This window comes from Macrobrachium nipponense, chromosome 10 (genome assembly GCF_015104395.2).
Source record: "Macrobrachium nipponense isolate FS-2020 chromosome 10, ASM1510439v2, whole genome shotgun sequence".
In the NCBI taxonomy this organism is placed as follows: Eukaryota; Metazoa; Arthropoda; class Malacostraca; order Decapoda; family Palaemonidae; genus Macrobrachium; species Macrobrachium nipponense.
Window position 1 is genome coordinate 27,903,700 of NC_087204.1, and position 72,089 is coordinate 27,975,788.

Below are 72,089 nucleotides of genomic sequence, written 5' to 3' on the forward strand. Positions count from 1 at the left end.
GGACAAACTATTTCCACAGATTTTGAGGTGAGTTTAAGTCATTGAACTCGAGGATATTTTGGTCTTGCTGTTGATGGAACATGAGCATTACATAGATAATATTGTGGTAATCCCTTCAATGCTATTAGCCAAATTTGCAAGAAAACTGAAATATTTGGAATAAACTTGAATAAGACCCATATAAATGCAGAGAAAAATTCAGAAATTTAGTGCAGAAAGTCCCCAGTATACAACAGGGGTTCTGTTCTTACATCACGTCATAAGCCAAAAAATAATTGAAAATTGCAAGAACACCTTACTTTTAATCCTTTGGGTGTCTTGTAAACGATGTTCTGTAATTGCATTTTTATTGATTTTCATAAAAAAAAGAAAATTTTTTTTTTACCATTCTGCCAATTTAGAGCCATATTTCTTCCGTTAGATTGGCATTTTTGCCGTTGTAACCCCAGAACATGCGTCATAAACTGGAAAATCATTTTTGATGAATATATTTGAGAGTTTTGTAAGCTCGGAACATCAAAAGTCAATCCCATCGTAACCCAGGAACTGACTTTACTTTAGAGATATTCAACAGCAGAAAACCATTGTATTTCTTTTACTTTAATATCAGATGCCTACTAGATTTTGAAATGAACGCAACAAAAATAATGAGAAAGCATGTTTTTAATGTAGTTGTCCTTTAAAATTAATGTTTTATAATATAATGAGAGTAGGTGCAGATCTTTGCCTTACAAGTGCACATAGTATTTGGCCCACCATAGTTATTTCTTTCTTTTTTAAGATGGAGTTTCTGCTTTGAAATTGTGTTTTTAATGAAGTCTTTTTGTTAACAGAAAGTGTTTGAAGTGGGACCAAATTTGTACATTGGATTGCCAGGATTGGCAACTGATACCCAGACTGTGCTGCAGAGACTCAAGTTTCGCATCAAGATGTATGAAATGAGGTAGGGGAATGTTTTTGCCTAGGAGTACTTTAAGTAACTTAAAACTGAATGTTTAGTTCTAAACATGCTTTATAAAAATAAAGTAAGTTATTTAGATGCTGTGTTTTCAATCACCCAAGTTTACTGAAGCTTTACTGTCGCCTAATTAATCTCGTCTAGGAATATTTCTCCTCATATTTGTGGTATTCAGTCTTCCTTCTTTTGTGTGTACTATTTTGTTCACTTCTGCAGAGCTTAAATGGAAGAGTGCCCTTTCCTCTCATAACATGCAGCAGGTTACCTCTTCCATAGTTAGACCAGGTACTCTGAACTATAGTATTGTTGACCAGAATTATAAGAAATGAGGATTTGGGCAAAGCAACAGCACATACTATGATTTAGCTAATACGTACTGTATAGGTCTTCTTCTCTTCACAATTACAATAATTATGACCAGACCAAAATTGTCAATAGTTATAATGAAAGCCATATGACAAGATTCTTAGTGCACACAGCTTCGCCCAAAGCCTCATTTCCTTTCTTACCTCCATGCGGGGAGACATAAGATAAACAGTGAAAACATGTTTTATTTGAGTAGCCAGATTTCAATTAAACAAAATTTTGTACAGAAAACAAATGTATTTAAAATTATTTCAGAATCATCATAATTTCCCCATATGTCTTTTCATTTTCTTCAAAACTCATAATTCACTAGATGAGATATCAATATAATTCCTAAAACCAGTCCCTTGGAGCCTGTCAGATGAGACTAGAAACTGGTAAACTTGATAATAATAGTAGTAATCTCTTGATAAGTGGTGTAGGTTCAGTAGCTCATCGGCATCCGTACAAAATTGTGACATGGCTATTTTATTAATATCTTTATACAGTATAGAGTGACACATGAACTTTGCAAATGCCTTTACATCTCTCAATCGAATGGCTATTTTATTAATATCTTTATACAGTATAGAGTGACACGTGAACTTTGCAAATGCCTTTACATCTCTCAATTGAGACACTTACAATTTTCAGGCCTGATAAATACCACACATTTGAGCTTTAGTATAGTCAGTGGTGTAGTGGGAACTTGCAAGTACTACTATAAATACAGAACTGGTGTGAGGTATTATAATAATTATCAAGTCCGTTTTTCAGAGAGGGTCGCCGTGTGAAACCCAAAACCTTGATGGCTATGGTACAAAATATGCTATATGAGAGGAGATTTGGTCATATTTTATTGAGCCTGTCATTGCTGCTGTGGATCCAGCAACTAAAGAGCCATACATTTGTGCCCTTGATCTGATCGGGTGCGAATGTGAACCTGAAGATTTTGTTGTGGCAGGAACCTGCTCAGAATCTCTTTATGGTAAGTTATGTTTATTCTTTAAAATAAAAAGGCAGTGCACATAGGTAGTTAAACTAAAGCAACTAGCATTTGCCTTTAATTTTTTTATAAAAAAAAATTCCAGACCAGGCTGTCAAGAACATTGACATCTGAATATGCAAGGGTAACAGATGATGATTCGTAGTTAGTTACTGTTGTTAATCACACGGTGCTACTGTTTTGTTTTAATTGATGATGATGCTCCTAGTACATATACTTGCTTTATAAGTTTAAATTTTGTTAGCACAAGGTTATATGTTTTTTGGGTAATATGTATGTTATTAGATGCCTAAGTTTTCAGCTGCAAGAAAGTCAAACTCTCACGTATTTTGTTAATCATACAGAATACCCATGTTTTTAGAAGTTGATGGTATAAACCACATGTAACTTATGTTCTAAGGTCACCTATAAAGTTATTGTTATTTTTCCTTAAATACTATTGTAGATTGTATTATTGGATGTAGTGGACATGTAGCTCACATTATACACTTCGTTTTCCAGGCATGTGTGAAACAGCTTGGCGTGAAGACATGGGACCAGATGAGCTATTTGAATGCATCAGTCAGTCAATGCTTGATGCAGCTGATCGGGGATGCTTTGTCTGGTTGGGGTTCTGTTGTTCATGTCATGTAAGTAGTACTGTGCTGCAAGTGGAATGTGAAAATGTTTCTTTGTGCATTTCATACAAAATGTTTCAGACTAACTTATATTAAAATTGGCATCATGGCTTCCTGGTTGTTTATTCTTTAGCAAGAGTTTTAGCAAGTAATGCACTAATAAACATAATAGTCTCCTTACTTAGTGTCTGACAATTGAAGGACAAATCTGATGAGAGCCCTAATATTCAGCAAATTGTCTGATTACATATTGTTCACAAGATATTAATAATTATGCAATCAGGAGAGACAGGTACAAACGTGTAAAATTGCCACAAGGGGAATGGCATACAGTGCATGCTAGTACTGAAGTTTTTAGTACTCCAAAAGTCTTGTTCAGTGTTGTCTTCTTTCATACTGGTTCAGAACCTACACATACTGTAGCTGATAAAGACTGACTTTCATAAGATTTTCATACACAGCTGTATCAATAAATATTGAAGGTTGTTATCCATCTTTTACAAAATATAAACACTGTAGGATGTTTCTTCAAAGACTGATTTTTTTTTTTTCTTTTACTTGCAGTGAACAAGATAAAGTGACCACACGCTACCTCAAGTGCAGATACGACTAACCTAACTGTTGTACGTTCAGTTATTGGAGAGGAAGGGCTCATTATTTTCAGGTTTTTCTTATCCTGATCTTTATTACCAAATTTTTTGCCAACCGATGTGCTTTTTTTTTTGCACTTTATGTTTGTATAACTAAATAACATTATTCACACAAGGTATAGCGAGTGAAAATTAAGATACCCTTCAGTTGAACTTTGTAAAAGCTGTATCATTAACATATTAAATGTGTTATTTTATACATATGTACTTTTTGTTTCTCAAATCATAATAATAAGCAGAAAAGTTTATACTATGTAATGGGTTTGAATAAATAAATTCATAAGCTCATTTCGGGCTATTATTGTATCAACTGGCTTTGGTTGTGCTAAACTTAGTGAAGCTCTATACTGTCTGCAGAAATGACAAGTTGCATGTTATATCCACATTCTGATACTACAACCACCAGTAACTTGAGCTGTAGTTGCATATGCTCGTAATGATGTAAGTTGCTCACTTCAGTTGTTGTTTCCAGAGGCATAGAAAGATTAAATATTAATGAAGAAACGAAAAATATAACAAGTTATGCTTTAAGCAAAAAGCTAAAACTCTTAATGCCTAAAATTTAATTACTTTTTATTCTGCATTAACATTTACAATTTTGCTATGGCTCTGGATTAAAACTCAAGTGAATAGAGGAACCTACATTCTTATAAGTAGTGTTGGCAACCGTTGACTTGAAGTTGTTATTGTTAGGTGAAATATATGAATGTTGATATAGCATGAGACATAGAAAATAGTTTCACCAAGCTTCACAAAACCCATACAGACTGGAACAGTAATAACCTATAGTAGATTCACATCAACCGTGCATTTGATGTCTAGGCCAGTCCCTTACGACGCTCCTGATTGCTGTTGATAAGCCAATCACAGGGCTGGAAACTCAGTGTCTCTCCTGAGTTCAACATAGGCAGATGTATGTTCCACCTCTCCTGAAAGAAGTATACCTCAGGAAAGATGGAACATACATCCTGCCTATGTGAACTCTCAAGAGAGAGTTTCCAGCCCTGTCATTGGCTTATCAACAGCCAATCAGTTGTGTCGTAAGGGACTAGCCTAGACTTCAAATGCACGGCTGATGTGAATCTATTATAGTAGTTCCCTGTTAGCATCACAATGGTTTTTAATGCCAGTGAAAATCTTGATGAAAACTATCGTCATGATGTCAGCCTTTCTCTCCGAGATTAGACAGGAACAAAGTTCTCTCCCCTGCCTTTTGTCTTGGGCACTTGATGCCTGAACCCCTAGTATGTTGAAGTCTTCATACATCCCTTTTCTCCCCAACATTCTTGGCCTCTATTGACATACACAAGGTTTTTCAAACCAACTGTTCCTCATCCTTTCTCATCTTGGGTCCAATCTGTCTCAACTTTGACTTTATAAGTCTACGACTGAAGCACGAGATGCACTGGAATACTCCTTTCATTAAAGCAACGGTTCACATCCCCATAGGAACAACTAAGACTAATTCATATGAGTACAAAACTTCATCTCTGTCAAGGCCAATGTTTAATTAAAATGGTTTAAAATCTACAATAGGATTGTTCTGTGACTAGATGTTAAACTTAAAAGTACAGTAAGTACAAAGGTATATTGGTTAACAATGTCTTCTGAGTTTTATACATGTTTTCATTTTTAAAGCTTGATTTATCCTCAGATGAAAAATGCAAAATGCACAAATGTCATATGTGAATATGATAACTAGTGTGATCCTAATAATATGCAACAAGTAACAACCCTTAAAATATATTTCATATTAGTTCCTAAATTTAACTGTACATGGTGTAAGCTACAATACAATATATTTGGGAGTGTATATATCCACATATACACACCCAGAATCTTAAAAGACACATTATGGTTATTTACATTATTACCGAATAGTGTATTGCCCATGAAAGATATGAAATCAATATGGAAGAAGATTAATTTGATTATGTACAATGTATATACATACAATCTCATAAATGCATGCATGGTAGTTACTTCGTTAATGTCAATAGCATTTTGAAATTAAGGCAGAAACTTTTACAAATGGGTGATGATAGTTGACTACTGTCTTCACTCGTACTTAGATGATTTTCAGTCAGTATAAAGTTAGAGCACATTCTCTCCACCTTTAAAGAGAATGAGTATACATGAAGTGTAAAATGACCACCAAGCAACAGACTTCCAAAAAGAAAGACTAATTTGTATTTTGACAGATTTCTCTAATGGAGCTCATAGACTAATGGTACATCATGGGAGCAAATGTTCACACTGGAAATGCCTCCTTAGGTTTATACAGTAAAAATTCTTTTTTAATATAAAAGAAAATGTGTATGGGTTTAATTGAAAGTGCAAAAATAAAGCTCACTACTTCCTTTGCCATATACATTGTTTCCAGCAAGCTATTAGATATTTAGGTAGCAAAGAATTTAGTTTGCTTGAGTAAACATACTCAACAGTATTGTTAAACAAATTTACTCACAACCTTGGGTTGATTGTTTAGACTTCTTTAGGACTGGCCTAAAAAAAGTTATTTGTAATATATTTATATGATTGGGTAAATAAATTATGCAAATGTACCTGTAGTGGAAGCACTATTAAAGAATACTACAGTAACAAAGTTAATTTTGAAACTCAAAGTTACCATTACAAAAGGGATTCCCAATCATTGGAAGAACTAAAACAGGTGCATGCTGGTACAGTATAATGGTGGGTACTTGTATTTTGTACAAATCCAGTAAATCAGCAAAGAAAAAGCCTTGATACTTCTTCAATCTTCACAATAATCACACTGAAAGGTATAGTTTCACCACAATACATTACAACCCAAGGGAAAATCTTAATACCATCTCCAATTTACTCAATACAACATGGACAGAGGAGGAAGTATGAGTTTTCATTGTCTGCCAGTATTTTGTGCACTAAATCACACTAAGAATTCTGCACTGTGAATCTGAACTAAAGATTTTACCCATATGCAGTGTATTTAATTAAAATGAGGTAAAAAGAGGCTTTGAAACCTTATATCACCATGTCCTGGTCTCTCTCAGTAAGGTTATTCAGAACCATGGGTAATGATAATATAGTAACTTTACATAAAAATAACAAACATAAGAAGCTGGATGTCAAAAGGCTTAATATTTGACACTACTTGGTCAGCTTTCACATCAATACACAAGTAATAAACCACATTAATTAATAAATTTTTGTTTGGAGTGATTAGAAATTTTGAGTCCTGAGGTATATACATATATGTTAACCCTTTTTTTTGGAGGGGTAGAGGGGAGCAATGAGATCCTGATGACACATCTGGAACACTGATTTCCTCAACAGCTTTAAATATAATTCCAGGAATAATACCAGCTAGGGGAAGAGGCACTTGCACCTCATAGGTCCCAGTGCTTGGCCTTTGGCCTAAATTCTATATACAATTCAATCTATATCCAGTTTATAAGGGAAGATACATTTTAATGTCTTGCCATTCCACTCTTTTGAATATTTTGGGTTTCTGACTTTACTTTTCATCTGTTTCCTTGAGTCTTCTCGTATCTACCTATTCAGTCTCTTCAACTCTTGTCTTGTTCCAGTTTTCTCCTTAAGAACAAATAGTTCAGTCATGTGAAAATCTCTTCAGTGATTTGTGGTCATACTTCTTTGAATCTTCAACTGAAAATCCTTATGAAAAAAGTCTACAGATTATAAACCCAACAGGGCTCCACAGGGATATCAGCCTGAAGAGAGAGACAAGTAACTGGAAAAGGTAATAGTAACTAACTAAAGATAAGGGAATAGAAAATAAAACCGATACACCTGAGATTTAGATGTCAGAAGAGAGTAGGAACGAATCTGCTCCTCACTAATATATTTGGAGACCAGAAAATAACATAATTGCACTAGGCAAATTATTCCACACTTTAAAACTCGCAAACTGACTAGTATTAAACCTGAAGATAGAGAAAAGACACTGTTCGCAGCGGTAGCCTACAGTATTATAAGCAAAACAGCTAGGTCAGGTAAAAAATCAAAATGGCTAGGTCAGGTAAAAAAAAAAAATTAGTCCAGAGCTTGTTTATCAGTGTAGTTTAAATAAAAGAACTCACTTTTTACATCTGTGCCTCAAGTCTACATTAAGAGTTGGCAAAATAAACCTGACATATGACAAACCTATTCAAGAGTTTAACCCTTTCACTGCGAGGGACTGATCTCGGTCATTGAAAGGTCTCGTCCATGACAATGGGGCTGAGCTCAGTCATCACTCTTTTGATTCTAGTTAGGCGATTCCTAACAAAATTAGCATTTCCCACATCATTGTAAGGAGCTTTTTTCTATATGGTAGCAACAAATGGCAATATTTTATTTCCAACAAGACTATCAGTGACCATCAAAATGCTACGGAGGGATGAGCTTTCTCTCAATGATGAAGTAGTACCGAGGCTTTTATTTGAAAATTAAGATAGTATTAGTACACCTGAACTATCAGATAGTTCTGATAGTGATAGTAGTGAATATGGTTAATTAAAAAAAATTTTTAACTTAAGGTTTTATCAGAAATGATCATATATCAGCAAAAATGAAAGTGGAGGAAGAAGATTTGTCAAACACCAAAGTTGGTGTACGTAAACAAAGAAAACGTGATACAATTTGCAAATGGAAGACCACTGAAGATTCACTTTGTAAAAAATCGGTGCTCTGAAACTTTTATTGGAGATAATATATTCTCATTTCGTACAGAAAGCCAAGTCTGTTTTTCAATTTATTTTGTAAGGGTTTTCAGATGAAATTTTTCATCAGAAGCAAGCAATAACAAAAATGACAGTACTACTTTACTCTATGCTTTGGGAGGTATCGCTGAAATGAATCACCAATAAAAGCTACTGTTCAGATAAGCTAATTCCTTATCTAAATAGTAATTGCCTACATGTCATTTGCATAATATTTTATCACTTCTATAATAAAACATTATAACATGATAGTACAGCGTACAGAATATTATAATTGTAATGAAAATAACAAATAATCAAAGTACAAATATAAAAGGGAGAAAATTTGTCAGTTACATGATTAGCAAGACACTACTCTTGTCACTAGAGGCGAAAACAGGCTCGCAGCAAAAGGGTTAAGATGACAGTCAGCACCCGAAGACCACACCAGAAAACACCATTACCATAATAACTCTTGAGTCAAGGCTTAAAGCACTCCAATGCATTAAAGAAAGGCATGAAGTACCTTCAATGATGTCATACAATAAACTGCAAGTTTTCAAGATCTGATATAACCTTGGTTACTTCATCTGCATCTTCCTTTCCTTCAGTGCCTGCATGAACAGGGATTCTGTAGTTCAACATTCATACCAGCTTTGTGTAATCTAGATCAAATACTCTTATGTAATTTATAAATCTGGCTAAACAATTTATTATTATTTGATCTGCTCAATAAGAGAATTATTTTTACTGCATTCTTTAAGTGATTCAATGGTACTTCTACAATCCCTGGTAATGACACTTTTGCAGTGATATTTTTTAATAATTTTACCAACACGATTTTGCTATGATTATGACTGAAAAGTTTAAATTTCACTCCAAGTGAAAAATGTGGCATAAAAATTCCTTTATGTATATATAAAAATATTTCAACCTAACTATTGTATCATACAGATTTACTCTCCGGAAAAAATTGTTGTATCTGATAAAGTGAAACATTAAAAACTAAAACTGATAAGTTAATGATTTAGAAATGTTTTGTATATATGAAATTATGTCTATGGCTTATTTTTTGCTGATGAATTAAATTATGGTGTCACAATACATAATTAATACTGTTAAACATTGTACTACTGCACGCTGAAAAGATGGGCGCTGGATGAGTGTGGTTGGCTGCAAGTAACCAAGTGATGAACAGAGGTATACGATCCTTGACCATGTTATCAATTTTTTCATGGTTGTAAATTTGGGTGCTGTAGTTCCATTTTAATTTCCTCTGATGCCTATTTGAAAAGGGATTAAGCAAAGTTCAAAATTTATACTAGTTTCATATTCAATCATTTATGGAAAGAATATGTGACTGTAGGGCAAGAAAACTTTTAGGCCATCTAAAGTGTTTCTAAATAAAATAAAGGTAAAGTCAGGCTCTGAGATCTGAATTGTCCTCTTGGTAGTCATACCCACTAGAGCAAGACAATTATCTGTATGCATTTCAGTGTTTTATTGTGTTGCTTAATATTGCTAGCCTACCACTCCCTAAAGGCAGAGAATGCATACAATCCCTTATTCAAGTATATACTGTATGTAGGTAGGTTTGACTGAAATAGTTCCGCTTGAATGAGGGTACACCAGAAAAATGGTGAATACCTTATGTTAAGAAATTAAACAAAAACCAAATACCATTTTCTGCATAATAAAGGGAACATTTAAAGTTGCCAAAAAGCTCCTAATAAAGCAGAAAATATGTGCTAAGGTAAGATGTAATGGAAAATGAAAAGTGCTTGCATTCAGACAAAGATTATTCCCAGCATGCTGTCTGGGTCCCACAGGGGTTAGCCCTGAAACTGTGCTTTGTCTCTACACACTTGTAATGTCTAACCAAAATTATACATATACCCTTGAACATCCTAGATAACATACAATAGAACATGGTATGCAAGCTATTAAGACGGATAAAAGTCTTCCTCTGGTGTAGGATTTACTGGAATACATATCACCTAGTGAAAGATGCAAGTTTTCCTCACTAAATAATACATCTGCTTTCAAAGAATTGTTGACAATATGGTCAGCAGGGAACTTACTACCCTATAAATTTGTAATTTTCAGTCACTCTAGAGGTGCTTAGAAGCACAGCAAAAATGGCTTAAAAATCTCTACAATCAACAAATTACATTTTCATTCAACAAAACATATGAAGCTGGAATCAATGTTATGAAATGTTATGTCCCTGCTCGTGGGCATTAAAGGAGATGAGGATGAGGACAGAGCAAGAAAAGTATGAAAAATGATGAACAAATCAAATATACTTATTCATGTCCTTGATTTATTATTGGGTATATCTTCAACCAACATCTTCAGTAAATGGCAAGGATTGTGGAATAATGGACCTGACAATAAAAAATTTAAACAGATTAAAGCAACCATTAGTTTGCAGCGTTCGTCATTCCAAAAAGAATGCCGCTTTGAAGACAGATTATCCTGATTTCGTATTGGTCACACTCACCTGGCCTACATGACCCAATTCCTGAAGTAGAGCTGCAAAACTCTCCACTTAATAAGACATATCTTTAGTGACTGATCCATTTTCAACCAACAGCAAAATATAGTTTATTGACTATATTTCTTACAGTGCCATCAGCTGTTGAAATTAGCCTCCAAATATGTGATCTGAACCTAATTACTTTCCCTCTTAAAAGATAACTGATTTAGTGCTAAAAATTCTCTAATTAAACAAGAAATGGTCCTAAATACTCATTTACACAAAATGTGTGTCATAGACAAATTAATATCAAGCAAAATTCTAGAATCAAGCAGATATTTGAAACCTGGCAGTTTGGCCATTCAATTGCATTGTATATAAGGATAACTTCATCTTAGTTTACAAGGTAGAAGTATACATGATATCTTGTCTATAAGCCTATTTCTATGATGAATTCTAAAGCAATGGAAAACCTAGAGCAAAGTCATCCAACTAGATTACAGGTAAGAAGGATGACTCAGGTTATTCACCAATGAACATGTACTGTACATTGTATTTCCTCTTAACAGGCCAAGGCACAAAGCTGACAAAATTGGATGAAAATCCTACACTGCCTGTTAGGAGTAATCCTATGATTTTCATGTGTAAAAGACAACAATAGGTTGTATGTAATACCAACTGGCTTGTAATGGTGTAAGCTTGGTTTAATAAGGAATGAAAATGCCATACCTGTCCCATAAGTTTTCAAATTGTCTCTGCAACAACCAACTTCCCCCTACACATTACTGAACCTACAAGAGCTAAGCAACAAGCTCACTGGCGTGTATAACTACAGACACAAAATGTCCTAGGATCAGAAAGATGAGTGGGTGCTTGGTCCCTTGTTAAGCAAAGAAAGCCTCTATGGGTAGACTCAAAAACTTAATCATGTTTGTTGAACTGATTTTCTACCCAGGTTAGATTTTTGGGTGTAGCATGCACTAACAAATAAAAAAGGAAGAAGTCTGTTAAGGTGGGGTATACCTAAGTAAAAAGATGATCTCTTGGTAGCTCAAGATCTATGTATAGATAGGTAACCTTACCCAATGCAACAAACTGATGAACCAACAACCTGTAGACACAAAATTGCAGTGAAAGTGCAGTTGCACATTTAAAGTTCATCTGATATCTGCAAAGAATATAAAATCTATAAAGCATACATACACTATACATAAAATATGACACTCAGCATAACACATCTCCTAAAATACAATCCTACGCTGACCTACACATTTATGATAGTAGTATTTAGTCTGAAATTTTAGTAATTCCTGTAATATAAAGATGACCTGGAGAAATCTCTACAAACTTATTTTATATAATACGTATATATATATATATATATATATATATATATATATATATATATATATATATATATATATATATATATATATATATATAATTAAAGCAATAATTAGGTGAATAATAATCTGGAAATTGAAAACCTAAATTACATCAAAACTGACAATCCATTAAACATAAAAGACATAAACCTCAATTACTTTAACCAATGCAGATGGGGACTAAAATCAGATTATCACGATGAAAGACAGTAAGTACTACATAAAAATCTTGAAAATAATGCAGGTTATGCTACAGGCCTCAACTTACATATCCATGCTATCTGAAACAGAAATGATTAAATACAACTAAGACTCCTGGGACAGATGGGACAGATTAGAGTGAGATTCTTCCCTGACCTCAGTAGGTACAAATAAGGAGGCAACTTGGTTTTGTTTCATTGGCATTATGCAGGCATGCCATCATTTCCAGTGCAAGTATTTTTCTACATTAGAAACCACTACAGGTTAAAAAGTCAATTATACTAGCCAGAAAGGGACCATTTGTTAATGTTTGCTCATCATGCATTAAACCTAGAAGGCCATATTAGTACATTTACTTAAGCAATGAATTTCTCAGTAATGTGTGTACAGTACTTATTTACTAAATAATAACAGATATGGCATGTCTTTATTTACTGAAAATATTGATTTACATACTGCATATAACACAAAAGTACAAAAACTAGTCTGATCACCATAGTAGCTGACCCATGAAGTTTCAGTGCTTGGGAAGAAAGTTACTAGCTTGACTAAAACGCGTAAAGATTGTGCCTTTGTCGATGCAACTCCTCTTCTTATCAGTATACTACATTTTTGCCAATGCATTGGCAGTTATGTAGAGTTTACTTTTATTACATCATATTATTTTCTTCTTATTTCTATCATGTTTTTCAATTAGACCTTAGCTTTTGTTGTGAATGTTTACGTTGTTTCACGTAACCACTTCATAGACTTAAATATCATTTCACAAATGGGTACCAAGTGTTGCCTTCTTTTTTCAAACTAACTTTTGGAGTGAATTGAAATTTTATCCAGCAACTCGTAATGTTCCAATAAGCCTTTCTTTGTCCAACCATGGAACTGCATGCCTATTTTAGGATATGGTATTGATGGGATGCAGTAATAAGAAAATCTAAGTGATAATTATTTAAATACAAAGAAAGGACCACATGTGTTAGATCAGAATGAAGCTCACTTTTTTTCCTCTTGATTAAGATGGGTAAATTTCATCCTCTATAAGAAACTCTCATTATTTAACCTTCTGGTATCAAAAGTTTTCATTATATCTTTAAATTAAATTATGGCCTTTGAATTAAATCTAGCAGAGTAATTAGGTCTTTTAAAAAAAATTTGGGCTCCAGTAGTAAATAATCCTATTCATATTACATATTTGAAATTCTTTCTATTTTCTCATGAACATATGAATGTCAACTTTCCCAGCTCATGGACAGCATCTGCATCTTCTTTACTGCTTCTACATATTTGAGTTGCTCATTTAAGAAACAAGAGAATTTTGACAGACACTACAAAATAAATCAATGCAAAGTACGAAATGTGGTAACTATACTAGCTTTCCAACCATACAAGAGCAATCGCAAAATTACCAAATAGTGAGGGCAAGATATTAAAGATTTATCCCATCATACCAAGTCTCAATAATCCTAAACAAACCACTTTGAATGTGTTATGTTGTTCCTAACCAAAGCAGGGGTGAAAACTCGTCATGATATGACTAAGATAAATTGGAGGTATTTCCCACAATGTAAAGAACAAATACACATATTACAACAGTAAAGCATAGAAAGCTCTACTTCATTACACAGAAATTATCTTAAACAAGAATCACAGATGGATGAGTGGTAGTTGAATCCTACAAGCATACTCTATATGCAAAATCAGATGAAGCATAATATACTTATATGACCTTTACAGACTTGCAGAAAGAGAACTGGAGCCACGTAAACAATCGCATCAGCTACATTAGACTTGAAAGATGTAAGCTGTCAAAAGATTGCCAAGACCCTATCATTATTTATTTAAGAAGGAGACCCTCTCTTACAATTTTCATTAAAATTATTGGCTGCTTCAGCAGAGTTTCACTCTTGCTACTTGTCGCACTATTTATTATGACAACAAAGGACCTTAAGCACCTTAATGAAAAGTAATCCTGCTCATGCATGAACTACTGAAGAGGACAAGTGGAGGCTATCCATTCAAATGCCCCATCTGGAACTATCTTGGCAACTGTGTTATTATGACCACAATGCATCTCTCCAAGTCAATCTCATGCCATATGAAATTCATGAGGGTGCCATTTGGTAGCATTATAAACATACCATGGCATTATTCTAAACTGGAAAAACCTTTATCAAGCCACTGAGGTCATTAATACAGCGGCTGACACCTGCTGCCTCCATCCCCTTGATGCCTTTCAAATAATACAACTAAACAATCATTCCATGTCATAAAAAAAACTTCTCGTGCCCACTATCAGGAGACCAGCACCCTCAGAAAAATTGCAATATCCAGATGACCCTCCAACAGCCATCGAGACTACAGAAGCAAGACATTTGCATCAACAAGGTAGTTTGAAGTGAAAAAGGACCAGTAAATCAACAGTAAGATTCATGATGACATCATCACAATGACTATTCTTCTTGGTAACACCACATAAAAAACTCCTTAACCTACTTTGTATTCTGTACCTTGTTGCAACCATATTCTTTTATGCAAAGACAAAACAGTCAACAGCCTTATTATATTAATTTGTAATAGTCAAACCAAAAAGCAAAATACTAATGTGTTAACACCCTCTGTTATGAGATGAACATGGATTATTTACCAAATTATTCATATCTCACAGAAAAGGGAATAAGACAAAATGAAATATAAAACTAACTCTCCTGGTGTATCTATTAATTATGGTAAAACATTATATTATTATTATTATTTTTATTATTATTTGCTGGAAGAAGACCTTCATTAATACAGGTTTTATTGAAAATAATGGCTATTTCAGCTGAGTTCATTTTGTAAGAAGTTTCTCTATCTTTATTCCGTACTCAAATTGGCTATTAAAATGCCAAATGGGGGATTCATGTAAAAAACGGGGTTTGACAAATATGTTTGTTATATGAATCCCCATCTGGCATTTTAATAGCCAATTTGAGTACAGAAGAAAAGTCAGTAATAAGAACAACAGAAACTTCTATACAAAATAAATGCAGCTGAAATAGCCATTATTTTCAATAAAACCTATATGTATGTATTATTATTATTATTATTATTATTATTATTATTATTATTATTATTATTATTATTATTATTATTACTATTATTATTATTATTATGTGAATCCTAGCCAATCTTTGACAGATTACACCTCAGAAAGTCACAGATAATCATAAAAGTATTCTGGGTGTGTGCTGAAAACAGAAATAGATTTATAGATTTATGACAATGCATAGAAGAAAGTTGGATACTTGAATGCCAACAACTGCAGCCTAAATACAGTATAAGACAACCAGCATCAGTTGGAGCTCCTAGGAGATTGCTATAAAAGACAGTTTTTCAACATCTCAAGCCAAGTAAAGCAACTGTTAAAATTGTCAATTCATGAACACAGGAATACCATATGTACTATATTGATAGCTTTAGTAATCCAGGCTAGAATGAATGCAATAGCAGTGCCATTCACTGCAAAAGTCACTAAGAAAAACAGCTACCCAGCAATTACATCAAGACTATATTATATTTAAGTTTAACTCCTAAAAATGCTAACACTTTATTTTACTTATGCTTAAAATATAAAATGACACCATTACACAAGAACTGAACCAAACAATAAACAAAAGAAATTAGAGTCATTCTCTCCAGTAAGTAGTCTCCTGTCACTACATGATGAAACCCTTTGAGGAATAATGGTTAGGAGACGCCCTGCATGGGTCAGACCATTCAGCAAAGTGAAGCCAGTTTACCATTTGGCAGCCACGCCCAGGAATGGCATAAGGGGAGGATTAATAGGAACACTTTCAGTTATTTTTCCCATCTTTTGTTTTCATAATGCATGTTTTCATGGCATAAATGGAGGTGAAAAGAGATAGATATTTTATCATTCTTAGTGATACACATTTTATCATTCTTTTAAAGAACATAGTTAATTATTTCATCATACATAATAGTACTTTACTTTATTTCTCAGAAATGCAATACAAACTTTTTCATGATCTTATACATATAGCCTATTACTGGCCAAAATTTAAAGTTATTCTCTTTATGTCTGCTGATTCCTTAGTCCTTACTGTTTGTTATCGCCTACTACGTATTAGGAATTATTGACCACTAAAATGAATGAGCTTAGTATATGTCTGGTGACTCTTTCCTGCGACCTGCGATTGAAGTTTAGCAGTAATCTGCTTACCTGCATAATTATATCTCACTTGCAAATATTTTTCAGTTATTGATTTAATCAATAAGTGAAAGTGATTTTCCAATGGTTGTGTATCATACACGTGACAATCGAACTCTGAAAATATTGTTTTGCCTCTGAAAGCTGCCAATACTGAACTAACTAATTTATGGAAGTTAACTCTCCCCAGTGTTTTGTTGAAGGACATTTCCTTCATATTTTTTTCAAATGTATTGCAAATATCAACAACATCATTTGATTGATACACCAATTTTCCTTTGGTTTTTAATTCGATGAGGGTGTGACAAAAATTAGCGTCTGTTAATGTTACTGCATCAATGCAGACCTCACACTGTAAACTTTTTTTTTTTTAACTTAATAAAAACAAAGCTTGCAATATAAGCTACTATTTTATTTGAACATTTTGACAAGTAGTAATGGTTTGGAATAAAATCATAATCATCTTCCTTGTTCTCCAATGAAACTAAAAACAATTGAGTGACACCTTAGTCATCGTGAGGTCGCACACCTACAGTCGACCCAGGGATTAAGTTGACAGTCCCAATATGGCGGCCAGCAACTTGAGTGGCTTCACTTATCCCGCAGCAAGGCGTCTCCTTACCATTATTCCTCCAAGATGAAACCCTCTCATTACTCCAAGCCACTCACTGATTTAGTGGGCCAAAATAATTTTTGTTTTGAACCTATCCGTTGGGTTTTTGAACATCTTGAATTAGTATACTTGCCATTGCTACATTAGACACCAGATGTACTGTATTTACCAAAACTATAAAAAATCTGGAGCCATTAATGTTACCAATCTGAGGAAGGGATAAAATTAAAAAGTAGATGCTCATAATAGAGCCATGAACATAATCATTGTGAATGAGTCAGAACTATCCAGAGTTTCATCACTCTTATATACTGCACAAAGAAGAAAAATGAGTCCTGAAACTGGAGGACTGTCAACTGATAACATGAATCTCATATACTTCCAGGATGCTGGACAAATTGTTATCTCAAAGTAAACATCTACGGCTACTAAAAGGTCCTTCACCCTGTGATTGCTTAACTGAACTCAACATCTCCATTTAAAGTGCTGGATCTATTTGTAGAGGGAGCTGAGGTTCCTCACCATTTAAAGTGGTCACAGTACAAACTGTGACTAATGTGTGCACTTACGTAAACTAGCTGAATGTCTGACAAACATAGCAAAAATGCATAAACTATATTTACGTATGCCCAAGACTCTACTGTTTGGCAACATTACAATACTGCAAAGTCACCCTTGTTAATATCAACCTGCCTATGTAGGTATAATTAGCAAGTGTTTGAAACATGACAGTATAATTGGTTGGCAATTATGTAAGGAAATATACCTGACTGCATTATTTTTTTAAAGCTACTGCTCTGAACACTACAAAATCCCCACATGCATACCCAACAAAAGAGAACTACTATCCTAACTCATTCAGTGGCAACCATACAAATGCTTATCAAGACAGTCAGTAAGCGACACAATGAAAAAAGGAAAAGGGGCCCAGGATGCTCACCAGCGAAGACAACTGCTTAAGTATTTCATCTACTGCATGACTTATTCTCAGTAAACTGTGCTACTAAAGACCTTAAGCATAAGTAAAGCAGAGTGTATGGACACAAAAGACTAAATATAAAGCCAATTTTTCTAATATAAAGGGTGCTAATGTCTACGTTTTTACCATATAGAACTTTGCTATTAAAATAGTTTTCATAAGATTTGGTTACTTGGATACTGAATTACTTTTGTACAAGGCTTGTGTCTAACCCTCAGATGAAATTCCACTTTAATAATTTTTTTTATACATTTGTCTTCTCAAATAATTCAGATTTTATATCTAAATCTGTATGTACCATAAAAGGCATAAAATTGAATGCTCAACACTTAAGTTAACCATATCATCATGAAAAATTTGTCAAAATAAATTTTAGTTAACACAAATGCAGGCCCATACAATTTTGTTTTGAATCCTCCATCCTCAAATGCCTCCATCTGTGCTTCACAGTTGCTAAATAATTGCTAATTTATCAATTGACATTCCAATTCATCAACATAATAATATCCACTGAAGAACAGTTGTAATATTTTAAAGAAATAACGGTTTGTTGTAACTGTAGTAAGGAAATAAAAATGCATCATTAACAGTCTTGCCAAATTAATAAAAATCATATCTTATTGTTTTATCCAAATCCACGAGACCAAAGTTAAGTCACAGAAAGTTTCCGGAAAAAAAAAGTTAATGCATATGGCAAAGACAAAAACTACAAAACGTTTTACACAGGTTTTAACAGAATTTTTGTCAGCTTGTGTAAATGCTGCCAGCAGCAACACAGCATATGAATAACAAGAAGGCTCTGATTCTTTGAAAACAATGTTGCAAAGGAATCTATCATCTATTCATCTAATTTCTATATCTAGTGCATAGGTATATAGCCACCTGTAAAATGTCAAATTATCACATGTAAGAAGTCTGTCTGGCAAAAAAACTTTTCTTTATAAAGATGCTTACATGAATAAATAATCACATACCCTCCAAGCTACTTTTTCAATTCTTTGTGCAAACCAAAAGAGGAAAAGATTAAACTATTTAACATTCAATTGTCTGCTTATGAGAGTAATTTCACTGACCACCAGGTGATAGCTGGACCAATCACTCCAAATTATCAATACAGCTAATATCCAGTGATCAATACATCTCTGCAACACCTTCTATGAAAAACATAAAAAAAAGTTTTTGCAAAAGTAATATTACTTTGTATCTCTTTAAGAACCCCCTTGAAGAATATTACCTAAGTATGAAATATATTACTGCAATAACTGAAACCTCATGTAAAAATACAATCAACAATATATATTATTATCTTTTCCAATATGAAGCCATCAGTTCTCCCCCCTGGGAAGTTCCCAGTTTCTACAATCAATATCACCATCCCTTGGCATTGAAAGTAATTTATAGTCATATAAAAATAACTATGTAATTACATAAAAATCAAAAGGTTTATAATGAATCAGATACTCACACTACGTAAAATTCTTAATAGTGTTCTGGTGGCATTCAAATAATCTTGCAAGTGCTTCGCCCATAGACAGGAATTTGCACAAACCCAAAGCTTAATCATTCAGAAGAGAGTACCTAATGTTTCCCTAACTCCCTGACTCAAAACCAGTTCAGAAAAATGGGATTACTATGTCATTACAAAGTTACCAAAATACCCATAATACATGTACACAGTCCAACTGAACACATCAGTAAGGCCATGAGCAACAAGAGCCCATCTTTACACATACCGAAGATGCTGGTCTAGCTCTCAGTGACAACCAAAGCTGTTGGTTGGGGACATACATCTCAGCTGGAATGTCATCATTTTCTGGGCTAAGCTTGACTTCCTTATCATGCTTGCGACCTGTTAACAAAAGGTGGAATAAGGATTCTGCAGTACAATAAGATAAGTAGCTTCTTATGAGCAGTAATTTCTTTACAGTGGTCTTTGAAAAAATTTATTCAGTTCACAGGTTCTGCAACTGGTCAAAACATTGGAAAAACAATATATGAAAAAGAAATCTTTAGGGAAAAAAGCTCTGCTCTTCAAGTTATTTAAAAATTTAACACAGTGATAATTAAGGAATTAACCATAAGTCAATCAATTAACTGCAATCTATATGGGAGTAGTAACTGGTGACCAATACATCTTCACGTTAGAGAACAGTATCATTATTGTATGATTTCATTTATTCCAGGTCACTTGATCAATGACCATTTGAAGACTGCAAATGAGGTGCAGTGTAGCACAGTCTGTTTCTGTCAAGTGTTTATTCATACCAAATAAAGCAGTTTTCTCAACCTATACAAGTCACTAGCCTCAGTAAATGCATACAGGGACAGACATACCTACGGATTTCTACAAACAATGGTACATTGGTGCAAATGTGAAACTGTAAAAAAAGAAAGAAAAAAAAAAAACAGGTTTTGACATAGGAAAAACCTGTTTTTGGTAGCCACTGTGAGTCTCTAAAGGAGTCACTCTCATAGTCCCTAGAGGGCTCCTTAAGACAGACCAACCAATTTCAAAGAATTCTCTTCTAGTTGGCCTTGGCCAGTATAGTGCATGTTGACACTGATAGAGTATAGGACTCAAGACAATAGGGCTCTTTCTCTTGTCTACAGCGACTGCCTAGGTTCAATTCCTAGTCTTAACCTGCAGATGTGGCAACAGCGAGCTGTGCATCTATCATTTGTTAATGAGGTGAGTAGCCGAGTACTTCATGCATTGCATCCGAGACTCGATGAAAGGGAGACAGGAAAATGCAGTCCGAAGCGACTCGGCTGAGTCCACACTAGGCAGCAGAGCAAAAGAAAACAAAGTGCCAAAAGAAAATGGGAAATGTTGGGAGGGAGGGAAGAGGAGTTACAACGACTCCCACCTCGTCAGAAAGCTAGTCAACAAACAAGAGCATTCCCATACGACACATCCTTAGAAAGGTATGTACGTAGCTAGAATAATATCTAGCTTGGAAACAACAGTAGATACTGTTACTATGGTTGTTTGTTTGTTTGTTTGTATGGTGTTTTTACGTTGCATGGAACCAGTGGTTATTCAGCAACGGGACCAACAGCTTTACGTGACTTCCGAACCACGTCGAGAGTGAACTTCTATCACCAGAAATACACATCTCTCACTCCTCAACAGAATGGCCGAGAATCAAACCCGCGACCACCGAGGTGGAACGCTAATACCATATCAACTACACCGTTGAGGCGCTGTTACTATGGTTGTGGAAAGAGAAACATTAATCAAGGCAGAAGTAAGAGATTAGCCAATGGTTGAAGAAAAAGCATGTAAAGAACGAACAAGTGCATCTCGACAGAGAAAGAGGAATAGGCTAGCAGACAAGGATTTAGAATGAGCAAAAGATGAAAAAACTGGTTATACAATCGACCGAGCTGTCATAACATCAGAATAAGTACTATTCACTACTGACACATTTTTATTAATAAAATTATTTATACCTATATATTCAGTCCTATCTGTGATCACCTCATACTATGTGCCAATGACAGTAAAAGTTCCATATATAGCAAAAATTAACGTCTACCAAAACAATCTTTCAGCTAATGCATTATACAAGATCCAGAGAGTCAAAAACAGAGAGGCAGGTGACAGAGGGCACAGAACCACATCAGCCTGAGAACCAACCCAGTTCCCTAGCAGCAGACTCTTCCAACTGTTGCTACAGATGGGCAAGGGGTCAGACAACCTACCTCTTATAAGGAAACATGAAAATGATCGCACACTATAGGGAGACTTGGACCGATTCCTTAACAAATTCAGACAAACCTTGTATACTAACCAAATACTCTTTTCCTAAACCAAAAGGAGAGCGGAAGGGGAAGCTAAAGATGAAGTTTCAGTATTGTAAAGCATTAGCAAAGGAAAAGCCTAGGCTGAGTATGGATGACTTCAGACGAACAACCTAGAGAAGGGAGAAAAATGACAGGTTGAAAATCTGATTTAACTAATTGCTTTCGCAATCTATCTGCTTCACTTCTCTTCCTATACTAACAAACTTAAGCATAGATGTGAATAGATGTGAATAGATGTGCTTCCTCACATCTATTCTCAAGATTACACTTTATACCATTGCAGTCAGTGTAAACAGTGTGTATCTCCTGCAAACTCAACATCCTGCTAACACAGCAATAATTCCTACAGAACCTGATGTTCTTAACCTTCATTAGAGTGGCAGCATCCTAAGAACAATAAATGTACAGTACGTACCATGAGAGCAACAAACAACCATGAAATACCAAGAAGCGCCTATAAACAGTGGCAGTAAGGAGAATTCTCACAAGAGCTGAAACATTTGACACATCTGGTGGAGAACAGGTGTACGTACTAGACAGTCCTCTGCACAACCATTCGATCTTTTGTTTGAATGTTGACTCACCTATCGGCACGGAGACATAAGCCATCTTTACTAGTAGGTAAGATTCATCCCAAATAATAACTTACCAGCACTGATAGGACCCATGGGTGCTACTTGATTTTGGGAGGTATAGCCAATAACCAAAGGCGGTTGTCTCATAAGTAATCTTGCCACTCCTTCACATTCTCTCAAAACATCTACAGCCAAAACCTGTGTTCGAGCTTCTGGTGCTAACCCAGGGTACTTTTGTAACCATTCTGCCAAGGCATGGAAATCTGACGGAAGAATAATAAATCTTCTTAACAAAGGATCATTGCTGAAAAAGAAAAAAATTACTCCTAGCAACTACTTGTATTATTCAGTAAATCAGATCCTGTCTACAGAATGCAACATGACATTTTTTCTTTCATGCTATACAAGTATCACCCTAAACATGTCTAATGAACCATGAAAACTTTCAATAAAAAGCTTACATATTTTCTAACTCTTGCACTGTAGCATTGAGGAAAGAATGAAGAATCAAATTATACAACATAACAGAAGGTTTACAAGAACACCCACAAATTAACACTGGAACAGGTGCTTGTTTTCATACCCAAAACATACCTTTCAACAGTTGCTGGGCACCCCATAGGGAAAACTTTATTTTTTGAGCTTTTATATGTTCTAACCAAGCATAACAGACCACCTTTAAAATTGCTGATCCAGCACGACGTTGCAAAACAACACCAAGTTTTGACACAGCATCTAGGACAGGTTCCAACACAGCAGCTTGTGGGAAGAATAAAAATAATGCAAATTATTATTTTCAAACAGACAATATGGGTGTAAAAGCTATTAAACTCAACAATTTTTAAGGTGGAAAAGCATTATGAACACCTTTTTACAAACAAAGTAAATGTAATACCAAATTTCTCCCCTTATAAATGTACTATACAAAAGGTGTACTACCACCTTGAGGAATTTGTGGAAAAATTGGTTCCATTAGGGTAATTTCTCCTCTATTACAGAGAACCTGTAACCATTCTTGTTTATGGAATCATTGTACACGTTATTTAAAAGAACGACAGCTAACGAAGCCTTCAAACTGCAGTCCTAAGATACTTTCATATATCAAACTTCAATTATCTCCTCTCATATCTCTAGTATGCAGTAGGACACAAGTCATCTGAAAATCTTCTTGTCCATTTGATAGCTCCAAGGTCTTTGTTGAAAAACTTTGAGTCACCTCAGTAAATCTATTGGCAAAGCTTTCCTTCGTATGACTTTATCTTTTCTGGGAGTATTCTTAACTCATCTTACTAATGCTTACTTAATGTAGATGATAATACATCTTTTTTTTCTCTCTCTCTATCCAAGGCCTCTGCACTTGACTCTCCCACTCTGTGTTGTCTGTCAAATGTGACTCGACAACATTGGTGAATGAGAAGACAATATACTTCAATCTATTTCTACTTGAATTCACCATTCCATTCAAGAGGGTTTTATAGCCAAAGAACGGTTAAAATTGGGAAAAATGAAAAAGTTGAAATTATTGGATTTCCTACAACCATCCCACCAAACTGGAGCATATGATCCATACTCCATTATGTCAAAATAATAAGTTTTTTTACGATAAATTACAATAATTTTTAATGGGAAAGTACCATCAATATTGTACTATAGCACTTTCTCCCTACACCAATGCTGAACAAAACACCCACGAATGAACTCAGTTGCCCACTGTATGACTGATCAAAATACGGTTGGGTAGCTAGTATATTAGTGTGACTACTCTTGTTTTATTAACAGCTAAAATGTTTTTATACAGATGCAATACGCATTATAAACATCAAATATACAACTTACCAATGTATTCATACACATAAAAATGAGGTTCATGAGGTATTCGACCAATACCACGCCACACTCTGGGTTTAGGCATGGAATTCTGAAGCTGTGCCAGACTTACAGTTCGACAAACATTGCTTATGGCTTCAACTGATTCTTCTTCGCTTTCCTGTTAAAAGCAAGTGTAAATAATCTCAGAAGAATAATAAATAAGTACATACAGTGCTACTGTAATACCACACTAAAGAACCTCAAAAAAATACCTAAACTACAAGGTGCAGCCTTGATATGTTACATGGCTAAACAATAAAACCATATGTACTTCTATCATGATGCAACAACAAAACTTAGTGATACAAATGAAGTTTCAATGAGAATATACCTTAACTATGCAATATGTTTGTTAACTGCCAATAGTAGAGACATAACTTATAAAAAAAGCAGTTTCTTTTGGTTTAAAGTAGTACATATATACCAGTAATTCAGTCAGATTTAAGGGATATAACACACTACAGAACTTACCATATTGGATTTAATGAGAATTAGATAAGAAAAACCATATAAAATATTTGTGAATTTGCATAGCCAGTATTACATTTGACAATAAGAAGTGAGTCATCTAAAATCTAGTTCCCAGCTACAGGTGATTTCCCTCCACCACATTCAAAACTGGGGCAAATAATGTAGATTTGGTCAGTACAATACACTATTCATTACAACAAATTACAAATACTTTTACGTAATGAAAGAACACCATTAAATTGATAATGGCACATTTTTCACAGCCAGTGCTAAATGACACCACCATGCCCATATTTTTTACAATATAAGAAAGGACAATACTCTAGCAAATTCTAAAATTTACACTTGCGAAACCAAAACTCTGCACATTTTATGCATTTGATGTCTACTCAAGGATCTGGTACCATATCAGTTTCATTAATGTACAGCAATTAGTATAGAAAGCACAAACATTAAAGTTTTTTTTTTTTTTACTGAAAGAAAAGTAGGGCAAAAATTAACTGGCTTTCAGATTGTTCCTTTTCCCCCAAAATTAATGGATTTATGATTATAATCTTTTTGGCCCAAAAATTTTTGTATATGTTCTTTATTCCTGGTATAAATATAAATACATATAGCTGTACCCAATAAATAAACGTTTTCCCTCATAAACTGGGCAACCATCAAGAATCTGGCGGCTGTGGCAATGAGCCACAGTGGAGCTTAAGAAGCAAGAGAGCGAGTGAATGTGACACACCTATCCTGAAAGAATCACTGAGGCTTCAAACTGACCTATTGAAATTACATATCAACCCTTTACGTAACCCAGGTTTGCATCATAATCCTCAACAAAACCTAAGAATGAGGCACATCATACTACCTTAACTTCATCAACCACTTTCTGAATGATCAGGACAAGCTTGTCTCGCAACATAGCATAAAACAAACGTGCCATGTCATCCGTCTTAATAAGGTTATCTCTCTCTTGTATCTGAAATTGATGCAAATGATTAGAAACATATATTCACCTTCACAATCTAAAAGGATTGCAACGATTAGATCTTGAAAAAAAATGACTTCATGAACAAAAGGTAAGACTTGGACATATAACAGAAGCCAACCTACATATTCAGCTTAGGGGCAATGATCAATAGTACATATAAAGAAAAGTTGGTAATGTTTCCATGTGGTAGATGGTTAAAATATCCAACACTTGTCAAATTATGGGAAAATCCTTTAAATAAACTTACTTTCAGTCCCTTCAGTTCTTCAATCATTCTTGGGTAATCTGCCTGAGTTAGAAGGTAATAGGGAGCTGTATTCCAAGTGTGCAAAAGAGGAGCTGCTCGAAGATTAATCCAAGAAAGAGCAGCGCTTACAACAGCTCCGAGTCTGAGCAAGAGGCCATCCTGTCATTTATGGAAAGTAAATATATATATACTTTTTTATAATTACAGTAAAAAGTGCTTAACCTCAAGCACATTTAGTAGAGCAAAATTAGGTCTAAGTTACATCCCTAAAACAGAATAGAACTTCAAGAAAAGCCAGCTCAAAGTTAGATATAGTTAACAAAAAACAATTATTGTATTATTGTATGTAAACCTACTAAATATGAGGGGCTGACCAAAATTCTTGGAAAATTTTACAATTAAAATAGAACATCAGTACTCTTAGTTCCCACTGACTCCTTCAAATGAACCAATTTACTTTATGATTCCATACATTCTTGGGAATCCTTAAGTGTGACCATGTTAAATATCTTAAGTGATTCTCCCAGTAAACCTTCAAGATCAATTTTCCCTAACTGTCAAGAGCTGATATCCAAGCAAAATCACTGGAATTGCTCAATAAACTCATACTTAAGTATTTCTGGGAATGTATGAAAAACTGTAACAGGAGACTAGTAGTACTTCACAAGAGCCAGTGAACATCAAGTCACGGTAAAAATATTTTATAGCCAGATCATATGAATTTTTGTTGTTCTAAAGGTACACATTGATACAGTAGTACTAAGTTTGCTTAAGTGTATGTTCAAAAAGACACCAAAATCTATGCAGGAAACCTTTGTAAAGATAGCATTTCATGTCTCTTTAGTCATTTCTGAAGTATACAATAAATATTCTCTCAGTACAAACTAGAATTGAAATAAAGAACAGAGTGAAAATAAGCCATCAGTTATACTGATATATTCATGCAAATGGCAAAACTTTGTGAGAATAAATTGTTTCAAGTTGGTTATTAAGTGCTCTCATTACAGATATGAAAAACTTCAGGTGCTCTTTCTGTACACTATAGATTTCAAGGAAAAATTGCAAACAATGACTTTTCAGCATACCTCATCCCCAACTGGCCAATCTTTGGGTTCTTTTTCAACTTCTGCCCTCTCAATCTCATTTATCTCCCAAACAAGTAACTGAATAACATCTCCAATACCATCACCTGAAAAGCAAGGTTAGAGGAGAAAGCATTTCAGCAACATTTTTCTTCAAAGCGTGTAAGCAAAACATGTTGACAATTACCATCTGAAAATGAAATTAAACTGAGGATGATAAAATACAGTACTTAGCCAGTTACAGTGATGAATTAAATAAGATCAGCATGAAATCAAAAGAAAAACATACATATGTCCTTGTTTCTACTATTACCATCATTCCTATGACAAACTTGAGATGGCCAGTGTATTATTATAAAAATTATCAATCATTATTATTAATAATTTTTAGACTTCTAAAAAGAATTATTCTTGAATGAAAGGTGAAAACTACAGGCCCCCCCAAAAAAAGTTTAAGAAGTTGGACAACTAGGTGGGAAGAGACTGACTGAACAAAGGAAAAGTAAAGGAGAGAGTAATGCAGCTGGGGTCAAAAGAAAATAACAAAGAACTTTCAATACCATCCACAGTGTGCCACACAAGGCCTACTGTAGGTGGCACCTCCTTGTAGGAAGTGCACTGTCTGAAAAAGATCATACCTATTTACAGATAAAGCTTTCTCAAATTCCCTAAACTATGTTTCAATAGTCTTAAAACATGATCTGTTAGACAATCTTGATATTACATACTGTACTATTATTATTATCTATAATATAGGGTAGCATTAGTAGTACAAAAGTAAAGGTAGTAATTTTCACTATCCAGTAGTAAATATTTAATGTGACAAAACAGTGAACAAGAAGCAATGCTTTGCATTTTCATTTTCCCACATTCAGAAATCTGAAAAACAATGAAGATTAAAAGGAGTATTACAGAAGCAAAAATAGAAATATAGGAAGGACATAATTGTCTTAAATAACCAATATATATACGTATGAAAAATAATTGAAAATAATTTAGCAATGATTACAAGGGTCAGCTAACAATGATATGAGGCCACTGCAGGTTTAAGACATGCTTTACTTTGTAAATTCTATTACAACAAAGTAAAATTCTGCTTTGCAAAAAAACGCTCTTTCACATACTGCCCGAAATTTGATGTAACTTGATTCAAGTTCTTTACCAGTAATTCCCCATAGGTTGGAAAATAAAGAGATCTCACAAACCGAGATGTTTTATGGATGCAATGAAGTCATGTTAGGAGCAGTATACATAACAGGAAACTAGTAACATAATCAAAAGTATACTGATTAATTTTCCAACGGTTTTGTAACCCAGAGAAGGGAAAATATAAACTAAGGCAAACAAAAATAGTATGATATGTAAAAATTTTTTATATTTCAAAAATAAATTATAGAAACTAATCATGAAGAACTAACCATAATGTTAAACACTAAAACTCAGTGTTTGTCATTTTGAGATCCCTAGCAAGTGACCACCAACTTCAATTATTATTTAGAGAATAATCAATAAACATACTGTCATTAAAATTTGTAAGTCACATTTTTTCATTTACAAGTTCTGATATGAAATGAGTTCTCTCTCCACTGTCTTCTGTCCAGTAAATTCTCTGGCTGAATTGCTGTTTGTTCAAGTCTTAATCTATGCCCCTTTTTTTATCATTATCTGAATCTTCTCACTGCTCTTCATCCTGGTACTTTTCTGACCCTTACGCCTCACCCTTTCCCACCATATGTGCAAACTATCCCAATCTTTGAAATCTAAGTCAAACTGAACATACAGTATTTCATTACAGATCTTAATCAAAGTTCAAGAGACTGACTAAACAGTAATTCTTGAAAATATTGCTTCTATTCTACGGAAACTGGATGAAGATGCCTCACCCGTTGAAAAAATGAATGGAGTTGTAAACATACAAAGCACTAACCTCCAACAGTAGAAAAGTTTCCATCTGGCAATTCACAAGGTATAGGGTTTGAGCGACCATATGAGCCTATACCTCTGACCATATTTCTATCAATAAACGAGGTAGTTGCTAAGTGTCTGCATTCGTCTACAACACTTTCACAGCTTGCATAACAGCATTCTGGTATTAAACCTGGAAGAAATATATAAAGCATCTTTTGTATAAAACTAAAATATATAAAGCATCTTTTGTATAAAACTACCATTAGGAATTTTTTCCTAAATGCAAACAGAAATAGTACACGAAATCATTTGGGCCCATTAACCAGAACAAAGTACGTATGTACAATGGCCAAATATAAACTCCTGGATTCTCATTTTCTGATATCTTTTTAGACAATGTCTTCATGAAAGGGCAGTTTTGTCATATTTTCTCATTTTGGAGTGCAATGTTTTCTGCACAAAACACATCACAAAACATTAGGAAATGAGACATAAGAGAGTTCAATGCCAGACTGGTGCATTTACATACACTGGATTAAATATTGCAATAAGCCAGTCTATCAGTGTATACTTAGTTTTTTGTAGTATCTATCAAAGGCAGGGGTTCCCAATGTCTTTGCACTCGCGAACCCTTACCCAAAAGCTTGAAACCCAAGCGAATCCCTACTAGCAGCAGCTTGATTTACATTTTTAATTTTCTGTGAAGTAGAGGGAAAGAAACATCTAACAAAAAAAAATTCAAGAATCCTGTAATTATATATACGTATTAGCAAACTAAATCACAACATTGGTCCAATGTTAATGGCATTAAAACTATGAGGAGATTATCAATTTCCTTTGGCCCACTGATAGTTGAGATCCAGAAGTATCTACGTCGGATAAATTTTAAGATAAATCCTAGTCGTGTTTTATACACACACACACACATACACACAAATACACGGCACGCAGTACAGCACTACGAGTAACTGAACATGCGTGCTTAAACACAGCTAAACAGACACTCAAGCATACGTACATGTACATACACACACATACTCACTAGTACAGACACATACATAATTTGCAGACACACGTACACATTCACACAGACAATCACTCAGAGGCACACATCCAGACACCCTCAATGTCATCTGATGACATTGTAACACTCGTTTTTTTGCAGTGAAACAAAAACAAAAAAAAATGTTAGGGCATAAAAAATTTAATTCATGATTCGAAATTAACCCTTTAACGCCAATTGGACGTATTAAACGTCGACAAAAATTGTCAGTCGGGCGCCGATTGGACGTATGGTACGTCGATAAAAAAAAGTTTTTTTAAAAATTCGCGGAAAAATAATTATAGGCCTACCAGGCAAAAATGTTTGAATCACGCGCCTTGGGGGATGCTGGGAGCTCACGGATCAAGGCGTTGTTTTGTTTACAATCGTTACGCAGATGCGCAAGCGCGAATTTCTTTCTTATCACACTAAAAAGTATCAGTGACACATCTCAGAAATTATTTCGTCACTTTGACATAATTTTTACACCATTTTAAATAAGCCGTTACATGGAGTATTATATATGAAAATGTGTGCAATTTTATGTAGAATACAACAAAAAAAATACTCATAATTGTAGCTTTTATCAGTTTTTAAATATTTTCATATAAATAACGATAAGTGCAAAAATTTCAACCTTTGGTCAACTTTGACTCTACCGAAATGCTCAAAAAACGCAATTGTAAGCTAAAATTCTTATATTCTAGTAATATTCAATAATTTACCTTCATTTTGCAACAAATTAGAAGTCTCTAGCACAATATTTCGATTTATGGTGAATTTATGAAAAAAACTTTTTCCTTACGTCCGCGCGGTAACTCTTCCGAAAAAATCATAAATTTTTTCGTGCGATTGTCGTAATGTTTGCACCATTTTAAATTAGCCATTACATAGTTTTATATATGGAAATGTAAACAATTTCATGCACAATACAACTAAAAACAACCCATGGTTGTAGCTTTTATCAGTTTTGAAATATTTTCATATAAATAATGATAAGTGCAAAAATTTCAACCTTCGGTCAACTTTGACTATACCGAAATGGTAGAAAAACGCAATTGTAAGCTAAAACTCTTATATTCTAGTAATATTCAATCATTTACCTTCATTTTGCAACAAATTAGAAGTCTCTAGTACAATATTTCGATTTATGGTGAATTTATGAAAAAAAAAACATTTTCCTTACAACCGCGTGGTAACTCTTCCGAAAAAAATCAGAAATTTTTTTTGTCCGATTGTCGTAATGTTTGCACCATTTTAAATTAGCCATTACATAAAGTTTTATAAATGAAAATGTGCCCAATTTTATGTAGAATACAACAAAAAATAATTGAAGGTTGTAGCTTTTCTCATTTTTGAAATATTTGCATATAAATCACGATGAATAGAAAAAAAACCACGTTCGGTCAACTTTGACTCTACCGAAATGGTAGAAAAACGCAATTGTAAGCTAAAACTCTTACAGTCTAGTAATACTCAGTCATTTATCTTCATTTTGAAACAAATTTGAAGTCTCTAGCACAATATTTAGATTTATGGTGAATTTTTAAAAAACTTTCCTTCCCTCCGCGCGCGGATTCTCCGCCGCAAATCTCTGAAATGCGTACGTCACATTCTCGTATTATTTGCTCCATTTCGTGTTAGGCGTTTCATAGAGTTTTATATATGAAAATGTGCGCAATTTTATGTAGAATACAACAAAAAATAATTGAAGGTTGTAGCTTTTCTCATTTTTGAAATGTTTGCATATAAAAAAAAATATATAAAAAAATTTGACATTCGGTCAACTTTAACTCATTCGAAATGGTCAAAAACTGCAATTGTAAGCTAAAACTCTTACAGTATAGTAATATTCAATCATTTATCTTCATTTTGAAACACATTGGAAGTCTCTAGAACAATATTTAGATTTATGGTGAATTTTTTTAAAAAATGATATTGTTATGATACAATAAAGTTTGTTCATACTTACCTGGCAGATATATATATAGCTGTATTTTCTGAAGTCCGACAGAATTTTAAAAACTTCCGACACACGCAGTGGTCGGCCAGGTGGTTAGTACCCATTCCCGCCGCTGGGAGGCGGGTATCAGGAACCATTCCCATTTTCTATTCATAATTTTTATTTCCACTGTCCCCTGAGGGGAGGTGGGTGGGTACTTGATTATATATATCTGCCAGTAAGTATGAACAAACTTTATTGTATCTAACAATATCATTTTGTTCATGAAACTTACCTGTCAGATATATATATAGCTGAATCCCACCTTTGGAGGTGGGAAGGGACAGAATAGAAGGATTTTAGGAAACAAATGCATGCAGATGATTTACATCTTGGTTCCACCTGTTTAGCATAGCTGGCTTCGTGGTTACTGCCACGTAAGTCTGCTTGTGCTACTAGAGTTGCCAGCGAGGTAGAGACCTATATAGCTGGTGCACTCCAGATGATCTGTCAACAGGGGCGAGACCACGACGTGACTAGACCATATTGACCATACCATGAGGGCTAAGAAGAAATAAAATAAATATATATATATATATATCACCACCTGACCAACCTAGCCAAAGTTAAGGTGTTTTAACTAAGGCTTAAGAGTTAAGAAGTCGCCGTTGTCGGCGACTCATCAACTAAATTAAGAGCTCTTCCTAACCATTTTCTACAGGATAGGATGAGTTGGTACTTCTTGCCCCCAAGATTGTGTCTGCAGACACGTATGGCCCTAGCGAGCAGCAGATCTCATATGCCATCTTCACATCTCGCAGGGAGTGTGAAGTGAACACAGAGTTGCTTCGCTAAAACATGGTACTCAGGATGTTACTGAGTGCCATGCTCTGTTGAAATGCTTCCGAGGCCGCGCCCTCACCTCGTGAGCATTTAGATAAAAAGATTTCAAATCTTTGTGCCAAACACAATGAAGGAAGCATTTTTTGAAGAACTCCTTAACACTAAAGCCAGGGTGTTCTTCGATATGGGCAAGTCTGGTCTTTTTCGGAACACTGCAGATTGCCCGAATGACTTCGACTTTCTTGAGTTTTATGTAGATAAAACTTGAGAGACCCGACAGGGCACAGGACTCTCTCTGGCTCCTGCCCACTAACTTGTGCCATCCTTGCTTCCAAGCTCCTGGCCCAAGGACAAAACGGGTTTCCATTCTTAGGCCACAACGGAAGGCTTAGAGAGCACACCGCCTTGTCTTCTCTAAAGCCAAAACTTGTGACGATGGCTTAAAATTTCACTAACCCTCTTTGTCGTATCTAGGGTGGTTAGAAGAAGGCCTTCCTGATCACATGCAAAAAGTTAACAGGTAGGAGAGGTTCGAATGCTTTAACATCAAGAACTTCAGACTACGTCTAAGTTCCATATTGAAAGCTTCGATCTGGACATGCACAGTCAGTCCGTCTGTACTAAAGTCAGGTGACCGACCAGTTGACCAGTCAGACGAATCAAGGACAGCAAGGCTGTACCCTGAAGACCATAAGGCACTATTCTTCGCTGAAGGATGAGTGTCTGGACTGCCTGGGCGATTCAATCTAAGCAAACCTTGGGGGTGTATCAACGCAACCCAACGTCGTCAGCGAATCAACTCCTGACTCGAGCTTCTGGTGCCAGGAGAAAGGAGCGAGGAGCAAAAAGGCGATTCAGTCCGAAGGAAGAGAATGCCTGACAGTCCAACCTGGTCTCATGTTACACGATCATCGGGGGTGTATAAACGCAACTGACTTCGTCAACAAGAAACTCAGGGCTACTATATGTCGCCTGATCTCGCACGAGTGTCTGACTCCGAGAAAACAGGTGAGACAAAAAGTAGATGGTGAGCGAGTTTCGAGATTCCACAGAACTCAAAGATCGTGAAGGGCTTTGTTGTTTGACAGACGCAAATCTCTGAGCCCAAAGGCCGTCAACAACATATTTGCATATTCTTTAATAGTTGTGACTGCCAGCTTATCCCATTCTTCAGACGGAAAAGGAAGACGGTAATCTTATTCCTGTCAACCTCTCGATAGTCTGAACGTAGTCAGACTCAGAGCGGAGAGGTTATAGGTACCTTTCGAGTTAGAGTAGACCGACTCTCTCGAAAAGGTACCTTGGAAAGTGAACTAGGAAGTATGTGCCCTCTGTGAATCAAGGATTCTGAAGGCCAACATGGGGCGATCAGCGTCATTGTCGCTCCCTGTGACGTCATAAATCCTCTTATTACATTTCCTAAGCGATTGAAAAAGGGGAAAAAAAGAGACTAAACATCCATCCCCGTTCAATATCATAGGATGGCGTTTAATGGTACCGATCCCGGATCGAGAATAAGGGAGCAGAGAAGAAGCCGCCTCTTCGTCCTCAACATATCGAAGAGAAGAATGAAAGGGCGTCCCTAAAGTCTACACAACTCTCAACTTACTTCTAAAGAAAGATTCCACTCGGAAGTGAATAGTTGCTGCCGTCGATCGAGACGATTCGTACGGACTTTTGCAATCCTGTAACGAACCTGTAGAGGATCGTTACATTTTACGCCTGTTGTTATAAAAGGCTCTTTCTCGTAACTCGAACAAGGACCGAGAGAAGATACTTCTTAAGATATGAGAGAGCTGTGGAATATCAGAGTTGATCTGGACCACTGGTTCCCAAAAACTCGTTTCGAGGACTGGAGGGACTACCGAATCGCTTTTACTTCTTTCAGATTAAGATCCAGGACATCTGAAACCCTATCCAGATGTCCGGCCACCTCTTTCTATCACCTCAGGTGATAGACGCACTGAGAGATGTTCAGAATCATTGCTAGATCTTGAATAATATTTGTTTCCCGGTAGGAAAAAAAAACTGTGGTCTGAATTGCAGTCTATTCGGGGAAACAAACTTCTTCAGGAAGGAAATGGTCCCCAGCAAGCTCATCCATTCCCTCCCCGAGTATGCTTACTTCCCTAAATAAGGCTGCGCTTTGCCTAAGCAGGAGAGCAAATAAAAGTGCAATGTTGCGGTAGACTCGTAGTTCCATACCGTGCGGTAACGAGCACCGAAAGGATTAAGAGATAACTCTGTTGAACATAGTAAGGCAAAACGAATGCAACGTTTATTCATTCACGTAAGAAATCTCTAATCTTAGGCTAAAGTCCGTGATTGTAGGACAGAGATAGAGTTAGTCAGTCAATCCCGCAGGAGAGACGTAACCGTCAGCACAGAGATACGGTTAGTCAGTCAATCCCGCAGGAGAGAGAGACGTAACCTACCGAACATGACAGCGCACGATCTGTTACTGAATACTGGCTCGGTTGGACTGGAGGACCGACAGCGTGACAGCAGCAGCAAGCAGCTTACGAACGTCGTCTCTTAACTTTATGTCTGGGTTGCCAGCTACCCTATTCTACGAAGAAATAGATCCGTTATTTTTTGAGCAGAAAGACTCTCAAGCTGGTATATTTACGCGAAACAGAAAACGCTAAATATATAGATGCGTTTGTGTCGTCAGAACACTACCATACAACGGTAAAAGATAAATCGGAAACTCCTGTTAGGCTGCAGGGAGTAACGATTAAATGTCCTTAAAATAGACAATAGACCTCTCGGTTGCCATCCGAAGAGGTAACTACAGCAAGCGTATGACTTGAACCAACCAGAAGTAAAATAACGCAAGGCAAAAAATGAAATTATATCACAATAAAGTTTGTTCCTACTTACCTGGCAGACATATATATAGCTGAATTCGGAAATACAGCTACATACATATCTGACAGGCAAGTTTCATGAACAAAACTTAAGAGAATCGAAGCAGTCGAAGCAGTCAGCTCAAGCTTCTTATGTTATTGGACATAAGCGTTCATTGACGTAGTCTACAAGTCTATTTCTTGTACGAGTCTGCGAATGACGAATGAGAGCTCTTACGAAATCTTGTCAATAAGAGCTTATTCGCTTACGCAATATCAAGTTAATGAGATGTTTGTCATGAGAACTAACCCATTTACGGGACAAAGAGATATTTTGTCAAAGGGGGATACCCCACTTACTTGACAAAACGAAAGTATATTGTCAATGGGGGAAAGTCACTGAATTGACAAAACGTAATCCAGGGAGTCGAGCATTTAATTTTTCCCGATTCCCGTCTCAAACGAGGAAGGGGCAAGAATCCTGTTTAAGAGACTGGGCTTACGGCAAGTAGGACGACGATGTTCAATTCGGCAGCGTAGTCCCGACTAGAAACTAACAAAATCTTATCATCTGAAAAACCCTTTCAGATGGGCTAAAAAGCTTGGAAAATTATCCTGGGAAGAGGAAGAAACTCTCCAACCAGCTTCCTCTCCCGTATCACAACTAATGCCTGCTAAAGCTTAAAATTATTGGCAGTATGGCAAAGGAAGTCCTGTTCTTGCGCTTTTCCTGAAGAGCGTCCTTTTGATGAGTGCCTTTGCAAGAATCCTACTGAACGTTGCGAGAGTCCTGACGTGCCGGACATCGAGCCTTACATAACCCGTAACTGCCTTATCGCAAAGTCTTGACTGCGGTAGTGGCAATTTAAATTTATTGGCAGAATGGCAAAGGTTGCGGTAGAGCAAACGAGATCTCCTTAACTCCATCCACCTATGCGAAAAGCAATATTAATTGACAGAGACCTCTTGAATTCACGAAACCCGATGTCTTGCTGGGTTTCGAAGAAGAAGAAGTCTGTTCACTTTAAGCTTCCTCCGAAGCATGCCTACTTCACATTCTTTGCCGGTGAGGTAGAAGGTATCACCGAAGGTAGAGGTAAAAATTCTTTAGGCCCAAATCTGAAACAAGAGCTTGAAGAGTTCAACAGAAACGTTCAGCCAGGCGACACACCTGGCGTGCGCTGGTGCACGCTCGGCGTCCCTGGGCGCGCGCCTCGGCGTCCACTGGAGCGCGCTCGGCGTCCACTGGCGCGCGCGGAGCGCGCTTGGCGTGCACCCGCGCGCGCCTGGAGTCCATCCGAGCGTCCCAGGCGTCCGCTCTCAAAAGCTTCCTGCTACTATGACTTCTTTTACGTATTTCTCGGTGGAAAGACGGACACGAGTTCAGGCGACGTTCGCCTTCTTACTTCTCACTGAAACGCATAACGAGAGAGAGAGAGGACGTGAAGCGTCCTCTTCTATAAAGCTTCTATTTAGAGGGCGCGAGTCCTTCCGAAAGCTCCAACCCCTGCCACGAGGAGAGGACGCTTCGGAGGACGAGAAGCAAACTTTCAGGATTCGTGCACGCGCACGCACTTTGGCAGTCTGGGGATTTTCATCAGAAACTGCCGAAGGCACGCCAGATCGGTGGGGGTTCCTTGTAACCCTCCTTAGGCTTTCGACATGCTCCCTCCCCGGGTCCTGGGAGTCAAGCAGAGGTCCCGGCCTAGAGGCGAAACGAGGCCGATCTGACGCAACCCTCCACTACACAAGGGGTATCACTGCACTTCTGCACTTCACTTTTACTCTCTAAAGCAAGCACTTTCGATTCTAAGTTACGAATCGAAAGAGTATAAGAGAAAGGGCAATTCCTCTACAGACACTGCTTAGGGCCCGAAGGCAATACTGCAGGGTTAGGACTAACAATTACAGAAGTAGCACTTCACAGCAATGAAGAAGAGCGAGCACCTCCTCGTAGACATATTCATAGCCCGTAGGCCATACTACAGGGTTAGGCAAAATAAAGTCTACAGGAAGGTTAGCAGGTTCACTACCCTACTATTTGTTCCTGATTAATTGCGTACTACGAATCATATACGTCTTCCTTACGGAATTAGACATGTTTACTGATTAATTGCGTACATACGAATCATACGTCTTCCTTACGGAATAGTCAGTCTCACACTCCTTACATGACAAATCTCAACAAAGAAGGAAGACCCATACCCCTCGTACATACCAAGTGCGGATCTACCGAAGCTTTCGGTAGCCACACCCTATCTTTGCAGACAACCCCGTCTGAAACTAGCCTAACTAGATTCAGATATTTTAAGCAACAAAAATGAATCAAATTCAAATCAATTTAAGATAGCGTATGCCTAGCCACAATCCAAGTAAATAAATCAAAAGACAATTAGGATACTTAGCGGCAATGAAGTTTCCAAAATCCTAAGACGGCGGTACTGAAAACAGGTGTGTTCAGCACCGGCGACAGAAAAATTATGAATAGAAAATGGGAATGGTTCCTGATACCCGCCTCCCAGCGGCGGGAATGGGTACTAACCACCTGGCCGACCACTGCGTGTGTCGGAAGTTTTTAAAATTCTGTCGGACTTCAGAAAATACAGCTATATATATATCTGACAGGTAAGTTTCATGAACAAAACATTTTTTTATGTCTGCGCGTTACAAATTCATACATCATTTTGTGATAATATTTTCTCTGTGTTGCTTTGATCATTTTACAATGAGTTATATACCAAAATGATCGCAATTTAGTGTACAATACAACGAAAAAAAATTAACTCGTTAGTTTTAACCATTTTGCTCACAGCACGATTTGAATACAATTATATATTTGCGCTATCATATATCGCATTATTTATATATGATAGTGATATTTTTTTCATTTCTGATGGTTGCATACTAAATGACAAAAAAAGGAGCCAAAAATGAACTCTTAATCTTGAAAACTAAGCGCGCTGTGATTTTTTGAAAAAAATATTTTTTCCGCTTCAGCGCTCACTCTGAGACCCCCTCGGCATACGGGAGACAATTTTTATTATACCCCTTCGGCGTTAAAGGGTTAATATTATCCCAAGCCACTTCTAGCAAAGTTACACGACCCCCCTGCCAAGGCTTCGCGACCCACCGGTTGGGAACCCCTGATCTAAGGCTTCCAATGCTTATAGCCTTTTCCTTTATGAGGTAAGTATTTATGATTGCTTTTAGTTCTATTTTTCCCTTTGGCACATGCTATGAACTTTTATTAAAATGTGGTTCTATTTCTTAGTTAAATAGTTTCACTGTGATTAACATTTAATAAAATAACAGGTTCTGATTTTGCTTAAAAATATCCATGGACTATGTACAATTCCCAGACAGATGGTAAAATTAGATAGCAATTTGTATAAATAGCCGCTGAAGAACCATGCTACTATTAATTCCTTCACATATAACACAAAAGACAAAGCATACCAAAGGAAAGGAACAAAATACTTCCACCGTAATACTGGAAGACATTTTGACAAAGTACCTTTTGTGTAGTACTGCTTGAAGACACCAAGTGATTCAAAAATCTGGAGAGGTGACAATAAGGCTGGAGGTGGAAAAGGTGGAGGTCTTGCATCTGGAGGTATCCACAATATCAATTCTTCTACAAATTCTGAGCCCTCTCCCCAAACTCTCTCGACATAATATGTTTCAATTCTGTGTCTGGCAGCCTTGGTTAAACGCATCTCACCAGATTTACTTTGCTTTACCATTCCCTTCACTGAGAGAGAAATAAACATATGGCCAAAATTTTCAGATCAAAAGATGCAAAGCTGAAGCAACAAGCTGACTATGAAAATTCAATCTTACATCAACCTGTGCTTATCAGATAACAATTATAAGATACATACATAATTTGCAAAAGTTTGTATAGTAATCAAAATGATAAGCAAAATTATATAAACATTACTTACCCAAAACACCCGTAGTTTTTGTGAACTTTTCTACAAGTAGATTTAGTAACTCTGTATTGGCTCTTATAAGATTATCTACTTTCGAAGAGCACACAGGTTTCCTGAGATCTCCTGCTTCGTTGGCAGGGAGATAATCTGTTCCAGGAAAGTCTTCCCCAAACTCCATCCTTAGTGCCAAATCTAACTTCTGTTGGTTGAGCTTATTTTCATCCTCCTCCTTAGCTATCGCATCTTCAAATATATCTCCACGAGCCACTCTTGGAATGCTATTATAATTTATAGGTTTCCAAGGCAATAATGTTCCATTTTCTGATGGCATTTCATATTCTAACATCAATGTGTCAGCTATGCACCTTGTGACTTGTGGAGCTCTTTCTCGACCTATAATCTGAAGGATTTTGAGGCAGTCATTTGCTTTAAACACGAAAGAGGAGGAACCAAGTTTTCAGGAACCACATGTTTGTACATATCACGATTCTCTTCTTCTTCTTCATCTTCATATTCTTCTTCTTCCTCTGGGGAAGGAGGAAGATTTTTCTTCAACTTTATAAGCATTTCATTATAAACTCCAATAGTTTCAAATATGCCAGCATCCTGCAGTGTATCTGAACTTTCATTGAAATTTCCAGCAATAATCCTTAATTGAGCCCTGATGATGCACTCAACACTATACAGAACAGTATCCCTTTGCACTGTCACCTGCACATGTCTTTCAGATACACGAGCAAACTGAATTTTACAATATTTGATGTTGTTTTTAGAGAGTTCCCTGTATTGCTTTTCCATTTCCAAGAAATTTTCTGCATAGTCATTCAGACCCACAATCACTTTCTTGAATGCAACCTCATGCCTTCCCAGGATTTTTGCTCGAATACCTGCTGTTTTAATTTCACCTCTGAGTTTTGCATGTTCTGCTCTTATGCCGTGATGAATCCTTCTCAGGGCTTTTATCAGTACTCGTGTCACCTTCTGGAAGTCTGCCCATTCTGTGCAAAACTTCTTGCATTCAGCATTCACATCTTCCATCATTTTTCCCATGAAACTCTACCTTTATCTGAAATTAAAAGTCATTGTAAAGACTACAGATACTAAACTCTTAAAATTTTTCTAATCAAATCAGAACCATTGATAAGCTAATAGTAATGCAAAAATTGAATTCATATAATCCTGTTCCATCTTAAAGTAAACATCTATGTTACATAAATATCTGAAGCTGCTTTAATTCTACCTTGTTCAGGATTTAGATAAGTATAGCATTTAGGAACACAATTACTAAAGGCACTAAATGACTTTCAGGTACCATGTTTTATCATTACTGTATCAACATACAGCACATTGGACCCCCCATATTCGCTTTCTCGACATTCGCAGACTCACGCATTCGCAAATTTCTCTAAGGACCATATCTACCCATTATTTGCGGGAAATTCACATGTTTGCAGTATTTTTCTATAAGAAATATCCAAAAATTCCTTTTTTATTATTAATTTTATCATAAAATGCAATTTTTGCAATAAAATACTTATTTTTATTTTTTTTGTGTGGGTTTTCTTGAGTTTCAACTAACAAAATAGGTAGTTTTTAAGCATTTCTAAATGGGCTCCAACTATTTGCGCATTCTAGCTATTCATGAGGGGTCTGGTACACATCCCTGCGAATTATGGGGGGGGGGGGGAACACTGTACCTTTTTTTAAACAAATTTCCTGACTACCATTTCTAGACTCTTACAGATATGCCTTAAAGATGGGTAAAAAAGTTGGACAGTTAGATGGGAAGGTATGAAAATAACACATTGAAACATCTTATATATATATATATATATATATATATATATATATATATATATATATATATATATATATATATATATATATATTATATATGGAAGATATACATAAATTAAAAAATAGTAGTTCGCTAATCTTGACATGATCCAACAAATAAAGTATTAGACTACCTATTATAATATGGTTTTTCATGGCTTTCTTGTTTATGTATTAGCCAAGATCTTACATATTTGTTTATAAAGAAGGATATTCATATTCGTTGCCTTTTTTACTCTCTTCATCTTTACAGCAACCGTTACATTTTGCAGGAAGCTAGATTAGCTTAATATTTAATTGAAATTAGTCTAACCGCAAGTGTAATGGATGTCAAATTATGACATAAACCTAAGTGAATTACAAGTCTTGGCAAAATTATTATGAGTATCTAAGAAGCAACGTCTGTGAAAGGTTAGCCTTATTAATGAGAAATAGGGTAAACAATCACGGACGATCCACCATCATCACGCTGGCCGGGTCTTATTCCCTCGAGATTTAATTGGTGAAACAAGAATACAATTACAATTCTGAGCATACCATTCAAAAGACTGAAGCTTCTTCAACATAATGTGATATATGAAAGCCCCATACAAACTAAAATAAGCATGTGACGCTCTTCGTAAAATATGTTTTCAAGTCAGTTTTGAAATCCAATATGGTAGCGATCGTGTGGCTGGACGGGTCTGGTTACGGATGGACACCATCTTTCCCAGCCTTCCCAGCACTCATTTGAACAATATTAGCGTATATATGTAACGTTTATTGATCTTACTCAAGATTGCAGTTATAATCAGCACAATAAAACAACATTTTGTTGGCTATGTTAGTGAAAGTATTAAACTTGTTATTCCCGGGGTCATGGTTTGAACTGAATTCATTTTTACCTTATAATCGATGCATTATTATAAACTGTTTCCATGAATTCTAGATGTCATAGTAATGCAATAATGACAAAATTGCTTTAAAATTTATGTATATATACTTTGAATTCATAGCCTAATTTCACCAATTTCCACGTTTTGTGTAAGTCTTATACCCAGTTTGGAGGGTGAACACATACCAATTGGCAACAGAGAGAAAGAGAGAGAGAGAAAGGAAGGTGAAGGAAGGAAGGACAGGGGTGGCGGTGGAGGGGGGGAGAGGGTAGGTGGAGCTTTTTACACGTGTTCGTATCCATTTCTGGATAATGGAGTTTTTGTCTCTTGGTACAAGGACAAGTGTCGTTATTCTTTACGATTAGTGATTCACGATACCCTTATAAATTACGGCACTGGGTGTAATGCCCTATAGCAAAATCTCGTTCTGATACGAGCGTTTGTTACAGAAATATTGCCAAAAAACGTGCTTGCACTGTCTCTGAAACCCATAGTAGGTATGCTGCTTAGTTGTCAATCAAGTTTTTTGTAATCAAGTATTTTTTACAAGCTAGCTATTGTATAAATTTGTATTTTTCTCAATCAAAACATATGCCCCTCAATGTTAACTTTCCTCTTTTAACGACTTTCTGGTCATTGCAAATTCGGCCCCATTAATTTCTTATGGTGCGAAAACAGACAGAGGCCCAGGGGCCAAAAGCGATTGCGTCACACTACAGTGGTAATCCGGCAGTAAAACTTCTTCATATATCCAAAAAGTAAATAATAAAGATATATATGCGCATTACGATCATAACAATTACATGAATAGCTGATAATAATCTGCATGAATAACTGGTAAACTGTTCCGCAAAAAAGTTGAGTATAGCAATTCATCTACAATAGGTACGAAAGTCAAGATGTCGTGACGTCATAATACAGGACTTAAAAGAACGTTCTAATTCCGAAAAATAATTACTTAAATTTGAGTCAAAATAGAGTTATTTTTCAATAACGAATATTTTCAAATTAATCATCATAAATATGTAAAATATTGATGTTTTACTATTTATTTAAATAATTATCTAGTGCACGCTTCGTCGTCTTCTTCTACCAAAGCAGTTGTTTACTTAAAAACGTCGTGGCCAGTGACTGTGTTCCGATTGTTGTGATGAAAGTGCCCCAGCATCTATGGGTAGAAGTGGTGTGCGTATTTATCACAGGAAATGGGAAGTTTGTTGACACAAGCGACTCCACAAACATCGAGATGGCGTCAATCTTCTACGATATTTGAGCGTAAGTAAAAATTTCGAAAGCGTTTTGGTGAGATTTGCACTGCGTTGGACACCCTTTTCACTACCCTCTGTTTAATGCTTTAAATTTGGCCTTAATTTCTAACTTTGGAGAAAATACTTACTTTGAAAGGAGAGTAGAGGTCTTTAGCTCCGTCTCTCACCAACAAGTCGCGACTGATGCCCATCTCCGTTGTCAGGACGCGTTATAAGTACTTTTTCAGAGGGTGTCCAGCCGTGATTGTCGGTGAGTTGAGCCAGGCCATGCGGTTGTTTACCCTACAATAAGGTTTGGTAAACATGACCTAGGGGCTCAGTGTGTACACTATGTGGCGTTTCCAAGTTGAAGTAATCAATACACATATTTATTACCCTTTATGTGAATTAAGTGTTACTTTGTGTTTTGGGATAGCCTTACCTACCCCACTACACTAGGCTACCCTCAACTACTGAGCTGGAGTAGCATTAAAATGCGCAGAAATATTACTGGATAATTATTTTGGCGTTATATATTCTGATCGACCTGATAAATACTTTGGTATCAGGATAAATGTCGTAAAATGACAAAAACACGTTGATGACACATACCGTGCATTCCTTAACACACAATCTCGTCACCTGTCAAATCGCTTCCGGAACTCGTCGTGAGCTTTGTCTCTTTGAACACAGACGTCACTTTGAGTAACGCGCGTTCAGTGTAACGTCACAGTGATTGGAATAGCGTAATATGAGCAGCAAGCAACGAAATTTAAAAGTCATATTTACCTTTCCTTATTTCTAGGTGAAATTCTTCGCATCTTGTAAACAAACGCCTAACATTGTTGACGGCATCAAGGAAGCCAACACGGTTGCCATAGCAACCGGAATAATTCAGCCTCTTGCACTCAGACTCTGAAGAGAGTTATAATGTTTCTAAATACAAAATACCCCATTGTTTCTCATTTCTAGCGCCAATGGCATGATGTATGCGGGTAGAACAATTACTGTATTAAAACAAATCATTAACAAGCCTAGAAAACAATTCATGCAGCAAATATATCACGTAAGCAGGATTTTATATTCATGCAACAAATAGGTATCACGTAAGCAGGATTCGAGATATGTAGAACTAAGCATCGTGTCACGTTTGTAGGACAATTTTTCGCCTTGTTTCACATTCCAAGCAACAATGATGCATACGGGAAAAAACAAACTGCTTTACATAAAAACAAATAATTTTTAAAATAGCAAGCCTATAATACATTTTCTGCTACAAATATCACGTAAGTAGTATGCTAAGGCATAGTGTGATGTTTCTCAAGATAAAATGACGGTTTCTCATTCCTTCTAGCAATGATAAATTGGTTAAAGAAAAGTAACAAACCATTTAGAAATAACGGGCCTAGAACGCATTTTTCTGCTACATATCACGTAAGCAGGATGTGATATATGCAAAAAACATCGTGTATCCATGTGCATCGGAATGAACTAGACTAGAGCCGGCCATACACGTAGGCGACTGGCACGAACCGGTCAATCTTTATTGTGTATGGGAGCTATTGATGGCAGTCCTATCTCGTCGCCCTTTCAGCATGTTACTGACTGGTGCGTCGCGACTCGCGCTGCGGGTGTTAAGAAGGACTGAGACAAAGTTTCATGTAGTACGTACTTGCCAATATCCACTAAGGAGGTCTAAGGATGAAAATAATTTTGCCCCTCCTAATTGAGCTTAACATATCTTGAATTACCGGCATCGGCATTCTATCTAGAACTGTGTTGGAGTTTAATTTTCTATGGTCTATTACAAGTCTCCAACTGCCATCTTTCTTTGGAACAAGCAACAAGGAAGAATTATATGGAGATTTAGAAGGAATTATTACTGCATCTCTTTTCATGTATTCTATCAAATTATCAACTATGGGTCTCTGGCTTATTGATAATCTGTAATTAGGAATAAAAAATGGCTTGGCTCCATCATCTAACAAAATCTTATGTTGTAGGACATTCGTTCTTCCTAGTTTATCTCCTACAGCTATTACATTTCTATATTTCTCTAGCACATGAATTAACTTGTTTCTGTTTTCTGGAAAATCTGTTTTATTTACTTGCTGATTTATTTGAGAGTTTTGGTCATTTATAGAGAAAATGCTTTTTCTTCTACTGTTAGTAAAGGATTGTTAATAGGTATTCCTATGCAAAAGACAGTGCCTGCGTATAGTGTTAGTTTGTTATTCGAATAGTTTTGGACATAAGCTTCACAATTATCACCATTCATGTGGACTAGTGAATTATCCACTCTGACAAAATCTGGCAGTTCATCGTTCAACAATAGAACATCTTTAACCCTTACATTCTCTTTTGCTCTTAGATATATTTTTGTTGAGCATTTTGGATTTAAAGTTACTGCTCTATTGAGTATAAATTGTACTTTATTATCATCAGCTGTGCTAACGCAACATATCTCTTCATCTTCTATGTGTGAAAAATAACAAAGTTCTGCATTTTCAGTGGTTTCTTCTGTTACTTCTAATATACTGTTTATGTCTGATTTCTTTTTTTATCTAAAACAATACTTCATTTAATATATTCCCTTCCTCCTCGTGACTCATTACTACATTGCTACAGTAATTAGTACATGTATCTGTATAGGTATTTGTATAAGCAACTTGATTTTCGTTATATTCAGTTTCGGTGATCACCATTATTTATATCTGAGTAATTACTTGAATCTGAGTATATAATTATCATCTATATGTGCACATTTCATTGATTCTGTATTCTGTAATGGTGGGAATTCCTTTTTTCTTTTTCTGTCTGTTTCTATTTTATCTTGCCTTTCTCGTATGTCTCTCTCGCTTGTCGAAACTGTCTTAGACAAATTGATCAGATTTGGGTGAGGCTTTTCTTCGTCAAGCGCAAAACATACGCTCTTCTGACTATCCTGTTTCAGGCTAATCTTTCCTTCACTGCTGTCTAGTATTGTTCCACATCTTCTCATTAAATTAAATGAAAATAATACTTGTGCGGGAAAAAATCTGTCTTCTATTTCCAAGTTCACTTTTCCTAGACTTGTAATTTGTTTACCTTCTATTCCTCTTATAACTTCATTTTGACTCTGAATCAGAGTTTCTGAAATGCCTAAATATCTGGTTAAAGTTAATTTATCTATTTTATTTACTGTATTGGCAGAATCTATAATTACAGTACAAGTCCTTCCATTTATTAGAATCTTCACAATGGGCAGATCCTGTCTGTTTATTTCTTCTTCTTTCATGGAGAATACTACTTCTTTGCTATTTATGTAGGAAAATGCGGACGAACCTTCATTTTCCTTACCTAGCTACTATATCTTTTTCTCTTCTAGCATCTTGAAGGGAATTATTTTCTTTCTTCTGCGAAGGGGTTAATTGTCACTGGCTTGAAGAGTTATGTGGAATTGGACGGCTGTTATTTACTTCTGTTACTTCCTTATTGGTTCCCTTATTATTGAATCAACAGCTTTTAGTTAAATGCCCAACCTTCTTGCAAATTGCACAGCTTCTAGGCTTTCTGCACTCATTAGTGGAATGATTTGCATACCCACAATTTTCACATGCTGCCTTTGGTCTTGCTCCTTGAGCTGAATAGTTTCCTTGACTTGAATTATTTGTGTTTGAAGATTGACCTGGCTTATATGTGATGGGTGGACCATTCTTTGAATAATTCTGTCTTCCTTTCTGGTTAGGATTCCATTTTCTGTTATATTTCCCTTGAAAAGGAGTGGATCTATTCCTAGCTCGTCTGGCATTATTATTCGTTCTATTTGAATGGTAGTCATTTCTGCCTTTCCTTTCATTTAGTTTTTCTATTACCCCTTCAAATTCCTTGGAAAAATCTATCTCTGCCTTCTGTATTTCTTGTTTCATTGTTTTTAATGTTTGAAGGTTATTATTCTTGGGATCAATTTCAATTTTTCGAAAGGCCTTCTTTTACTTTTCTCCTAGAGCATTATATATGGTTCCATGTGCCAAGTAGTTCAAGACGTATCTTACATTAACTAATCCCCTTTCATCATCACCAAACTGTGTCTTATCTCCAATGGTGATGTTTGTGGACTTCAAGTATTCTATTAATTTGTCTATGGCATTTTCAACATTTTCGTAGAGATCAGCCATGAATTCATATTGGGGACTTAGGAACTTAGTAACATTATAAAATGTATATTCTTTACTCAGGGGTTCCCAGAGCATCAAACAAATTGTTTTGAATTCATCATATTTAGTTAATTTGCTGAAACTATCAGAATTCAAAGTTTTATGTGCATCACCGTTTTCTGAACTAAAGAGAAGCAAGGCTTCATTAGTTTTAGCTCTTTCATCTGTTATTCCCCCTGAAGATATGCGGCTGTCAGCATCAGCTAACCAATGATTAACTGTATATGATTCTAGCTTACTTTTGTCTGGATTGGAAGCTTCAACTTGTCCAAAGAAACGTGTGGCTTGTGTTATTACAGCTGCCTGATTCATTCTTCTGTTTCGAAACGTGTTAGTACTATTAGTAATTATATTATTAATAGTACTAACTGGCATTGTTATGATTATTGTTATTTGTGTTATTAGGGTTAGTATTTCCTTGAATTACCAAGGTTTGTGAAATTGGAACTGGGATTCTACTGCGTCTGTCTGGTGTTGGTCTTAAATTGTATGTGTCGAGTAATTCGTTAAATGCTTTATGCATTTCCCAAAAATATTATTCACATATGCTACTCATCATTACATAATAGCAAAAAATCATATGTGAAATTGGGCATAAAAGTATCACCAACAATTAGTCAAATAAAATGATACACAACATAATATTCAAAGAAAAATTATATGTATAGTTCACTATGCACAACAGTAACTCAAAAAAATTCTCATGCACTGTAATTCAAAAGTATACTGGTATACATAAAAAAATTCGTTAATTTAAACTCAACGTGCACAGCCTGTTAAAAGAAATTATTCAAATAAATGGAACACAAATACAAATGTATTCAAAGTCATATATCACCAAGCGAGTGTAAAAAAATACTAAGATTTCCTAGCTATCAAACATAAAAAAAAAAAAAATTTTTTTTTTTTAACCTATATACTCTTATTGAGAGAGAATTAAAAAAAAATTATATTTTCTAAGAAAAAGAAATTATAATCTTTCACACACTCTTATAGAGAAAGAATAAAAAAAATTCAGCTCCAGCGCACTTATGTAAGTTCGTTCGTTTTGCTTTTTCCGATATCGCTTTCTTCGTTGTCGAATTCACCTGTTGTGTTTCACAATCAATCTTGACTGACTCTGTTTTCTCGTTTCGTTGTTCGACAAAGATTCGTCCTTGTCGAAAATTCTTCAGTAACGTTGATTCTTTAACGGGACGAGAAGACTCTGTTTTCTCGTTTCGTTGTTTGACAAAGATTCGTTCTTGTCGAAAATTCTTCAGTAATGTTGATTCTTTAACGGGACGAGAAGACTCTGTTTTCTCGTTTCGTTGTTCGACAAAGATTCGTTCTTGTCGAAAATTCTTCAGTAACGTTGATTCTTTAACGGGAAGAGAAGACTCTGTTTTCTCGTTTCGTTGTTTGACAAAGATTCGTTCTTGTCGAAAATTCTTCAGTAACGTTGATTCTTTAACGGGAAGAGAAGACTCTGTTTTCTCGTTTCGTTGTTTGACAAAGATTCGTTCTTGTCGAAAATCCTTCAGTAACGTTGATTCTTTAACGGGACGAGAAGACGCAGTTTTCTCGTTTCGTTGTTTGACAAAGATTCGTTCTTGTCGAAAATTCTTCAGTAACGTTGATTCTTTAACGGGAAGAGAAGACTCTATTTTCTCGTTTCGTTGTTCGACAAAGATTCGTCCTTGTCGAAAATTCTTCAGTAACGTTGATTCTTTAACGGGACGAGAAGACGCAGTTTTCTCGTTTCGTTATCCGACAAAGATTCGTTCTTGTCGAAAATTCTTCAGTAACGTTGATTCTTTAACGGGACGAGAAGACTGTTTTCTTGTTTCGTTGTTCAACAAAGATTCGTTCTTGTCGAAAATTCTTCAGTAACGTTGATTCTTTAACGGGACGAGAAGACTGTTTTCTCGTTTCGTTGTTTGACAAAGATATGTTCTTGTCGAAAATTCTTCAGTAACGTTGATTCTTTAACGGGACGAGAAGACTGTTTTCTCATTTCGTTGTTCGACAAAGATTCGTTCTTGTAGAAAATTCTTCAGTAACGTTGATTCTTTAACGGGACGAGAAGACGCTGTTTTCTCGTTACGTTGTCCGACAAAGATTCGTCCTCGTCGAAAATTCTTCAGTAACGTTGATTCTTTAACGGGACGAGAAGACGCTGTTTTCTCGTTTTGTTGTTCGCCAGAGATTCGTTCTTGTCGAAAATTCTTCAGTAACGTTGATTCTTTAACGGGACGAGAAGACGCTGTTTTCTCGTTTCGTTGTCCAACAAAGATTCGTCCTTGTCGATATTCAGTAATGTTGATTCTTTAACGGGACGAGAAGACTCTGTTTTCTCGTTTCGTTGTTCGACAAAGATTCAACAAAGATTTGTCCTTGTCGAGAATTCTTCAGTGATGCTGATTCCTTAGCGGGACGAGAAGACGCTGTTTTCTCGTTTCGTTGTTCGACAAAGATTCGTCCTTGTCGAAAATTCTTCAGTAACGCTGATTCTTTAACGGTACAAGAAGATGCTGTTTTCTCGTTTTGTTGTCCGACAAAGATTCGTCCATGTCAAAAATTCTTCAGTAACATTGATTCTTTAACGGGATGAGAAGATGCTGTTTTCTCGTTTCGTTGTTTGACAAAGATTCGTCCATGTCGAAAATTCTTCAGTAACGTTAATTCTTTAATGGGACGAGAAGACGCTGTTTTCTCGTTTTGTTGTCCGACAAAGATTCGTCCCTGTCGAAAATTCTTCATTAACGTTGATTCTTTAACGGGACGAAAAGACTCTGTTTTCTCGTTTCGTTGTTCGACAAAGATTCGTCCATGTCGAAAATTCTTCAGTAACGTTGATTCTTTAATGGGACGAGAAGACGCTGTTTTCTCGTTTCGTTGTTTGATAAAGATTCGTCCTTGTCAAAAATTCTTCAGTAACGTTGATTCTTTAATGGGACAAGAAGACGCTGTTTTCTCGTTTCGTTGTTTGATAAAGATTCGTCTATGTCGAAAATTCTTCAGTAACGTTGATTACTTAACAGGACAAGAAGACGCTGTTTTCTCGTTTCGCTGTTCGACAAAGATTCGTCCATGTCGAAAATTCTTCAGTAACGTTGATTCTTTAACGGGACGAGTAGACGCAGTTTTCTCGTTTCGTTGTTCGACAAAGATTTGTCCTTGTCGAAAAGTTTTCAGTAACATTGCTTCTTTAACAGGACGAGAAGATGCTGTTTTCTTGTTTGTTGTTCGACAAAGATTCATTCTTGTCGAAAATTCTTCAGTAATGTTGATTCTTTGACGGGACGAGAAGACGCTGTTTTCTCGTTTCGTTGTTCGACAAAGATTCATTCTTGTCGAAAATTCTTCAGTAACGTTGATTCTTTAACGGGACGAGAAGACGCTGTTTTCTTGTTTCGTTATTCGACAAAGAATCATTCTTTTCGAAAATTCTTCAGTAACGTTGATTCTTTAACGAGACGAGAAGACGCTGTTTTCTCGTTTCGTTGTTTGACAAAGATTCGTCCTTGTCGAAAATTCTTCAGTAACGTTAATTTTTTAATGTGACGAGAAGACACTGTTTTCTCGTTTCGTTGTCCAACAAAGATTCGTCCTTGTCGAAAATTCTTCAGTAACGTTGATTGTTTAATGGGACGAGAAGACACTGTTTTCTTGTTTCGGTGTTCGACAAAGATTCTTCCTTGTCAAAAATTCTTCAGTAATGCTGAATATTTAATGGGAATGTGTTTTTGTTCATCTGCAATACACTCATCCGCTTCAGCATTTCCACGTCTCGACTATTCTCGCTGTTGTATAAAGTCTATGATAGCCCCTTTCGTTTACGTCTTCAAGCAGGATTTTATCGATCGCTATTATTCTTCGCCGTCGTTATTAAATCTAAGTTCTGTTCGTCGATAGGTATCACTGTTGTAACTCAAAATGTGTATTTATTTTACTATCTTCATTGCACGTTATGTCTCCTGGATTCACAAGCGCTGACACCATTTATATGTGGTGCGTTTTTGTAAGGTAGAGTGTTCGAGTTATATGATCGCTTACCTGCTTCTTCTTCTTGATAATTAGTTCTGCAGTCTGGTTCTATGTTTAACTTTAGGCTTCTTCTTAAGGTTAGTTCTGAATTAGTAATCTTTGTAGTCTTAGTCTCTCAGGAGAAGTTTGAATGAGACGAACGGCAGTTTCTTTCTTCACTGTGGTAAAGAGTACAAGTACAAGTTACAACTATAAAGCTGATAAGTCTCTTTTGGACCCTGGCAATATTTCTACTTCTTTTCTGAACGACGGTTGCCAGTCCTCCTTGACTTCTTCTGTCGTTCTGAAATTTAGCCACCCTCGGTTCGAATTCGGCACCACCTCCTTAGGCGGTGTAAGTTCTGGTTCTCCTCCCAACTGGATTCTTGATTCGTGAAGCGGATCTTTCCCTTATCTTTCTCCATCCCCTTTTAGGTGGGGTTAACATGTTAATTCCTCCTTTGGCAAAAGCTCTTACAAAGAACAATAACAGTACCAAGAGAAATAACGGTGTTTACAAGGTTCCCTGTCATGATTGCAGTCGTTGTTGTTACGACGGGGAAAGTGGTAGGGGATTAGAGGTAAGATTAAGGGAACACAGAAGGGCCTAAGATCTTCATGCACAGGGCCGCGCTTTGGTGGCTCATAGTTTTAATTTAGATCACAGAACCAATTGGGATGGTGCACAAATTGCTTTTAAAAGCGACGATTCTCACGTGAGAAGATTAGTTGAATGTGCCGCTATAAACATGGGAATATCTTTTGAAGATAACAAGTCGTTTACAGATGAAGGTTCTTTTATAAACAGTTTCATTGCCAAGCAATACTTAAAAGATTTTAATTTTAAAACTGACGTTGACCATGTGAACCTTGATGCTCTGCTTCCTCTTCCCCTCTCTCTCCAGATAGCCGATGTCCCTGTGGATGTTTCCGACTATGGCACCTATGCAGTGCAAGCAGGAGGAACTTCACAGGTTCGGAGATCGAGGAGGTTGGCGCAACTGCCTGTTGAGTTTGGGATTACTTAACACACGGACCAGCCCTTCGATGATAAGCTGTTATTTCCGCGCCCCGCCCACCTTTTTAGATGCTCTTTAGGAGGAAACTATCCTCTCCATTACATTTTAACGTTACACTAATGAGGAACATCGTTCAGGTGTTCGAAAGTCTTTGTTGTAGTTTTACATAGAAATATATGTTTAATATATAATTGTAGATATTTTTTAACAATTTGTTTTCACTAGACTGAATTTCTTAACAGCAACAATAATAATAATTAATAATAATAAATAATAAATAATGCAAAATAAAAAATAAAGTAATAATAAATAATAAAATAATAAAAATAATAATAATAATAATAATAATAATAATGAAATAATAATAATAATAATCATAATAATAATAATAATGAATAATAAAATAACAGTAATCAGTAATAAGTCGTACGAACACCAACCTGAGGGAGTGATAGAAAACGATCAGGCAAAGATCCTCTGGGACTATGGTATCAGAACGGATAGGGTGATACGTGCAAATAGACCAGACGTGACGTTGATTGACAAAGTCAAGAAGAAAGTATCACTCATTGATGTCGCAATACCATGGGACACCAGAGTTGAAGAGAAAGAGAAGGAAAAAATGGATAAGTATCAAGATCTGAAAATAGAAATAAGAAGAATATGGGATATGCCAGTGGAAATCGTACCCATAATCATAGGAGCACTAGGCACGATGCCAAGATCCCTGAAAAGGAATCTAGAAAAACTAGACGCTGAAGTAGCTCCAGGACTCATGCAGAAGAGTGTGATCCTAGAAACGGCGCACATAGTAAGAAAAGTGATGGACTCCTAAGGAGGCAGGATGCAACCCGGAACCCCACACTATAAATACCACTCAGTCGAATTGGAGAACTGTGATAGAGCAAAAAAAAAAAAAAAAAAAAAAAAAAAAAAATATATATATATATACTATATATATATATTATATATATATATATATATTAATATATATATAAATAATTGTGAATTATAATAAATAATATATATAAATAATGAAGTCCATGGATACTGGCTCAAAAACTTCAAGGCCCTACACCCACGAATAGCAGAACAACTCTAGCATTATATCTCAAATCACCATGCACCCAAATGGATGACCACAGGAAGAACATCCTTAGTACAAAAAGACAAGAGTAAGGGAAATATAGCCAGTAACTACAGGCCTATCACCTGCCTACCAATAATGTTAAAGTTACTAACAGGTATCATCAGTGAAAGGCTATACAACTACCTAGAGGAGACAACACATCCCCCACCAACAGAAAGGCTGCAGAGGGAAGTGTAGGGGCACAAAAGACCAGCTCCTGATAGACAAAATGGTAATGAAGAACAGTAGGAGAAGGAAAACCAACCTAAGCATGGCATGGATAGACTATAAGAAAGCCTTCGACATGATACCACACACATGGCTAATAGAATGCCTGAAAATATATTGGGCAGAGGAAAACACCATCGGCTTCCTCAAAAATACAATGCGCAACTGGAATACAATACTTACAAGTTCTGGAATAAGACTAGCAGAGGTTAATATCAGGAGAGGGATCTTCTAGGGCGACTCACTGTCCCCACTACTCTTTGTAGTAGCCATGATTCCCATGATAAAAGTACTACAGAAGATGGATGCCTGATACCAACTCAAGAAAAGAGGCAACAGAATCAACCATCTGATGTTCATGGACGACATCAAGCTGTATGGTAAGAGCATCAAGGAAATAGATACCTTAATCCAGACTGTAAGGATTGTATCTGGGGACATCAGGATGGAGTTTGGAATAGAAAAATGCGCCTTAGTCAACATACAAAAAGGCAAAGTAACGAGAACTGAAGGGATAAAGCTACCAGATGGAAGCAGCATCAAACACATAGATGAGACTGGATATAAATACATGGGAATAATGGAAGGAGGGGATATAAAACACCAAGAGATGAAGGACACGATCAGGAAAGAATATATGCAGAGACTTAAGGCGATACTCAAGTCAAAACTCAACGCCGGAAATATGATAAAAGTCATAAACACATGGGCAGTGCCAGTAATCAGATACAGTGCAGGAATAGTGGAATGGACGAAGGCAGAACTCCGCAGCATAGACCAGAAAACCAGGAAACATATGACAATACACAAAGCACTACACCCAAGAGCAAATACGGACAGACTATACATAACACGAAAGGAAGGAGGGAGAGGACTACTAAGCATAGAGGACTGCGTCAACATCGAGAACAGAGCACTGGGGCAATATCTGAAAACCAGTGAAGACGAGTGGCTAAAGAGTGCATGGGAATAAGGACTAATAAAAGTACACGAAGACCCAGAAATATACAGAGACAGAAGAATGACAAACAGAACAGAGGACTGGCACAACAAACCAATGCACGGACAATACATGAGACAGACTAAAGAACTAGCCAGCGATGACAATTGGCAATGGCTACAGAGGGGAGAGCTGAAGAAGGAAACTGAAGGAATGATAACAGTGGCACAAGATCAGGCCCTAAGAACCAGATATGTTCAAAGAACGATAGACGGAAATAACATCTCTCCCATATGTAGGAAGTGCAATACGAAAAATGAAACCATAGCAAGCGAATGCCCGGCACTTGCACAGAACCAGTACAAAAAGAGGCATGATTCAATGGCAAAAGCCCTCCACTGGAGCCTGTGCAAGAAACATCAGCTACCTTGCAGTAATAAGTGGTACGAGCACCAACCTGGAGGAGTGATAGAAAACGATCAGGCAAAGATCCTCTGGGACTATGGTATCAGAACAGATAGAGTGATACGTGCAAATAGACCAGACGTTACGTTGATTGATAAAGTCAAGAAGAAAGTATCACTCATTGATGTCGCAATACCATGGGACACCAGAGTTGAAGAGAAAGAGAGGGAAAAAATGGATAAGTATCAAGATCTGAAAATAGAAATAAGAAGGATATGGGATATGCCAGTGGAAATTGTACTCATAATCATAGGAGCACTAGGCACGATCCCAAGATCCCTGAAAAGGAATCTAGAAAAACTAGACGCTGAAGTAGCTCCAGGACTCATGCAGAAGAGTGTGATCCTAGAAACGGCGCACATAGTAAGAAAAGTGATGGACTCCTAAGGAGGCAGGATGCAACCCGGAACCCCACACTATAAATACCACCCAGTCGAATTGGAGGACTGTGATAGAGCAAAAAAAAAAAGAAAAAAAAAAAAATAAATAAATAATAATAATAATAAATGTCATGTTTTACTTGAATACTATGTCCAGATGTGTGGCTTTTTATTCAATAAATAATCAGTCAAGTGCTTAACCATTCTTAGTATAATATACTAATATAGAGTGTAGTATAACACTGTATATTAGTACAATGGCATGCATGGTAGCCTGCGTAGCTAGTTGCTAAAACTAGCGGCCACCATACATACAATACAGAACAAATGTCAGCCGATGAAATGCTTATTTACAGTTCAAACAAGTTTACTTTTATAAAAACAAACATATCTGGGGTCTTTTCGGTCGTTTTGGTAAACAGTGAGACCACCCCCCGGGTCCTTTGCCCAAATTTTCTCATTGAAATAGACCACATGGCGGCTGACACTAAATGTCTATAATCTCTCCCTGGTGGTTTTTTTTCCAACCATGATATTGAGAAACTATAGACAAAGCCTTCTGGCTAAAGACCAAATGATTGGTCTTTTTTTCAATTAAAAGGAAAAGATTGAAATGAGTAAGTCTGCACTTTTGTACAATATATTCACATAGAAATTTACAACTTTTGAATACTTTTTCTGTGACACATGAGGTGTATAACTTTGAATACACAGGATTAAAATGTTGGTTTTCAAATTTGGTGTTGTGTCTCAGTCTAGGCAATGCAGTGTTCCTGCTGGCCCATGTCGCAACAGAGGGGTTGCTGGGAATCGATTCCGGTGTATTCCCATGGACCTGGAACGATGGAATAAATGTCAATTTAGTCTTGGAGAGAGAGAGAGATTGAAGAGTTACTTTAAGAAGCATTTGTAGTTCAAATATGGCTGTCAATATTAGATTTCGTTCTTGCTATTGGAAATGTATTTCATTTATATTTTCGTTTCGTTTTTAATTATTTTTCCTATAATGGAGTACTAGATTGTGTATGCATGTATACATACGTTCATGCTTGTACACATACGAGCCTAAAAGTAATGTTGAACAAAGTTTAAGGTTATGTCATTTGTAATTTATTTTATAAGAATGGTAGAGAAAACCATTTATTTATATATAATATATATATATATATATATATATGATATATGTGTGTGTGTGTGTGTGTGTGTGTGTGTGTGTGTGTGTGTCTGTATGTGTGTATACTTAAAAATCACAATAGATGCACGTACTTCAGTATGTAAGGAAATATCGCAGTAAAATGAAAGGCAGAAGTTCAGTACACACACACACACATACACACACACACACACACACACACACACACACATATATATATATATATATATATATATATATATATATATATATTTGTGTGTGTGTGTGTGTGTGTGTGTGTACTTATATTAATAACTTGATCACGAAATATATAAGACGTGTTGCTATGTATAAATAAAGGTAATGCCACGGGGGAAATTAAAAACGAGTATACTGCCCGAGATCTGTTGGTCTTAACGACCCTTTACCAAGAGCAAGACTGATCAGAACAATGACAAACGCAGCACAGGCAAACATATATAAACGGATATTACGGGATTAACAAAAGGTCCAGGTCACTTTAAAGAAACGAAAAAGAAAAAATGCCCTTGGGCTAGATTCAAGATTTGAAAGCAACCACCCACAACTGGTCACAGGTAAGTTAGTCAGAAAACAATACATTTAGTTTTAAGCACAAAGAGTCATATACAAATATTTATGTTGTTTTCTGACCAACTTACCTGTGAGCACTTGTGGGAGGCTGCTTTTAAATCTTGAATCTAGCCCACGGGCATTTTTTTTTCGTTTCTTTAAAGTGACCTGGACATTTTTGTTAATCCCGAAATATCCGTTTATATATGCCTTCGTTTCATAACACGCTACGTCTCGTCTTTTTTCTTCGCGGGGAAAACAAAACTGTTTTCACCGTTGTATAAAGTCTATGATTGCAACTTTCGTTTACGTCTTTAAGCAGGATTTTATCGATCACTATTATTCTTCGCCGTCGTTATTAAATCTAAGTTCTGTTCGTCGATTGGTATCACTGTTGTAACTCGAAAGGTGTATGTATGTATTCAACTATCTTCACTGTACGTTATGTCTCCTGGATCCACAAGCGCTGGCACCATTTATATGTGGTGCGTTTTTGTAAGGTAGAGTGTTCGAGTTATATGATCGCTTATCTGCTTTTTCTTCTTGATCATTAGTTCTGCATTCTGGTTCTATGTTTAACTTTAGGCTTCTTCTTAAGGTTAGTTCTGAATTAGTAATCTTTGTAGTCTTAGTCTTTCAGGAGAAGTTTGAGTGAGACGAGCGGCAGTTTCTTTCTTTAATGTGGTACAGTGTACAAGTTACAACTATAAAGCTGATAAATCTCTTTTGGACCCTGTCAATATTTCTTCTTCTTTTCTGGCTTCTTCTGTCGTTCTGAAATTTAGCCACCCTCGGTTCGAATTCTGCACCACCTCCTTAGGCTGTGCAAGTTCTGGTTCTCCTCCCAACTGGATTCTGGATTTATGGAGTGGTTTTTTTCGTATCTTTTACCCATCCCCTTTTAGGTGGGGTTAACATGTTAATTCCTCCTTTTTGCGGCGGAGTCAATAATCTAACATGTTAATACCTCCTCCTGGAGGCGAAGCACCTCAGTGGCGTGGTTGGTATTGCATTGGCGTCCCACGTCGGTGGTCGCGGGTTCGATTCTCGGGGATTCCATTGATGAGTGAGAGATGTGTATTTCTGGTGATAGAAGTTCACTCTCGACGTGGTTTGGAAGCTACGTAAAGCCGTTGGTCCCGTTGCTGAAAGACCACTGGTTCCATGCAACGTACAAACAAACCTCCTGTAGGGGGAGCGGCATTTTTGCTCGAAGCTGAGTAAGTTTGGTGCGAAGTCGCAGGTCAAGGATTTTATGATGGTCTAAGATTTTTATTGCGATGGTGTTTTGGTTCAACTTCCTGTGACTAATAATGAGTAATTGACAATATAATTAAGACACCGTTGTAATGTGATGGGCTGTGACATTCATAGAATGTAGGGGTCATCAATTCAACTCTCCATGGAAACAGTGGTCCTAAGGTGACAAAATAGCTCAGCTTCGGAAATGCTGACAGAACTTCCTTGGGTGGCGCGATGTCTAAGGTTGCTGCCTAAGCAGAACAGACCTCATCCTGTGTCTCCATGCGCGGGCGGATGCAGATATGCTTTCTGAATCTGGTTTGGGGCTGATTCTTGGACGTGAACAATGATCTGTATAATGACGTCATGAACTTTTGATGAAATTAGTGACGACACTTATCTGGGAGTGTCTTGTGTGTTAATTCGTGCTTGCGTTCGTGCGAGCTGTTTCCCTACATAATGAGAGAGTAAGTTAGCCAGATGGCTAACTTACTCTCTCATTATGTAGGGAAAACACAGTCAAGTGAGAGAGTAAGTTAGCCAGATGGCTAACTTACTCTCTCATTATGTAGGGAAAACACAATCAAAGGAGCCATAAGAGGGCTCCTTTAATTGTGTTTTCGGTTAAGTGTGTGTAATCTGTGTTGAATGGGCGGATCTGGAACAAAGGGGAACTGATGTGGTAAATTATTTGGAAATGGGAACTTAACTGATGTTCCGTGGTGTTACTAGACTGTGCTATCACTTTTTCTAGTTTTATGACTAAACTAATGTTGGTTATTATGAAGGAGGGATGGAGTGGGTTTGGTTCAATTGCCAAGGTTATCTGAGATATTTGGATTTTGAGTTCAACCTTTCATTTAATCATTTTGTTAAGAACCTGATTTATTTAGTTAATGCTTTGCTCTTAAATAAATGTATTTTTGTAGTTCACGAGTCTGATTTAATTACCTTAGGTGATAGGGAGAGAGAGAGAGGGGCGTTGAAGAAAGAGAGAGAGAGATGTAGCGAGAGAGAGAGAGGGAGGGGCATTGAAGAGAGAGAGAGAGAGAGAGAGAGAGAGAGAGAGAGAGAGAGAGGAAACGGATGAGCCTTGCTGTATGTATGGTCATTGCTGCCAACATAAAATGTACCGAGGTTGGAACCTCGGTAACAGTTGTGGTGACAGCGGTGTAGGAACCGTTTTATGCCTATTGTGAAATTAATGGCAGCTTAAAGAGGCTGTTTAGAGAGAGACTGGTTGTGAAAATGTGCTATGATATCAAATACTAGGTGACAGGTGATAGGAATTAGTGAGCCGTTGTTTTGGTACTGAGAAGAGAAGTTTAATTAGGGTCAGCATTTTTGCCACCGTGTGACACCTTCAAGGATGTGTCACTCAGTTGATATCTGTGAGTGAGTGTGTTTACTAAAGTGCTCGCTGTTCGAATATTGGATCGTGATTACACACACAAGTATGTGTGTATTAGCGTGTTTTTACATGCGCGCAAATCGGCAGTATGGGGTTCTTTCATTGACGGCGTAAGTGTTACATTTTTTTTTATGCCCATGTGTTTTTTCCTTTTTCTAACTTTGTGTGTGAATCATTTTTGGAGTTAAAGAGCATTTAAGATCACCATATTTTTCCCCTAGAAGCAGAACGTGATAAGTTTTTTTTATCTTAGCACGTATTTAAAGGTGACAGATTTTTTTCCTTTTTTTTGAATACATACGTATGCATATGAGGTTTCATACATGTGGCTCAGTTCTCGAGGCGCTCAGATTGCTTTTATTGGACCTTGGAGTCAGTGTCTCTTATGCATACTCAGTCAACGTATTTTCTACTGAGCAACAAATCCAAGGGGTAGTGCCTAAGGGAGGGTGAATTTTTTTTTCTTTGTACTTGGGTTAAGGGGGTGAGTGAATCCATCATTTTTTTTTCTCTCTTGTCTCCTCTGTTTGGCCTTGAAAACAAAATTCAATGCCATGTCCTTGAAGTGAGGAAATCAGCTGTTAGCCACTAAGAGGTGATGTGATATGCCCGTAGGGTCTTTTAGAACGATTTTTGTTCTTTCTTTTGCGTAAAGAGAAAACGAATATGAAATGAATATGGTGCAAGCTTTCCTTATGCTTTGGAGCATGCCTTATACTTTTTTAGAGATTTTTTATGACTTCGAGATCAGATTTTGACCGCACCCATGATGTTCCCTAGAGGGCAAAGGGATCGGCGAAATTTTTGGAAGGCCGATCAACAAAAAGAGTATAGGTGATTAGTACGGCCCATTGTGGTCTCGTGGAGGACGCCCAGAGCCAAGAGCCCAGGCCTATAGTTTATGCAATGGTAGAGGACATGATTAGAACTGAGGATACGGAGATTATTGAAAAAGGGGATGTGTTTGGTGATGCTAATGGTGATGATACTGGGGTTATGGGGAGTGGCAATATTAAAACCCACACTGGTGATATGGGGAATTATTGCAAGGATGCTATGCACCATATTGGAGTTCATGGTGGTAACAATTTTGGTGATGATATTATGGGTGGTGATACTGATAATAATATTGATGTTATTCCTGATGCTAACAATGGGGTGGATGTAATGATATATATGGGATTGTGGAAAGGGGAGGTACTAACCTCAAATATAAAGGTTTTTTATCGGAGGATATTGCGTTAATGCCTGGTTCAAAGACCATGGTAAAAGTCAAATTGAGGGTGTTTTTTTTCTGTGATAGCCCTAGATTTTTCCTTTTTTTATGGGTTCAGTAGACAATTGCTTGACATCTACGTGAGTCACAGATGTTACAGGTGTCACGGGAACAGTGAACAGTGCCATTGGCTTGTCTTTGGATGTTAGCCATCGCTGACTTAAGTTTTTTTTATCATGAGCAAATTTGAATGTATTTTTCTCTCAGAACATTTTGTGTAGATTTTTAATATCTCAGTTTGTGACTTCGAATCATTGTTCGGGAATGGTACGACAATTATATGGCACTTGTGCTTTTCTTTTTTTAAGTTGTCGAGTGTTTCGGCAAATATTTTTAATTGTCTATCATATGAGAAATAGCTTTTGCTTATGGTTGTGTTTGTGACAAGTTTGCCAGAGATAGGAAACTTAATTAAGTTTCTGGTGGCCTGTGCCGAAGTGAATATGGAGAAGCCTTTGCTTAGACACTTCAGATTTGTGGTTTTGTTGTAATGAGATATGGCACACTGATGATTTTTTCTAGAATTCCTTGGCAATTTGTTTTTACCAAGTTTTTGCCCTTTTCAGCTGTTGTGCTGGACAGAGAGTTTACAGTTTTTGACGGTAACAATGAGCTCCATAGAGATGCTTTTCAGGGTTATTTTACTGGCATAGTTTTTAGAGTCCGATTATGAGGAGCATTAGAGGTATAATATTTTGGCCATGTGGTATTTTGTTTTGTTGGAGATGGTCCAGAGTTTAGGCCTATGGTGGTAAGAGCTATGTTTTAGTTGGCTGTTTTGGATTCAGTTATTTTTGCAGTTATTTTGGTGCAAATGGAAACCCTTGTGAGAGAAGATATGTGGCAATATTTTTCAAGTGTATCAGGTTGATGCTCTGAGTGCATTTTTCGGGGACAGAGTTTCTTTTTTGATTACCCTGCTTGGAGGTGTAATGATATTTTTTGGGTACTTGGTTTTTATTCCACATGTGGATGCTAGTGAAATGGAGAGGGGAATATTGTTATTGCCTGAGTGGTATTATTATTAATATGGTGATATGTGGGTGGTTTTTTTTTATATTACTGAAGATTTGAAGATTTGTTTGGGGGGGGGCTAAGTTTTTCTTTTGTGGCTATAGTCTTTATTAGTGGATTTTTTGTGGTTATGATTTTTGGCGGTGATCTGTGGTTTTACGAGCCAAAGAGGGGTTATTGTAGTACCTTTTGGTGTCTTGGCTCTTGGGGGGGAGGAATGTACTTAGGGAGTAGCTGGAATTACGGCTGTTGAATCTTGAAGAAGGTGGTTAGGCAGTAACTACCGTGGGGCAGGCTAGCATGCCCGGATGTAAACACTCCACTTTGCCTTTCAGCCCAGGTTCAGATTGAGGGGTGGCATGAGGTGGGCATATCTGTAAAGGACCTCAGGTTTGTATAGTTAGGAAAAATACAGTTTACGACAAATTATGGTTTGTTCCGACACGTAATACAAACCCTCGGTCCTTTAACATAAGTAAGACTTACTGATTGGTGGAAGGAATCTTAGTGAGCCTCTAGAACTGACTGGAGTTCTGCCCACCTAGGCTACTCTTCCTGGTTGTAAGAGCGAGGAGGAGTGCCCTGCTGCCTCTGACACTTTGATTGGAGTATAGGAGCTGCATGATCAAGAGTCAGACTTCTGGGCCTTTTCGAAATGAGTGAGGGATCGTGACTCATCCGAAAAAGGGCTGTGAAGAATATTTGGCGTCGGAGACATTGATGCAAAGTTCTGGGAAGGATTTGCATTATTGTCAGTCTCCTTCCCCCCCTTGCTAGAGGAAGGAGCGGGATTGCTTCTATGATTCTGATAAGAAACATAAAAAGGATGCTCTATGTGTAAGCTTACCACATCAATCGTCCGACCAGCCAGTGTGAGTTCGAGTCCTATCCTCTACCCGAAGGAAGAGGAGAGGAGGGACGAGGCGTGGAAGGGGGAGAGCCAGTCACTCTTGCATCCTTCTTACCTCTACAACTGCACACCATGGACGAGATGCAACTTGTCCTCTTGAAGGAGCTGGGTAAGCAAACACATCTTGCAAGCATCCACCACTGGTCTAGGGAAATGAGGTTCCAAGGACCTGTGGGCAGTCCCGAAGGAAAAGAAAGATATGGTCACAATGACCTATCTATCTTCCTGTCCGACATATTCTTCGGAGTGATGTTTAGTACCCGTCCACTGGTCTATCCATCTGCAGCGAAGTGTCTCGCGGTCTCGTATACCCCTGCAGCGAAGTCTCTTGTGGTCTCGTATCCCACTGCAGTGAAGTCTCTCGTGGTCTCGTCATCTCCGCAATGGATAAAGACACCGACACTCCATGATGGGTGTCGATACTTATGAGTACTGGAACACGCAGGTGGTGCTACTGCATTGTGGTTTTATGAGTCCTTATGGAGGCGTTGTATTTTCATATTAACCAGTGGTTATTTTGGCGGTGTATAATGGTTGAATTGTGGCTTACTGTGGTTTATATCCTGAATAGGTGGTAATTTGATTTTATATACTTGGGGTGGTATCATGGGGGAGTTATGTTTTTTAAGGACAATTTTTTTGGGGCTCCTTTGGTGATATCCTGGAGATAATTTTGTGAAATGTGGTTATATAGTGTAAGTATAGAATTTTTGGGGTTATTTGGAGAATAACGGTGTCTGAGGTTTCAAGTCTGACTAGACAAATTTGAAGTGTGGTTCGAAGCACATGAGGTGTTCACAGGTGGATTTTTGATGATAATGTTGTGATGAGTCTGGTTGTTGACTTTTTTCTTTCGGTGTTGATTACTCGGAGATTTGCACTGTTTTCTGAGATGTTGATTATGCCATTCTACGGAGATGTACTATGTAAGGGGTTGTTTTCTGGTCGTTTCTGGTCGATGAGATTGTTGCGGTAGCAAATTCCGTAACGATACATACTGCATTTGTGAGGGAAAGCATTGGATTATATATATGTCTTTTTTTCTCTGTGTACGTTTTGTAATGGGGAAAGTTCACATATTATTGTTACTATTATTTTTTTTTCATTTCCTTTGTCGGGTATGTGAGTTAGATAGAAGAGGTGTTCGGCATTATATTTCATGGAGGTTAATTACATAAACAGTAGAAGGGTTCTTACTGATTTTGTGGGTTAATGAAATATCAGAGCTTGAGAGAACATTTTTAGTGATAATTTGGGCTGGTTTTGTTACGTTTTTTTCTCGGGCTCATTTTCTTTTACATACATGTGATTAATGGTGAGTTTAAAATGTAAGGACAGTAGTCCGTAGAGTTTCTGTGATTTCTCATTTTGCTACTTTGGGGTGATTGTGCTAATTTATGTTTGGGGTTGGCGAGTCTTTTTTTTTTTTATTGTTGGAGAATTGTACATTTTCTTTATGGGGTTATAGTTGGTATTTTATAAATATCATTAATAGTGATTTATGATTTAGCGATCTTATGAAGTTACTTTACAAGTTTTAGTTAGAAATTAGTTCGGTGGTTATATTAGTGGTGTAAATTGGAAAACGTTTAGTTAGTATTTCCTAGAATTTGAGGTCATTATTTGAAAGATATATGTCTAGGGTTAATTCTTCTTTAATTGACCGATGACATGACTGACATACTGAAACACCATAAACATCGTTCCCCTACGCCAGCAAGACGTCCTTCAGCTACTACAGAGATGTATGTTGCCGGCTTGCAAAAGAACCTACGAGTCTACGAGGTTTTACGACGCTTTTGGACTATGGAAGTCGTCAGTTGTCTTCCACTGGGAGACGTTTTGCCTTTCTACAGCGTGTTTCACGAGTCTGTGCAGCTGCAGACCATACACACACACAGGAACATCGAAAATTCAAGATGAAAAAATGTCTCTAGAGTCAACTGTTATTATAGCCCAGATACCGGCCATTCAAATTTATTTAATATAATAGACATTGTACTGCCAAAGACGTGCAGTTATTATGGTGTTTTTGGAGCCGGCCAATGTGTTTTTATATATATAAGCTGTTTTGTATGAGCTATGGCTAGGTAGGTGCTAGCTTCTTTTGGTGGACGAGCATCTGAAATAATGAGTAATTGACAATATAATTAGGACACCGTTGTAATGTGATGGGCTGTGACATTCTTAGAATGTAGGGGTCATCAATTTAACTCTCCATGGAAACAGTGGTCCTAAGGTGACAAGACAGCTCAGCTTCGGAAATGCTGACAGAACTTGCTTGGGTGGCGTGATGTCGAAGGTTGCTGCCTAAGCAGAACAGACATCATCCTGTGTCTCCATGCGCGGGCGGATGCAGATATGCTTTCTGAATCTGGTTTGGGGCTGATTCTTGGACATGAGCAGTGATCTGTATAATGACGTCATAAACTTGTGACGAAATTAGTGACGACACTTATTTGCTATATCCCTACATAATGAGAGAGTAAGTTAGCCAAAATGGGAGAACGATACAAAGTCGGCCAAGTGCCAAGATGGCTCCTTTGATTGTGTTTTTGAATAAGTGTGTGTAATCTGTGTTGAATGGGGGGATCTGGAGCAAAGGGGAACTGATGTGGTAATTTATTTGGAAATGGGAACTTAACTGATGTTCGGTGGTGTTACTGGACTGTGCTATGACTTTTTCTAGTTTTATGACTAAACTAATGTTGGTTATTATGAAGGAGGGATGGAGTGGGTTTGGTTCAATTCCCAGGGTTATCTGAGATATTTGTATTTTTAGTTCAACCTTTCATTTAATCATTTTGTTAAGAACCTAATTTATTTAATTAATGCTTTGCTCTTAAATAAATGTATTTTTGTAGTTCACGAGTCTGATTTAATTACCTTAGGTAATAGAGAGAGAGAGAGAGAGGGGTGTTGAAGAAAGAGAGAGAGAGATGTAGCGAAAGGGAGAGAGGGAGAAGGAGGGGCATTGAAGAGAGAGAGAGAGAGAGAGAGAGAGAGAGAGAGAGAGAGAGGAAATGGATGTGCCTTGCTGCACGGTCATTGCTACCAACATAAAAATGTGCCGAGGGTGGAAGCCTCAGTAACACACACACACACACACACACACACATATATATATATATATATATATATATATATATATATATATATATATATATATATATATACACACACATCTATACATATTTTTTTTAAGATATAGGAACTTTAACGGTGGATTGTGTCCAACTCAGTTGCTCTGATATTTTATGCAACATTTTTCTAAGATAAGTATGACGTAGTTTCCAAGACAGTTCATAGGTACTATAGTAGATTCACATCAACTGTGCATCTGATGTCTAGGCCAGTCCCTTACGACGCTTCTGATTGGCTGTTAATAAGCCAATCACAGGGTTGGAAAATCTCAGTTTCTCTCGAGAGTTCACACAAGCATGATGTATGTTCCACCTCTCCTGAGGGTTACTTTTGAAAGACGTATCCCTCATTAGAGGTGGGACATACATCCTGCTTATGTGAACTCTCTCGAGAGACTGAGTTTCCAGCCCTGTGATTGGCTTATCAACAGCCAATGAGGAGCGTCGTTAGGGACCGTCCTTGACATCGATGCATGGTTGATGTGAATCTCTATAGTGTTACGAAACGACCAACCCTTTTTTCTTTATTTTAATTGTTGTTCCGAGGCGAATGTTTTATAATTCAATTAAGGTCAGAGTTGGAATGACTGCTACCAAAGAGACACAAGGAATTTCTTCAAATCCGGAATTAGTTATCAACCTGTGGGTCCTTTAAAGGTTGCAATTCTGGATTTTAGTCCTGAAGTTGACACGTCCTCACTTTTGTTCCTTATTGTTTATTGTTATTTTTTTCTGGGGGGTAGGGGGGGGGGGGATTTTTATTTCTTCTGGGAGTCAGTGACATAGACTTTCAGGTGTCTAAGCCAAGAGTAGTGACATCCCCAATTTTCCATTTTTTTTATTTTTGAGGATTTACTTCTTATTTCTTCATATATTTTATTTGATCTTTTTATTTATATTTTATATTTTATTGTTATTTGTAAAGGATTGTGTTAAATTTTGTTCCCAGCTTTTTTCCGGGAATCTCGTCTCTTCAGCCATTTATTTATATGAGGGAATGCCCTCATACCACCTTTTCTGGGGGCTCCCATCCCCGTCGTTTGTCCCGAAGGGGAATTTCCTCCTCCTCAGCATTCGTTTGTGGATGGTCGCCTCCTCAGCATGTTGCAATGGGGCTCGCCTCTGCTGTGTCTGCCCCTGGGGGACCCCCTCTGGAGTTTTTACCAACTGGGAGTATTTTTTTTTTCCCTTTTTTTTGCCCAATCCAACCTGAAGTCCTCAGTCAGAATCAGCTTCATTTTCTCATTAACAGGTCATCATCCACCACCAACACTCCTTCTTACATCCTAACAACCCACACTATTACACCCACAACCCAACTACCACAGTCATCCACCTGCAGCTTTTCCCCACATCTATCCACTGCACCCACCACAACCCTCCACATTCAGCCTTTCATCCACAAATCCATTCTAAAACCTTCATGTTCTTAACTTTACACCCCACCAATTCACACAGTCCTCCACCAAAGAAAATGAAAACCAACTTGCAACTCACAGTCATCCACTTGGCTCCTTAACCCACAAATCCTTTCACCCCCCACCCACAGGTCATCCCACCTGTCCTCTGCCCACAACCTTACACCCACAGTCATCCACCTGTCCTCTACCCACAACCCTACCCACAGCCTTACAACCACAGTCATCCACTTGGCCTCTACCCACAGCCTTACACCCACAGTCATCCACTCCTGTCCCTCGACCCACAGGGTCCTTAAAACCACCACAGTCATCAAACTTGGCCGTCTACCCACAGCCTTTACAACCCACAGTCATCCACCATCGTCCTCGTACCCACAAGCCTTACACCCGACCCCTTCTAGTCCCCCAAAAATTCCACCTGTCCTATACCCACAGCCCATTACAACCCACCAGTCATCCACTTGGCCATATACCCACAGCCTTAACACCCACAGTCAGTCCAACCTGTCCTCTGGTACCCACAACCTTACAACCCACAGTCATCTAACCCTGTCCTCTACCCACAACCCTACACCACAGCCTTACAACCACAGTCAAATCCACTTGGCATCCTTACCCACCAGCCATTACACCCACAGTCATCCACTTGGCTCTACCCAACCAACACCCACCAGTTCATCACCGGTCCTCTGTGACCCACAACCAACCTTACACCCTACAGTCACCACCCCTGTCCTCTTACCCACAACCCATACCCACAGCCTTACCAACACAGGTCATCCACTTGGCCTCCTTACCCACAGCCTTACACCCACAGTCATCCACCTTGGCCTCCCTACCCACAGCCGACACCCACAGTCAATCCACTTGGCTCCTCTACCCACAGCCTTACACCCACAGTCATCAACCTGTTCCATTTATTACCCACAGCCTTACACCCACCCAAAGTCAGGCCACCTGTCCTCTACCCACAGCCTTTACACCCACAGTCAGCCACTTGGCCTCTACCCACAGCCCTTTACACCCAACAGTCATCCACCGGTTTCCTCTAGCCCAACCAACCTTAACCTTAACCCACAGTTCATCCACCTCCGTCCTATACCCACAACCCTACCCACAGCCTTACAACCACAGTCATCCACTTGGCCTCTACCCACAGCCTATTACACCCAACAGTCATCCAACTTGGCTCCTTACCCACAACCTTTCACCCACAGTCAATCCACCTGGCTCCTCTGCCCACAACCTTACACCCACCAGTCATCACCTGTCCTCTACCCACAACCCTTACCACAGCCTTACAAACCCACAGTTTCATCCACTTTGGCCTCTACCCACAGCCTTACATCCACAGTCATCCCAACCTGTCCTCTACCACAGGCCCCTTACACCCACAGTTCATCCACTTGGCTCTACCCACAGCATTTACACCCACAGTATCCATCTGTCCTCTTACCCACAGCCTTACACCCCACAGTCATCCACCTGTCCTCCTTACCCACAGCTCCTTACACCCCCCACACATTCCCATCCACTGGCCTTAACCACAGCATTACACACACCAGTCCATCCACTGTCTCTGCCCACAACCTTGACCCACCCCAGTCATCAACCTGTGTCCTCTTACCCACAACCTACCCCACAGCCTTACAACCACAGTCAGCCAACTGGCCTCTACCCACAGCATTACACCCAAACCCCCAGTCAATCCACCTTGGCTCTCCCACAACCCTTTCTACCCACATCCATCCACCTGTCCTCCTACCCACTAACTTACACCACAGTCATACCACCTGTCCTCTACCCAACCAAACCTTACCCACAGCCTTACAACCAACAGTATCCACTTGGCCTCTACCCACCAGGCCTTACACCCACAAGGTCCCATCCACTGTCCACCCTACCCAGCCTTACACCCACAGTCAATCCACTTGGCCTTCTACCCACAAGCCTTTACACCCACAGTCATCCACCTGTCCTCTACCCACAAGCCTTACACCCACAGTCAATCCACCTGTCCTCTACCCACAGCCTTACACCCACAAAGTCCCATCCACTTGGCTTACCCACAAGCCTTACACCACAAGTCCATCCACCTGTCCTCTGATTACAAACCTTACACCCACATTCATCCACATGGTTCCTCCATACCCACAACCTACCACAGCCTTACAAAAACCCACAGTCTTCCATTTGGCCTACCTACCACAGCCTTACCTACTCACAAGTCCATCCACTTGGCCTTTACCACAACCTTTCACCTACAAGTCATCCCAACCTAGGGGTCCTCTACCCACAAGCCTTACACCCACAGTCAATCCCACCTGTCCTCCTACCCACAACCCTACCCACAGCCTTACAACCCACAGTCATTCCCACCTGTGGCCTACACCCACAGCCTTACAGCCACAGTCATCCACCTGGGTCCTCTACCCACAGCCTTACCCCACCCCAGTCATACCACCTTAGGCTCCTACCACCAGCCTTACAGCCACCCGTTAATCCAACCTGTCCTCCTTACCACAGCCTTACCACCCGTTCATCCAACCCATGTCCTCTACCCACAGCCTTACACCCACCCAGTCAATCCACTTGGCCTCTACCAACAGCCTTACAACCCACAGTCATCCACTTGGCCTTACCCACAGCCTTACACCCACAGTCATCCATTGGCATTGGCCTTACCCCAAAGGCCTTTACAACCCACAAGTCATCCACCGTAGTCCTCTACCCACCAGCCTTTACACACACAGTCCCATCCAAACTTGCCTCTACCCACAGCCTCACCACCCACAGTCATCCACCTTGGCCTTCTACCCACAAGCCCTTACACCCACAGTCCATTCCACTTGCCTTATCCACAGCTTACAACCCACCAGCATTCCACCAGTCCTTACCCACCAGCCTTACACCCACAAGTCATCCACCTTAGCCTCCTCACCACAGCCTTACACCCACAGTCCCATCCAACTTGGCCTTACCCACAGCCTTACCATCACAGTCATCCAACCTTGGTCCTCTACCCACTAGCCTTACAACCCACAGTCATCCACCTTGGCCTCTACCCACAGCCTTACACCCACATCATCCACCTGTCCTCTACCCACAGCCTACACCCACCAGTCATCCACTTAGCCTCTACCCACAGCCTTTACACCCACAGTCATCCACTGGACTCCTACCCGCCTTACAACCACAGTCCATCCACCTGTGTCCGTTACCCACCCCAGCCTTACATCCCACAGTATTCACTGGGCCTCTACCAACACAGCCCTACCACCCACAGTCATCCAACCTTGCCTCCTACCCAAAACCTTACACACCCACAGTCCATCCATTTGGCCTTCTACCCACAACCGTTCATCCCACCAGTAATCCACCTTTCCTATACCCACAGCCTTAACCACCCAAGTCATCCACCTTGGTCCTATACCCACAGCCTTCACACCCACAGTCATCCCACTTGGCCTCTACCCACAGCCTTACACCCACAGTCCATCCACTTGGCTCCTTAACCCCCACAGCCTTACACCCACCAGTCATCCACTGGGCCTCTACCACAGCCTACACCCACAGTCAATCCATTTGGCCTCTACCCACCGCCTTACACCACAGTCATCCACTTGGCCTATTACACAAAGCATTTACACCCCACAGTCCATCCACTGTCCTTACCACAGCCCTTACACTCCACCCTTTCCAGCCAATTGAGGCCTCTACCCACAGCCTTACACCCACCAGTTTCACCCACTTGGCCTCTACCACAGCCTTACCCCACAGTCATCACCTGTCCTCTACCCACAGCCTTACACCCACAGTTCAATCCACTTGGGCCTCTACCCACAAGGCCTTACACCCACAGTTTCATCCACCTTGCCTCTACCCACAAGCCTTCACACCCACAGTCATCCAACTTCGCCTCTACCCACAAGCCTTACACCCACAGTCCATC

General features: G+C 37.7%; 3 protein-coding genes across 3 annotated transcripts in view; 2 read left to right on the forward strand and 1 right to left on the reverse strand.

Annotated features, from left to right (window-relative positions):
- Window positions 1-3,864, forward strand: part of LOC135223513 (proteasome subunit beta type-3-like) — a 10,474-nt gene extending 6,610 nt beyond the window's left edge. The window contains 7 exon segments of the mRNA XM_064261963.1: window positions 1-27; window positions 834-943; window positions 2,081-2,151; window positions 2,154-2,291; window positions 2,811-2,899; window positions 2,901-2,938; window positions 3,491-3,864. The exon segment at window positions 1-27 is cut by the window's left edge and continues 90 nt beyond it. Coding sequence (XP_064118033.1) covers window positions 1-27; window positions 834-943; window positions 2,081-2,151; window positions 2,154-2,291; window positions 2,811-2,899; window positions 2,901-2,938; window positions 3,491-3,539 — 522 coding nt within the window. The 3' untranslated portion in view covers window positions 3,540-3,864.
- Window positions 3,865-19,682: 15,818 nt separating this feature from the next.
- Window positions 19,683-44,528, reverse strand: LOC135223514 (uncharacterized). The gene is given in 12 exon segments (XM_064261964.1): window positions 19,683-19,974; window positions 22,582-22,770; window positions 23,102-23,266; window positions 24,344-24,494; window positions 25,707-25,817; window positions 26,077-26,235; window positions 27,162-27,265; window positions 29,086-29,256; window positions 39,257-39,493; window positions 39,687-40,088; window positions 40,091-40,740; window positions 44,422-44,528. Coding segments are annotated over 11 exon segments (2,481 nt in total). The 5' UTR covers window positions 40,725-40,740; window positions 44,422-44,528; the 3' UTR covers window positions 19,683-19,816.
- A 21,127-nt stretch (window positions 44,529-65,655) lies between these two features.
- Window positions 65,656-72,089, forward strand: part of LOC135223935 (mucin-2-like) — a 6,915-nt gene continuing 481 nt past the window's right edge. Inside the window, exons 1-4 of the mRNA XM_064262855.1 lie at window positions 65,656-65,663; window positions 68,266-70,505; window positions 70,919-71,508; window positions 71,662-72,089. The exon at window positions 71,662-72,089 is cut by the window's right edge and continues 481 nt beyond it. Of these exons, the coding sequence (XP_064118925.1) occupies window positions 65,656-65,663; window positions 68,266-70,505; window positions 70,919-71,508; window positions 71,662-72,089 (3,266 nt within the window). The remainder of the gene's footprint in view (window positions 65,664-68,265; window positions 70,506-70,918; window positions 71,509-71,661) is intronic.